This window comes from Onychostoma macrolepis, chromosome 03, assembly GCF_012432095.1.
Source record: "Onychostoma macrolepis isolate SWU-2019 chromosome 03, ASM1243209v1, whole genome shotgun sequence".
NCBI lineage: Eukaryota > Metazoa > Chordata > Actinopteri > Cypriniformes > Cyprinidae > Onychostoma > Onychostoma macrolepis.
In genome coordinates, this window is record NC_081157.1 from 11,752,349 (window position 1) to 11,824,437 (window position 72,089).

Sequence of the window (72,089 nt, forward strand, 5' to 3'; positions counted from 1 at the left end):
ACATGAAGACAGAATAAAATAGTTTTTTTTGTTTGTTTGTTTAAAAGCAGAGGCTTGGTTCTTTATTTTGATGTATAATATGTTCTTATATTCATAGCAGAAAATATTCTGAGGGCCGTCAAATTTAGGTGAAAATCATGAAAAATAAAGTTTGGTACCAAACAAACTGGCAACTTTTTTTTAAAAACGCTGGCGGGGAAAGAGTTAAAGTCGATGTTTCGATCTTTATTGATCATCAAAATTACATATTTAAATGTTTTTTCTTGTGAAAAAAAATAGTTTGAATGTAACTACTCCCTTGCCTCATTTACTATTCGTTGATTTATAAATATGCAAATTAGCCAGCCAGGGCCTCCTGATCCACGGATAATGACTGATAAAACTGTTTTTACTAGCGGACAACTGCAGTGGATACTGTAACATTTGTTAAAGTTACTTGACGATGATGTGTCCTAAAATGCCGTTAAAGGAACACTCCACTATAACTCCCCAATTGTTAAACAGTTGAGTTTTACCGTTTTCGAATCCATTCAGCCAATCTCTGGGTCGGGCGGTAGCACTATTAGCTGCAGCTTAGCATAGATCATTGAATCTGATTAGACCGTTAGCACCTCGCTCTAAAATGACCAGAGAGTTTTGATATTTTTCCTATTTAAAACTTGACTCTTCTGTAGTTACATCGTGTACTAAGACTGACGGAAAATGAAAACTTGAAAATTAGATTAGATTAGATTCAACTTTATTGTCATTACACAAGTACAGGTACAGGGCAACGAAATGCAGTTTAGGTCTAACCAGAAGTGCAATAGCAGCAAGTGCAGGATATACAATGATTGAATAAGTGCAGGACAAGGATATGTACTGAATATATGTATAAATATATATAGAAAGATGGTTATTACTATAAACAGAATTTACAGGTGAATATGTATAGTGAATAAATATACAGATGGCTATTACTATAAACAGAATTTACAGGTGATATGTACTATCAATATAATATATATACAGATGGCTATTACTATAAACAAGGTGTAAAAGTGCAGTGGAAGTGATTGCATATTACAATTAGACGTACGGTGCAAAATGCTAATGTAAACATTGATAATGTAAACAACAGTCGGCAGTGCAAATGAGCATATTCCAATTTAGGTATGGTAGTGCAAGATACAAAAGTAAACAGTTGTTACTGTAATAAAAATTTACATTCAGTAGTGCAAATAAGGCCGATGTGTGGTAGGAGAGAAGAGTTAACAATATATGAGGAAGTGGATCAACGGGGGTTAGAGTTCAGTAAAGAGACAGCTCTGGGGAAGAAACTGTTCTTTAATCTGCTGGTCCTGGTCCGGAGGCACCTGAAACGCCTGCCGGAGGGCAGGAGAGAAAACAGTCTGTGGGCTGGGTGAGAGGAGTCCTTAAGGATGCTGCGAGCTCGATGCAGACAGCGTTTCCTCTGGATGTGTTCGATGGCAGGTAGTGGAGTCCCTGTGATGCGCTGGGCAGTTTTCACCACCCGCTGCAGTGCCTTGCGCTCCGCAACAGAGCAGCTCCCATACCATACTGTGACACAGTTGGTCAGGATGCTTTCTATTGCGCAGCGATAGAAGTTCACCAGGATAGCCGAGGAGAGCTGGTTCTTCCTCAGTGTCCTCAGAAAGAAGAGGCGCTGGTGAGCCTTCTTGACCAGGCTGGAGGTGTTGGTTTTCCACAACATGTCCGCCGAGATGTGGATCCCCAGGAACTTGAAACTGGAGACACGCTCAACAGCCATTCCATTGATGTGGATGGTGTCGTGTGCCTCTTGACTCCTTCCTGAAGTCCACGATGAGCTCCTTCGTTTTGGTGGTGTTGAGGAGCAGGTTATTTTCAGTGCACCATGTGGCCAGGTGCTGGATCTCCTCCCTATAGGCAGTCTCATCGTTGTTACTGATGAGGCCAATCACCGTGGTGTCGTCTGCAAACTTGACGATGGAATTAGATCCATACACAGGCTTGCAGTCGGAGGTGAAGAGGGAGTAGAGAAACGGGCTTAGCACACAGCCCTGTGGTACACCAGTGTTAAGTGTGATGGATGTGGAGCAGGTGAATCCTGATCGAACATTCTGGGGTCTGTTGGTCAGGAAGTCCAAAATCCAGTTGCACATTGAGGTATTGATGCCCAGGTCTCCAAGTTTGGCTATTAACTTGGTTGGGATGACAGTGTTGAATGCTGAGCTGAAGTCAACAAACAGCATACGTGCATAAGTGTTCTTATTGTCCAGGTGAGTGAGCACAGAGTGCAGTGCCATGGAAACTGCGTCCTCTGTGCTCCTATTGCTACGGTAGGCAAACTGGTGTGAGTCCAATGTGGATGGTAGAGAGTCTTTTAGGTGTTCCAGGACCAGCCGCTCAAAGCACTTCATGACGATGGGTGTGAGTGCTACAGGGCGGTAGTCATTAGGGCACCTCGGACTAGAGTGTTTTGGCACTGGCACAATGGAAGTGCATTTAAAGCATGTTGGTACGGCTGCTTGGGCAAGAGACAGGTTGAAAATGTCTGTAAAACCCCAGCGAGCTGCTCCGCACATGCCCTGAGAACACGACCAGGGATGTTGTCTGGTCCAGCAGCCTTGTGCGCGCTGATCCGGTTCAGTTCCTTGCAGACATCTGTGGAGGAGAGTATGATTGGTGGGTGGTCATCTGAGGGATTGAGCTTGGTGGCAGTTTCTCTGTTGTCTCTTTCAAAGCGAGCATAAAAGTAATTTAGCTCGTTCAGGAAGTTGACATCAGTGGCTGCGGGGTGGAGTGGGTGGGTTTGTAGTCACTGATGGCCTGAATGCCCTGCCACATGCGCCGAGGGTCAGAGTTGGAAAAGTGTCCCTCTATCTTTAGCTTGTAGCAGTGCTTGGCCTTTTGATGCCCCTCTTCAGGTTTGCTCTGGATGTGCTGTAGGCTTGTGCATCTCCTGATCTGAAGGCAGTGTTGCGTGACTTCAACAGGAGTCGCACTTCCTTGTTCATCCAAGGCTTCTGATTTGGATATGTGGTGATCTGTTTCTGGGTTGTAACACTGTCAATGGTGATATTGATATGATCCAATACAGAGGAGGTGTAAGAGTCAATGTCTGTGTGAGCGCCACTGGTGGCTTGAGAAGCAAACATACTCCAGTCTGTGTGTAGAAACCTTTCCTGGAGTGTGGAATCTGCCCCGCAGGCCACACTGATGGTCTTCACTGATGGCTTCACACGGTTGATGAGGGGTGCATATTTGGGGTGAGGAACAAAGAAAGGTGATCTGACTGTCCCAGGTGGGGAGGGTGTCGCAACGTAAGCTCCAGCCATGTTTGTGTAAACATGGTCTAAGGTTTTGTTTCCTCTGGTGTGACAGGAAACATGCTGGTGAAACTTGGGTAGCACTGACTTTAAGTTTGAGTGATTAAAGTCACCTGCAACAATAAAAGCCGCTTCCGGGTGATCAGTCTGTTGTTTACTGATGGCTGCGTGAAGTTCTTTCATAGCAAGCTTGGCATCAGCATCCGGGGGAATATAGGCTGCAGTTATAAAATCTCATTTTCTAGGCCGATATGGCTAGGAACTATACTCTCATTCCGCCGTAATAATCAAGGAACTTTGCTGCCGTACCATGGGTCAGCAGGCGCAATGATATTACACAGCGCCTGAAAGTAGTCCCCAGCTATATCATAACTAGTTATCTAGCTGGGGACTATTTTCAGGCGCTGCATAATATCATTGCACCTGAAATTGCTATTATTTTAAAAAATAGTGGAGTGTTCCTTGAAGACTGAATGCAGCCATTTGGGATTCTTAATTCGTGCCCGCAAGCATACACAAGTGAAGAGCGGGCGCCAATGCGGGAGAGGTGGTTCTGACTCTGGGCTACTTTTACACTGTTGCCGCGGGTTATTTTTCAAGTTTGCAGTTCCAAATTCACGTTAAACCATGGCTTCATGGGGTTTTTTTTTGCTCTAGCCCATTTTATTTTTGGTTTTGTGCTGGTAATTGGTATATTTTGCATGCAATCTCTATGCTAGGAATCTATCTCTTGATGTGATTGGTTATTGAATTTTGTGACGTAGCAAACCGAGGGCGGTTTCAAACTGCATTTCTGGGACTTCCATTGGGAATCTACAGATTTAAGGAGAAAATACTCCGCAATGGTGTTGATTAATGGACTGGCACATGGTTTGTCTAAAAGTAAGTTAAAAACAGCACATAGACAAATAAACAACATAAACTTGATTTTCATTACAGGGGGACTTTAATTAATAAAACAACAAAATGCAACAAGAAAAATCACTCACTGCTCTTGACTGAAAACCTTTAAAGGGCACCTATTATGCCCCTTTTTACAAGATATAAAATAAGTCTCTAATGTCCCCGGAGTGTATATGTGATGTTTTAGCTCAAAATACCCCACAGAATTTATTTTTTTTATAGCTTGTTAAAATGGCCACTTTTAGGGTATGAGCCCAAACGTGCTGATTTTGAGTATGTTGCTTTAATGCAAATGAGCTGTTGCTCCTGGAGAAGAGGGCGGAGCTTCAAGAGCTCAAGCTCCAGCATTAGCAGTGCTAGCCTTTGCAAATAAACATTCCCCTATTAGTACAATCCTGTTATCTTTACAGAAAACATACTCTGTTTCAAAGTCAAGTCATCTGATTATACTGTGCATAATAAATTCGTGTTTATGAATTACACAGACGGGGAGCACAGTGGGATAACAATCAGGGCTTGAATTTCGGCGCGGGATTGCGGGGATTGCGCATAATTTAAACCATTCCCGCAAATTTAACTTTTATAATGCGAGAAATTCCCGCACAATATTTGCTTAATCTCAGATCAAATTATGAAATACATTCACAGCAGCGAAAAAAGAAATCACCGGTTCAAACAGTCCGTCTATAATTTAGAATTTAATTCCACAAACAGCGCTGCACCGGTGTTCTCTGACTGTGGCTGAGTCCTGCAGCATCGGCGTGCTCTCCGCGGCCTGCGTCGCTCTGATCTTATTCACACAAGGCTGTGTGACGCGCTCTTATATTCTGAGCCGCACGCAAATGCGACTGAAAACTACTGCGTGCGACTATGAAAAAATATTTATTTTAGATTTGCAGAGTTGAGTAATGTAACGGACATATCTCATGAATCCTTTCATAAACGAACAAAGTAGACACAATGTAAATAAGAGATTCATTATGCAGTGTAGAGAGCTTCGTTGATTATAATGGAACTTTGTGAGATCGCGATGAACTAAGGAGAGTGACAGATTTAATGATTAAGGGAGTTTGTAAATGTGATATTGATTTAATACAACAGTTCAGTAAACAAGAAGTTAATATTAAGTAACTTACATTGTCTGACTATAACACTGTTGCCTGATTTTGCTCTATTTCGTCGATGAAAATAGTTTGAATCATAGCCACAGCTGAGCCGCTGCGCATCTCCATTCAAACACAGCGGCGTCTCCTTTATGAATGAACCTGTGTTTTTAAAAGAATCTAGTGAGTCAATGATTCAATTACCCATTCATAAAGACAGTCACTTCCATAATTCCTGAATGAATCAGCCGTTCGAACGAATCAATTTAATGAATGATTCAGTGATCAAACCAGTGACTTGTCGCCACCTGCTGGCAATTTGTTTAATTTTTGACGTATCTTTCAGTTATTCAAATGTAATATTTCTATAACCTATTCAAATTGTATATTTAAAATATTAATCTCAACATGAATTTATAAATTTAATTGTACTCATACCAACTCTGAGGCTCATTAAACGTCTGAAAATACACCTACAAGCCACTTTTGTGTTCTTCTGCTCCATCTCTGTACAAATTAATTTTGTTAATACTGATTAAATTGATTATCATATTATTCTTATCCTAATTAGAAATTGTAAAAAGCTTATAAATATGTATTTTTAAAAATTTAACAAAAAAGATGACATACTTTTAATAAAGTTAGAAAAATACCATAAAAATTAAAATTAAAATTAGAAAAAAATAATTAGCCCATATCTTAGAAAGCTGAGACATTCCTTCATTCAGAAGGCATAAAACTGAAAGCAACTCAAAATAATGAAACATTAAGTGACATATATTAGTTGAGTTCTTAATGTCAGTTTGAAGGAGATCATGATGTGTTTTGTATAAAATAAAATAAAAATTTAAAAAATAATTTAAAAAAAACAAAGTAATTGAACTGGAATATATGAAATACACAGATTCTGAAAGGCATTCATAAATAGTTTTAATACAGTTCCTAATGTCAATTTGGAGGAGAGCATGAAAAATTAAGCTGTTTTAAAAACCATACATTAAAATTTGTTGACATAAATAAATGAAGACGATTAATTTAGCCCCGATGTGTCAATTTATCAATCCCCCCCCCATCTTTAAATCCCCCCCATTTGACCCATGTAAGGGGGGAATTCCCCCCCAGTTTAAAAAACGAAATTCAGGCCCTGACAATAACAACATAGCTGGTCTCATGCTATCACAACCTTTATAAGTCCCACTTCTGATTATGCGCTTGACAACTTCAAGTGATCGACTCACCTTGCTTTCATATACAACTTTTAACTAGCACTTGAAGGCAGCATCAGTGAAAATACACAGAGACAATGATAGCTTTAGCAATACAGAGTGCCAAGAAGCTCTTTCAGAAGGGCAATTTGGAAAACAAACGCGTGATACTTACTTTGTCTGGAGCTGACGTTCGCGCACGAAGAATTGGTATTAATTCCTAAACATTTAGGGGACGTTACCGATTTTTTCCGTGAATGTTTGATTAGTGAGATCTCTGATTTTAGTACTTGAAAACCAAAAAGTAGTGCTTAAAGTCCTGGAATTTCATTTTGCAGTATCTGAACCCTGTTTAAGTTTCCAGTTCTTGGAGCATTTTATTGTTTTTGTTGTTATTAATTGAACTGAACTGTAGTTTTCTGTAGTAAATTGTCTGTCTATATTTAGGGCCCGAGCACCGAGGTGCGAGGACCCTCTTGGAATTGCTCCGTTTATTCCTATTTTATATTCATTTCCTAGTATTTAATTTGCCAATATTTCTTTTGAACAAAATTTCAGTAGTCTGAGCCTAGTTACTAGTTAGTTTCAAGGAAAATCATTCAAATTATGTTCTTTTTTTTAAATTATTTTCCAAATAACTGCATGTGTGGAAGTTAACTGATCTTCCAGCTTTTTAGCATAGGTCCTTTTAGCCACTCTAATCTCCTTATTCAGTGTGTTCCTGGCCTGATTGTACAAGACTTTGTCCCCATTTCTGTAGGTGTCCTATTTGGCCTGACGAAGGTGTCTGAGTTTTGCTGTAAACCATGGCTTATGATTGTTGAATGTAACATAAGTCCTGGTGGGAATGCATATATCCTCACAGTAACTGATATATGAAGTTGCAATCTCTGTGAGCTTGTCCAGATTGGTGCCAGCAGCTTCAAAAACACTCCAATCAGTAAGGTCGAGACAGGCTTGTAAAATCTGCTGTCTCGTCTTTACTACAAGTTTAGCAGATTTAAGTTTTTGCTTGTAGTTTGGTATAAGATGAACCAGGCAGTGATCAGAGAGCCCCAAAGCTGCCCGTGGAACAGAGTGGTATGCATTCTTTATTGTGGTGTAACAATGGTCCAGTATATTACTTTCTTTGGTGGGACATGTAACATACTGTCTGTATTTTGGCAGTTCACGTGAGAGATTTGCTTGATTAAAGTCCCCAAGGATGATTAAAACAGAGTCTGGGTGTTGTTGTTCTGTGTTTGTGATTTGATCAGCGAGTTTCTGTAACGCTGAGCTCACGTGGGCTTGCGGTGAAATGTAAACACGAGAATGAATGAGCAAAACTCACGCGGTGAGTAGAAAAGCCTACAGTTAATGAAGAGCCCTTCTAGATCGGAACAGCACATCTTCTTTAACGGTTACATCTGTACACCACCTTTCATTGATGTAAAAGTACGTCCAGCAGCCGCGCGATTTCGTGCAGTTCATTCTGCGTCGCGGTCCGATCTGATCAGCTGAAAGTTCGGCAGATGTAACATGCTCTCTGGAATGGTGTCATTCAGTCAGGTTTCCGTGAAACATAGAGCAGCAGAGTTATTTGTATGGGAGAGCAGGAGGAGTTAATCCGTTTTGTTGGGTAGAGAGCGGAGATTCGCCAGATGGTAACGCCATTCTAAATCCACACTGAGGAAGCTTCCCCCATCTGCGCATCATGTGTTTGATCAGCGCCGCCGCTCCGTCGACTACTATGTCCAGCAAAACATCCGAATAGTCGAAAACTGGTAGGAGATTTTGTGGCGTGTTCTGCCGAATGTTCAGCATTTCTTCTCTGGTAAAACTGATTGTGTTTTGAGAAACAAAAAAAAGGAAAAACTAACAAAAACACTAAAACAACTGGAAAGCGAAGCGTCATGGCTGCCGTGTGCGGCGCCATCTTGTCAGTAATATATTTGAAGGTATAGATATAAGCAAAACAGACAATTATCTTTTCTTGTAAAATGTGACACCAAGATCGCAAATTCGAAAGCACACGAAGCCCGGGTTATAACGCATCAAAAGAGGACAAAATTTAAATCACAACTAACGATGAAAAAGAACATTGAATGTTGAACACTTTCGTTACCATATAACTATAAACTATGATAAAAGTTAATTAGCATGCATTGATTAATCCCATGTTGTAGGGGGAAAACAATTGTGACCAACTGAGAAAGTTAGTTACAAAAGAGCGACCAGAGGGAAGAATGAATCTAGAGCCCTGCTACTTATGAACCACTTTTCCTGGTTCGGAGCTGGTGCTTTTGGTGTCGAAAGACAAAGGACCGATTTGAAACTAGGCAATTTCTAAGGAGTGGGTATCAGTATATTTGTTACAGTATTTATTCATCTTTGTTGATGTTAATTCACAGTGCATTTTACTAATGTTTACAAATACAACTTTTGATAGTAATAATGTATTAGTAAATGTTAAAATTAACATGATCAAAGATTAATAAATGCTGTAGAAGTATAGTTCATTATTAGTTCTTTAAAGTAGATAACTGTTAACAAATTAAACCTTATCGTAAATTGTTTTGTTACAAAGTTAAAGACAGAGATTAATTACTATTATTATTATAAATGTAATTTAATTACACACTTACCGATGGCTAAATGAATACAATGCCCAAAACACTGTAACCTCATCCAGTCGTTTAGTCGCAGGGCTCTGATGTTGTTTGTGGCATTATCAGTAGTGATGCAGACTTGACGCTCCTCTCACAATCCCCATGACTGAAGCGCTTCCTTTAATAGATTAGTGGATATACTTTCTAGCTTACATGTTGGCACGTGTTTTGATGTCTCTTTCTTTGTGCTATTAAACTGGGCTAACTTACATTTGCCTTTTTTCATCATAGACCTCATGCCGCTGAAAGAGGAGTGCACAGTACCGAATGAAACGGAAGCGAAAGAACAATATGAGACTCATCATGATTTTATAACAGGAGAAGAATCTTTCAGTTGGCCACAGATTAAAGAGACTTTCTCACAGAAAACAGCTCATAAAACAGGAGCTACAAGTTATTTCACCCCTTTTCACTGTGAAAAGAGTTTCAATGAACATGGAAATCTTAAAGTCCACATGAGAATTCACACTGGAGACAAGCCTTCCATCTGCCCTGAGTGTGGAAAAAGTTTCACGTCTGAAGGAAGCCTTAAAGTGCACAGGCGAATTCACACTGGAGAGAAGCCTTACACCTGCCCTAAGTGTGGAAAGAGTTTTAATCAACTTGGAAACCTTAACATGCACATGAGAATTCACACTGGAGAGAAACTATACTCATGTCTTCAGTGTGGAAAGAGTTTTACTCAAAAAGTAAACCTTAAAGTCCACATGAAAATTCACACTCAAGGGAAGCCTTTTATCTGCCCTGAGTGTGGAAAGGGTTTCGATCAAAAATTAAACCTTAAAGTGCACATGAGAATTCACACTGGAAGAAAGCTTTTCACCTGCCAACAGTGTGGAAAAAGATTCACACGTAAAGGAAAACTTAAAGTGCACATGCGAATTCACACTGGAGAGAAGCCTTACACCTGCCCTAAGTGTGGAAAGAGTTTTAATCAATATGAAGCCCTTAACATGCACATGAGAGCTCACACTGGAGAGAAACCATACTCATGTCTTCAGTGTGGAAAGAGTTTTACTCGAAAAGTAAACCTTAAAGTCCACATGAGCGTTCACCCTGGAGAGAGTCCTTGTATCTGCCAACTGTGTGGAAAAAGCTTCATTCATAAAGGATTCCTTAACGAACACATGAGAATTCACACTGAAGAAAAGTGTCATGTGTGCCATCAGTGTGGAAAAAGTTTCAGCCAAAAAGGAAACCTTAACAAACACATGACAATTCACACTAGAGAAAAGCTTTATACATGCCCTCAGTGTGGAGAGAGTTTCGATCTACATGGAAGCCTTAAAGCCCACATGAGAGTTCACACTGGAGAGAGTGCCTTCACCTGCCAACAGTGTGGAAAAAGATTTACTCAAAAATCAAGCCGTAACAGTCACATGAGAAGATTACACGGCATATTTTCAAAACAAACTTGATCAACACAAAGATTACACTTTCTATGAAGCCCGTATTTATAATACATTATACATAATGCAATATAAATAACTTTATAATATGTTATCATCTCATGAATATTCATAAGAACCATTTTAATGTATTATAATAGTTACTTATTTGTGGTTATAGTTTTTAAGAGTATGATGATTTATAACAATGAACACAATCCATCCGCTTAAGTTACAATGGATTATATTTCTCATAGTTACAATGGATTATAAGTCTCATATCTTGCCACGTTACTTATGTCACTTTACTTAAAGCAGACAAAGACCACTTATAAGTAATAATAATAATAATAATAAAAAAAACATTCTCAAACAGCCATAAGATCGGATATCAGATCAGATGAATGTGTAATATGATACATTTGCTTTGAACATTTTTATTTATTTTTTATTATTTTGATGGCACACTTTAGACAGCTGTTGATAAGTAACTCTGCAACTACATGTCAACTAGCAGTCATTAGAGTATTAATAGTGTGTCTGCTGAATATACTGTATGCTAACACTTTATTTTGATGGTTCCTCAACAGACATACTGAGGATACTTTGCAAGTATGTGAACATTCTACCTACCCTACCTAAGTCAACTAATACAATTAATTTTATATATATAAACATTGCACTCAAGAGATGTAGTAAGGCACTGTGCAGATCTTAAATAAACAATGTCAAGCTATGATATAGCTCATTATAAATGAAGTAGATTTAATATGGTGTTCATTGTGTGTTATAAATAATCATACTCTTAAAAGTTATAACCACAAATACTTAAGTACTATAATGTATTATAATTGTTATGATTATTCTTGAGATTTTGTAACACATAAGGTTTTTTATAATGTATTATAAATACGGGCTTCATAGAAAGTGTTACAGAGAGAGCTGTTTTATGTCATCAGTGTGGAAGGAGTTTCGCAGACATGAATCATGTAATAATGTTGTGATGTGTAGGAAGCTTAGAAGTGAAGACCAGGAGACTCTGGTTTATATTCAGTAGGCTTCTATATTGAGAAGGTGCCGTGTGGCACCATTAGAGTTGGGGTAAGTCTGAACTTGAGTCCAATTATTAACAACGGGTTAAACATGGACTCAGACATTTTGGACTCAGGAATTTTACAGAGTATGGTCGACTCCACGTCATGTGTAACATTAAAGGGATACTTGACCCAAAAATGAAAATGTCATTAATTACTCACCCTCATGTCATTATAAACCCCTAAGACCTTCATTCATCTTCAGAACACAAATGAAGATATTTTTGATGAAATCCGAGAGCTTTCTGATCGTCCATAGACTGCAACGCAACAGAAATGTTCCCAGGCCCAGAAACGAAGTAAGGACGTCAGTAAAACAGTCCATGTGACATCAGTGGTTCAACCGTAATTTTACAAAGCTACAAGAATACTTTTAGTGCGCCAAGAAAACAAAAATAATGACTTTATTCAACACTTCTTCTCAAAATTAGATCATCCGCCATTATAAGAGAGTACCATGACGCATGCATGTGCTTTCCTCCGAACCTGATTTCCTTACTTCGTTTCTTGGCCTGGGAACATTTCAGTTGCACTGCTGTCTATGGAGGGTCAGAAAGCTCTGAACAACACACAATACACCTCAGTACTGCAAATCTGTAAATAACTCATCAAACCATCATCTGTAAATAGCACACGTGCACATTCACAGTTCTGTCTATGGACATTTTCCTTTTTATATATATTTTTATTACTATTGTTATTTATAATTTATTGTCTGTTCTCTCTAATATTAGTGTTTTTTTTATTACCTTAATTTTATGTATGTCTGGACTATGTACTTTCTGTACTGGAAGCTCCTAACCAAGACAAATTCCTTGGCAATAATGCTCTTTCTGATTCTGAAATTATATCTATTTTCCCAAAAAAGCAGTTTATTCCATTTATTGTGTCTCAACCCCAGTGTATTGAAAGAAACTACACATTATCAACATTATTAGAAATTATCACTATTTTTTAGAGTAACAGCACCAAATTACTGAATGGAATATCAGACTAATTGAAAAGGTTTTACACACGAAGACATAAATCGTGTTTTTGTGAAGAATCATCTGACTGGTATACATCACATGAATGAAAACTGTACTGTGTATAGTCTTCTATAGAAAGTGTTTTAGGTATACATTACAAATGACCAGAGTTTGGTATAACGCCTTACACAGTAACTTACTGTATTCTGCCTTACTGTATTCTAATTACTTTTCCTGGTAACGCAGTAATGCGCTACATTTTAAATTTATGTAATTTGATTAGAGTTACTAATGTCAATAAAATTATTTAAGTTACAAATGCACGGTCAAAAAATATGAAATAAAAAACATTATGTGCGTCAGTATGCCCTTTAATAAATCTGATAAAAAATCAATTTAATAAATGCAGACGAGTCCTACAACATTTAGATGCAATGAAAGGTTGCCTATCATATTTCAAAATGTTGCACTCTACATATTTTAGTCTGGCATTATAGATTGGGAAAAGTTCAACAACTGAATGTGTACAAGTTTGTCACAGTAACACTAATATAAGTAAAAATAAATGACTTCTCAGAATGAGATTCATTGCTGGATAAGAGGTGTGTATATATACACAGCTGACTCACCTCTGTTCCTTGACAGTTCTCCAGTATCCCTCCGCCACCCCTTCTCCGCACTTACATCTATTCCTGTCCTAACCTGGGGGAGGGGGTACACAGGGTTCGGGCCAAAGTTCCGAGCTCGGAGCCCTCCCCTCGGACAGCACGCCAAATACGCATAAACTTTATTCTGTTTATTATATGTAAGTGTGAACTCGTGAATTACTTCATTTAAAGAATAGATTCTTCAAGCTTTCTTTAGATGTATCTCGTCATTTTCGTTCATTTTAGTGACTCATTTCAGGAAGATATTCGTGGAGAGTGAGAATGCAGAAAGCGCACCCTATTTGTTTTCTTTATTTTACAACACCAAAAAAAAAAGTTTTGCTGATACTGGGAGTGTATACAAATACTTGTGTAATTTTTCAGTCAATATTAAATTAATGAAAGAACTAGTTTCTTTTTGTAGTGTATTTTTAGGTGTATTTTTTCAAGTGTACTTTTCAAGTTAAGTAATTAGTAATCTGATTACTTTCTAAATGCAGTAATCAGTAATGTAATCAAATTACAATTAGAAAATGTAACGTCTGTTTAGGATCAGTGATGGCTGATTACACTTTGTTTAAAAAAAAAAAAAAACCTTTAGCCTTTTTTACATTTGCATATAAATTACTGACCTGGCCTCAGCGTTTACATTTATATGGGTACTAAATTGCAGATGGTCTTTATCACTATCAAAAGGATGCTAAACAGATCGACTCTAGGTGTCTTTATCAAGCTTCAAACACATTCCACAGAAGGGGGGATGACCCCCCGTGCCAGGCACTAGACCAGTTGTCTGTCTCCTCAATTTCCAATACACGTCACACACACACCTAAAGACATTTTCTCTATTTAGGCCAAAGTTAGCAGTTATAAATGTATCTGCTATATGCATGTTGTATGTATATTCCCCTATTATATTAACTTAGTTAAAACCCTTTACTTGTATTAGACGTTAAATGCCTATATTCAAGTGTATGAGTGTATCTCTGCTTTAATATCGTCTGGAGGTTACCTTCTTGGTATCAAAATAATCTTCTCTTTATTTCTCACACAATAATGTACACTATGTGATCGTGAAATGCATCGAACAATTCTTACTATGTTTTGAATTAAAAGCTGCATTAGCGGTCCAGATCAGCAATTTTATGCGAATGGGCCGTAAACGGAGACAAAGGATGTCTCTCCCGCTCAAAATGCATGCCTCTGATTGGCCACTCCACCCACCAAATGGGTGCAACAATGAACTATTAAAAGTTCCCATCGCAGACTAATCATCGCTCAAAACTCTTCTTCTTGAGACAAACACACTCCAAAACTCTACTCTTGAGTTTAACCTTCTGGCAGTGTTTACCTTCAAGTAACTTTGTGGATTTGCTGTGGACTTCTTCAACTCACTCCTAAAGAAATCATTGAGAACCTCGTCTACCGCATCAAGACTCTTATTCAGCAACAAACCAATGCAAGTAACCATTTACAACTGATTAGATGCGTGTTTAAGTTTGAACCCCTTTTAACCCTCTGGGGTCGACAAACGCGTATACGCGTTTTGAGGCAGATTTTCCTGATAAGGCCGAAATGAGCTTGAATTACTCTGCCATTTTTGATCGTACAGATAAAAGCAATACACCATTCGAATCTGTAAGGGGTCTACTTTTATTTGTATACACTCATAATAACAACTAAACTTTGTGCTTCTGAAGAATAAAGAAAACAAACAGGGTGTGCTCTCTGTCTTCTCCGTCTCCGCGAACTGTTTTTAGAAACGCGTCACTAAAATGAACTGTAACTCAGCAAATACTCAACACAGAGACATGGGAGTTATATCTATAGAAAGCTTGGAGTGTCTACTTTGAAATGAATTGGAGTGTCTACTTTTGAAATACGCGTCTAAGAATGTTTAGACCATGTTTATTATTAATACTCTGTTCACAAATATATTTTAATAGCGTGCTAAACAATAATAATTAGTTTCTCAGATATAAAATATCATTTTTTTTTATAGTACAAAGTACATCCTTTTATTGTACAAAGCATGCTTGAGTCTGTGGCTACAGAATCATATCATAGGCTACTATAAAATCATACATACTAGACTATATGACTACAAAATCATAGTTGGGTTTTTCCCAAACTATAATTCCTGACTACAATGTTTGAAATCGTGTAAAACATTTTGAATATGATAGGCAATTCATTGTATTTAAATTTCTTACAGCGCTATGATGTTTTCATGCTCTATATAAAACAATAAAAGTAATATGAGTGTACACTGTAACATGATGAATGCTACGAGTCTAAGTATGTTTAGTACATGTTTATTATTAATAGCCTACTCTGTTCAGAAATAGATTTTAATAACGTGCTAAACAATAATAATTAGTTTCTCAGATATAAGATTTCTTTCTCTTTTTTATGATAGTGATATATATGATATTTATGATATATATACAGATGTTCCTGATATTAACATGCTCACAAATGTTTTTTTGTTTGTATTTTATTGAATCCGATACCAGCACCAGGTGTATCCTGATGTCTCTTCAAACTGTTTTCCTCTGAGAGCGCTGTACCAACATCAGATGTTCAACTACACTGATATTCTATGTCAAAACAAGCTCCTTCTCTACTGATTATGTTTTTTTCTTTTTGAATCCATGGAAAGAAGTAGAAACACTTAAATAACACACGTAAATATCAGGTATGATTTCCTTGTTTCACTTGTTGAACAGAATCTGTTGCAGGAATGACTCAAAGTCTGTTCACATCTCTGTGGTTAGATCAGTGTGCACAATAATGTGTCTTTGACCTTCATTATGTATGTTTTGATTATACTGTGTTGTAAATAAAATACAAATAATTAAAAAAAAACCTTTTTTTCAATTTCCTCACATTCTCTCTGACCTGCCTTAAAGTCACAGTCACACTGATGGGCCATTAGGGGCCCATAGGGGAGGGCCCTTTGTCTCTCAGGTGAAAATCACTTAATATTCATGGCCATTGCCACTCCCTCGCATATAGACCCTCGATCACAAAACATGTCTTGAAAATTTTAAATCAATATATTGTTTTCTGTGAATGAGTAAGCAGAATGATTTTCACATAATTTTGAAGTAAATATTCTAGGCTACAAGACTGATTACTCAAAAGTCTTGTTCAGGACTATTTAGTATGGGTTTTAAGGCCTTATTTCAGCTACATTTTTTTCCCCAAAACTTACTAACCACGCATAATATTTTTTTTCTAAAAAATGCAAACATGTACATCCATCTTGGTCACATATTATTGTAGCACATTTTGTGCTGAATACAAAAAAATGTTGGTCAATAGTATGTTTTAAGTAGCTGAAATAAGCACAAATATCAGGGCATGTCAAAACATCTCAAGGGCCCCAAAATGACCTCAGACCCCAGAGGGTTAAGGTGAATTGTGTCTCTGATGATTCTCATTTTAGGTTGTGGTTAATTGATGTGAAATAATGCCAGTCTTTGCTCTTCTCTCTCTTTTCCTTACTTTCCTTCATTCTATATACATATGTTTTGCTTAGTTTGTTTGTATGTTAGTTATAGTTTAGTTTATTAAATCCCTTATATTCACAATTGATTGTCTTTGTGTTCCGCTCACAATTCAAAGTCACTGAATGTTGCTCCTTGCTACATGCTAAACTACTGCTAGCACTGTATGAAGTGTCTTGACCCGCAGTTCGAAGAATAAAACAAAGACTTAGAGTTTTGATGCCAGAAGAAATTATAGGTTTTATTTCACAAATATAAAACCGAAGCCCTCTGCAGAAAAGCTTCCTGATCGTCCTTTAGCTCCAATATTTATACCAGTTTTTTTGGGAGGGACTTATATTAAGCCCCCCTCTTATATATACAATTCTACATTTCACTTGCGTATGTAATTCTATCTCTCCTTTTTAGGAGAGAAGACCCTCTAGATTGTTATGGTTAGGGAAAAAAAAAACCCTCCTCATTTGTTTCAGACGTGTCTCTGCCACGTAGACACACAAGCACACAAGGCCTCCAAAATATATTGGGAGATTAAATAGATACATTTTTGGCAAAATTCATCTTGATTATGTCTAAGTAATTCTGATTAATATCAATAAAAATCCTCTACATGTATAAGTAGGAAGGCTATCGTTTCTTGGCCAGGAAAGTAATCTTCCTAGAATTGATAAATAATTATATTGTCTGCTCGGTGGACGGACAGATCAAATAATTGTAATACCGATTCTGCTACAGTTAATTCTAAGATCTAATCTAAATATTTATTATTAATTATAACCAGTTGCAATTAATTATAAATAATTCCCTTTTTAAGCTAATTCGCTACAAAAAGTAATTAATGATTTGTAGTGGATTAAATTTTTTGAGTAACTTACCCAACACTTTACAAAAATTGACTATGTAACATCTGCTTATAATCCTTGATGGTCGTTGGGACTTTGTGTCTTAACAGACCCATTTAGCCTTTTTACATTTGCATATAATTCACAGCCTGGCCCCACATTCTACCTTTATATGGGTGCTTAATTGCCAATGGTTGTTCCCCCACTGTCCTTCTGTTCTCTCCATCGGACTTCAAACACATTCCAAAGAGAACTAAATGACTCTCTGTCCCAGGCACAAATGGCCTGGCTGACCAGTGGACTACCTCTAGGTAGCTCGCCAGTTCCAAAAAGCGTACATCTGGCTATCCCTTAGGTGGCCCCATACGTAGGTTCGTGGACGCTGCGCTCCAGACCCCCAAAAATTTGGCGGGGGGGGGACCGACGCCTGCCGCCCCGCCGTCCGAGACCCCAACATGGACTGACTTGGTCCTGGGGGTCCGAACGGGAGCCCCCCCAAATCTGAAGCCCCACAAACGCAGTTCAGTCATTCTCCACAGTGGAGTGACCCCACTTCCCACTTCAGGCCTATCGCACAAGGGGGTCTCCCCATTCGAATAAGTTGGAAGTGGACGCTTTTCAGGCAGTAACCCCGTTCCGCTTACCTGCTATTCGTCCATTCCCCATACACTCTGGCATGCGGACCCCCGTCCCGCTTACCTGCCATTTGTCCATTTCCCATCCAGATGAGCAGGCTGACCACTGCTGACCACTACATGGCCACGCCCCCGTCCCACGAACCTACTATTTGTCCGCTTACCTACTAAACAGTATGACCCCTTGACCACTGCCCCGCCCTCGGAACCGCCCCCCCCCCCCATCCCACAAAAGTACTATTTGTCCACTTACCCACTAAAGTGACAGAATGACCACTTGACCACTGCTGACTACTACATGGCAACACCCCCGTCCCATGAACCTACTGTTTGTCCGCTTACCCACTAAAGTGACAATGACCCCTTGACCACTGCTGACCACTACATGGCCACGCCCCATCCCATGATGTGGACACATATCTATTAATATATTAATTCAATGGGATTGCTACAACAATGTAAATGAATTATTGTCTACCAATCTAGATCCAATGTCCAACCTATTCGTTGGGCCTCAAATAGGAGGGTTGTGGATAGATTAATTTTGGCATGAAACTTGATGCTGCTGACTCTGGAGGTGCTTATGGATGCTGATATACCGGCTTTATCGAGATAGTAGAGGAGAGAGCCTAAAACCACGGTGTCCAAAAAACACCCATTCGAGTCCCTTTATATAGGTTGGAAATGGGATGCATCCCACCCCCAATCTATATAATGGGCTTCAGATAGGTGTTTTGTGGACACGAGGGTTTAAGATTTTTCATGATGAAATATTTTGATAAAACCTATTTATTAGCACTCAGTAGGCCCCCCTGGGTGTGTAGCACCAAGTTTGGTGCCAAAATTCCACTGTCCAGGAAACTCCTATTTTGAACAATGGCATAGGTTGCACGTGGGATGTCAAGATCTCAGCTCTGGAAAGGTCCAGAGAACCAGGACTTGCGCTCCTGTCTTAGTCTAAGTCTCTTCTATCAGCAGAGTGAATTTCAAGTTATTTTTCAAGAAACTTGAAATGTCAGCCCAAAAAAACTGGCATAGATGTGCACAGGAGTGCAGGTATCAAGACTCTAGAGCTTTCCAGTGCTGAAATCTGGAGATCCCACTTGCAACCTATGCCATTATACAAAATAGGAGTTTGGTGGACAGTGGAATTTTGGCACCAAACTTGGTCCTACACACTCAGGGGCGCCTGCTGATTGCTGATATGCAGGTTTCATCAAGATAGTTTAAGAGGAAACAGCCTAAACCACCTAGATTTGGCCTAAATTTGAATCCCATTATATAGGTTGGAAATGGGATGTGTCTCACTCTCAACCTATTGTATAATAGTAGCTTTTTGGAAACTTCTTGTATATTGTATTATTCATGTGTAGGATGTATTTTCTTGAATAAACCATGTCTACTGTACTCAACACAGTCTGTTGGACCCTTTTACCTGGTTTGCATATCATAATGTTTATAATGCATAAAAAGTAAATGTCCACAAAGCTCCTATCCAGTACCCATATAATAGGTTGCAAGTGGGACCTTCCGGCAGGAGTAATGCAGAATGTCCCACTTGTAACCTATTGTATGGGCCCCAAATAGTAGCTTTCTGGACACCTTATGTAAATAGGATTAATGAAATGTATGATGTTTTTCTCGATTAAACCAACTTCACTGTACTTAACACTGTTGGACTCGTTTATCTCATTTGCATGTCATAATAATGGATAATTTGCATTAAAAACCCTTGTCCATAAAACACCTCTCTGAGGCCCATTATATAGGTTGGAAATGGGATGCGTCCCACTTCCAACCTGTTGTATAGTAACTGTATAGTAGGCTGGTGGACAATGTCTGCATAGATGATTAATCATGTTTTTTATTCTTGAACAAACCACATATAAAGTTTCAGCAGAGTCTACTGTACTAATTTATCTCATTTGCATGTGGGAAAATTCAAAAACTCTCCGAGCCTAGCTCTTAGGGAGACTTTTGCAAGCCTTTTTGTTTAATGTTTTTCTGGCTCTGCCAATGAGCCGCTGGGCCAGCCGCATTTTATGCGGAGACTTTAGCGGTGACAGCTGCACAACAGCCTTCATTGTGCCAATTCTGGCGGTGTCAATTTTTTTTGGCGTGTGCGGAAGATCTTTGCTGGTCCCTGGGCCAGGCTGTGGGTCAGCTAGGTTGGATGCAGACCCTGCCTCTTCCTCTGTGGCCTCCTAGAAAGAGTAAGAAGAAAAAGGAGTCAGCAATTTGACTAAACTTTCAGAACTGTTGAAGAAAACCAGAAAGAGATCGACTTACCTGGCTGGACTCCTCCAACTCGCTGCTAGATGATGAAGAACTGACAGCCTTGCCGCGTCAAGGACGTCTCTTCCGGGGTTTTGTGGCAGTGGCGGTGGGCCGTTTGCGCTTGGAGACTCCCTTGGCCGTCACCTTGAGCGCTTTCTCAAAAAGTCATGACACAAGAACTGCGATATTTTATACCGGTCCTCTGGCTTGTGGGAGTTCTTGGCCTGGATGGAGAGAGGAAAATAGACATAACGAGTTAGGAGTGTACACATTTTCTTCTTTTATTTGGATTCACAAGACAAGCAACAAAAACGGAATCCAAACACTTTGGGAAGTCAGTTTGCAAGATGACAGGTTCACTCGGCTTACATACATTCACAAGTCCTTATATTTATACAATCAACACTCAAGGATAGACAAAACATCTTCGTTTCCATATTTGCATACTCCCTATAATGGCTGAAACTGAACAGAATTTAGAAAGTTTTTTTGCTTTCTTCTTTTGCAATCCACCCAACTGCAGTCCTTTAATCACATTCTTGTGCACATGACCTAAACTTCCAAATATTAGAATAATCAATTTACACTGATAGTCAAGTTGATGGATGGCTTCAACCAATGGCTGATATTTCAACAATTTAGAAAGATAACAAGTCTCAAAATACAAGTCAAAACAACAGCCAACTTCAATAACAAATACAGTGTTCAAAGCCTCGTTTACTATCACAATGTCAGGAGTATTTGGAATGTTTTTAAAATAGTCTCTGTCAGATGGGTTGTGATAGAACCAGTTCAGTTCAACGGTAGTGTGCTGATAAATCTTACTATCTTTATGTATTATTTTCAAATCCTTTACAATCAAATCAACCAGTCGATTGTGTCTGGACACATACAGTCCTTTATAACAACAACATCCATTTAAGATGTGAGCGACGGTTTCATTTTCCTGTTGATTTTGGTGTAACAGACAGTAGGAGTTGTATTTTGACGGGTACCATATTGACAATTGGACACACACACATACACAAACCCACACACAATATTCATCAGAAATTACGTGTGTGGCGATACCTCTATCATGATGTGATGTCAGGATGTCAGTGAAGGTTGGACACCCAGGCAACCCCATTGATTTCCAGGCATCCTGGAAATATGCGTTTAGGTTCTTGCACGGGCTGGGCTTTGATGTAAAAAAAAAAAACAAAAAAAAAAACACCCTAGCCCCCTTCCCGCCTAGCAACCTGGACTTCATTGCCAGGAACTCTCGGCACCAGGCATACTCCTCCTCTGTCAAAATAATCTGAGCGGCCCCGAACTGCAAAGGTGAGAGCAGCTTTCTGCTCACCCGGGCAACCTGGGAGGCAGTAGAGCTGGAGAATCTTCGCCGGAGGAGGCGGTACCTGCGAGTGACATCTCGAAGTGTGGAAGCACTTGCTTGTTCAGGTCAGCGACCTGGCCCTCCAGTTTTTTGCGGACCTGCTTGCAACCAGGGTTGTCACACTGGACCTCCTCCTCCTCTGTGAGGAGTGGGAGGATCATCCCGCAGATCCAGCGTGGAAATCATGGCGACCATGGGATTAGATGCCTGGAGGTCAGCCAGCTGTTTGAGGGCCTTTTTACGTTTGCAGGCCAACATGGCCTCTTGGCGAGCCGCTTTATTGAGTTCTGTGTGGCCCTGGAGGTGGCAGTCCATACGGGTTGTTGAGGACCTGGGACGGGACAAGTGCCCTCCCTGACATTGACCCGTCCTGACCCTAGTGACAAAAGCAGCTTTCTTTCCTGCTCGTTTTTGCAATAGTGAGTCACGCACAAATGCTGACTCAACTTGCTGTAGCTGCGTAAGCAAATGGGGCAATCTGACAGAACCATGGCTCAAAGATGACCAACAGAGTGAGCACTGGGGACACAGAGTGTAACGTGGCAGCTAGCAAAGGACTCAATGAAATGGGAGGTCCTGTGGCCAAGGGGCATTTATAACTTTTTCTGGTCCACTTTCTAGTCTACTTGAGTATCCTTCCATTCAAACAAACTAGAAAGTGGACTTCCCGCCCCTGATCCACTTTCTAGTCTATCTGAGCCTATTTCAATTCAAATAGACTAGAAAGTGGAGTTCACTTTCTAGTCTATTTGAATTGAAATAGACTGGAAAATGGATAGGCTCTGCCCTGTCCATTAAGATACTACCCATGGCCCATTAAATAGGTTGGAAATGGGACCTTCTGGTAGGAGTTAATACAGTATGTCCCATTTGCAACCTATTATATGGCAACTGTATAGGTGCTTTATGGATACGTCCTGCTGTAACAGTTACCTTCTGTTACAAGGTTTATTTTGGGTGCTATGCTCATCCTGGCCTCTAGGTGGCACCTGTGGCCTCACCTTTTTTTGTATAAAACAGGAAGTAGTAGAGTAAGAAGCAGATTCAGTTTGAATCCCTCATGACTTCATGGTTGTTTGAAACATTTAGTTTGCTGCTCAACCGTAAGTTTACTGTTCTAATTTGCACCTTGCTGTCTAAATACAATTTGTGGGTACTTTTAAGTTTAACCTTTAGTGGAGGTTACTGTTTAATATTTTGTGTATTATGTTTGTTTAGTTACTATATGGATTTTGATAAGTTGTTATCTTATGTAGAGGATTTTTGTTTGTCCCAATTCATGCTCACCCAGAGCATGTTCATGGCAATGAAGAATGGATTAATAACTTTGGTGTTCCTTTGAGTGTATGATTGCACCTGTCTAAGGATTTTACCCAAAGCTTCCCGGCCTATCTCTGCAAGGATTTTATAGTGCATCTATCGTCTCATCAACAGATAAGACTGTTAAACTACTTATGAACTGCATTACTTGCCAAGATCTTTACAAATCATCCGCATATGTGGACATTCCGTATTGGAAACCCTACTCATCTATTCTGGACATTGTGGTTTACTTTTGTTTTGTGACTGTTTGCTGGGGTAATTTGTGTATTTGGGGAGCATGTAGTATGGGGTTTGTGAATATTTGGTGTAGATAGTTTAATAAAGTTTGGAAAAGGGATATCCATTGTCTTTGTTTTTTTTATTAATCAACTTTATTACACTGAAACCTGCAAAACTCTTGCAAAATTGATTCCTCCCTTTTTACCTGTAACAGGCCCGGTTTAAAATAGTCGGGACAGTTATACTGTATATGGTATTATTCCACGTGTAGGATGTTTGTTCTTGATTAAACCACCTCTACTGTACTCAACACAGTAAACTGAACCCATTTATGTGATTTTCATGTCCTAATAATGTTTATTATGCATAAAAAAATGAATGTCCATAAAGCTCCTATCCAGTCCCCATTAAATAGTTTGCAGGTGGTTAATTAAAAATGTGTTAATTAATGTAATCCGTTACATTTCGACAGTAGTTATGCTCTTCTTCGCGCCAATATCTCTGTCTGGTCTGGATTGCAACTAGCAGCGCTATTTTTATCTTTAGCTATCGATGACAAAGTTTTTAAAAAACACGTCTAGACAATGCTTTGATGGCTGACACTGAAAAAAACATGATCGTGAGTCACGTGGGAATGAAGACTATTCGGATGCTAATGACAGTATGCATGCGTCAGTCTGCAATGATCTCCCTCCAACGGCGTCAGAATCACTAAATCTAAATCGTGGACATCCAGATCTGTCTGTGATAGAGGAACCAGCCACTCAACCAATGCTGGGAAAATTTCCAATGACCGTAATTGATGGAAAGTCATGCTCCTTCAATTCTAATTGGTACGAACAGTTTAAATGGATTGAATATAACAAAACAAGAGATGCCGTTTTCTGTAAAGCATGCAGACATTTTCCTGAGGTACATACAGAGTTTACTTTCAAGAGACGGTTATAAAAATTGGAAACGCCTCCGACAGGCCAGTTACAAACATGAGTCTAGTAAACCGCACGCACTTGCTCTTTCTAAAATTGATGCATACAGGGAAAGCCATGCAACACATAGCTGTGGGACTGTGTTAAATCAACTGCATGGCAATGCTGTTTCATTTGTAGTGCGAAACAGGCAACTCGTTTAAGTTGTTTTGTACATCGTTATGCTTTGTGCCAAGCTGGACATCCCACTCAGAAGTCACAGGGAAACAGAAGATGCACTTAATAAAGGGAATTTACTGATCTTCTGGAAGAAAACATAGTGACTGTTGTGAAAGTGCAGCTGGCGACAAGGGAAAGACCGTGTGACAGCATGGAGAGACAGCTGACAGGAGGAAATAGACCCCAACGGGGCTGTTATGGGCTAGCTACCCATAGCAGCAGGCTCCGTTTGATATCAAACTTTCCCATGTTTAGATCCTACCTATCCGATCGCTACCACTTTGTTTTTTTAAACGGGGAGTCATCTCAACTATCACCAGTAAAGTATGGAGTGCCACAAGGATCTGTCCTAGGTCCTCTGCTATTTTCAATATACATGTTGCCCCTTGGTGATATTATTAGAAAATACGGGATTAGTTATCATTGTTATGCTGATGATACTCAACTATATGTGTTAAAAATGTAAAAGATTGGATGACCAATAATTTCCTCCTATTAAATTAGGATAAGACCGAGATATTACTTATTGGTCCAAAAAACAGTACTCAGAATCTCTTGGATTACAATTTGCAACTAGACGGATGTACTGTTACGTCCTCTAAAGTCAAAAATCTGGGTGTTATATTAGACATTAACTTGTCCTTTGAAAATCATATTTCCCATGTTACAAAAACAGCATTCTTCCATCTTAGAAACATTGCCAAGCTTCGAAACATGCTACCTGTTTCAGATGCAGAAAAGCTAGTTCATGCATTCATGACCTCTAGACTGGACTATTGTAATGCACTGTTAGGTGGTTGTCCTGTATCTTCAATAAACAAGCTACAGATAGTCCAAAATGCAATCATATTACCCCAATTTTACAGTCTCTGCACTGGCTACCTATTAAGTTCCAGATCAATTACAAAATATTATTACTTGCCTATAAGGCACTAAATGGTTTATCTCCTGCGTACCTAACTAGTCTTCTACCACGCTACAATCCAACCCGCTCCCTAAGGTCGCAAAATTCTGGACTTTTAGTAGTACCTAGGATAGCAAAGTCCACTAAAGGAGGTAGATCTTTTTCACATTTGGCACCCAAACTCTGGAATAGCCTTCCTGATAACGTTCGGGGTTCAGACACACTCTGTCTGTTTAAATCTAGATTAAAGACACATCTCTTTAGCCAAGCATTCACATAATGCATCTTATAATCTTGTACTGCATTTATATCTGATCAAATGTACATTATAATTCTTTAGATTGGGTTGAACAAATCATTTTTGCTTGAATAGAACAGCAGCTACGCTAATTAGTCACTGTTATTTCTATAAAACAAGATGTTTTCACATTGTGTGAGTGGTTCAACTGCTGTGTGGGGTTTGTTGTAAAAGATCTTGGATCCAAGATGGTGGCGCGCTCAGACGCAGCGGCTTCTCCAGGTCCCAAAGACGGTGCTTTTATGTCTTTTAATGTCGTCTGTTCGTCTCCAAACAATGTCAATTTACCGCTAATTCATCGGGAGATCACTCCGGGATACATCTATGATCGCCAAAGCCTTTTGGATATCGACAACACATACAAACACAAACTCTCTCCAGCGGCTACTGAGAAGCTACGAGGCCTTTGTTTACTGCTGGAGTCGGACCTCGAGACCGCGGCCTCGCCTACTGACGCTACCCGAACAAGGCGGCGTCGCAAGCGGTGTGAGAGAGGACGGAAGCGCGGTAAGCGCGGAGGTATATGAGCCAGGCTAAGGGCTAACCCCTCAAGACCGGCTCTTCCAACACTCATGCTCTCAAACGTTCGCTCTCTGGAAAACAAACTGGACTTAATTCAACTCAGTCGGTCTACACAGCATGAGGCAAGGGATTGTTGTGTGTTTGTTTTCACTGAAACATGGCTAAAGAACAACATCCCGGACTCCGCCATTCAGCTGCACGGGCTAACCTGCTACCGAGCGGACAGAGATTCATCATTGTCTGGTAAGACTCGCGGCGGTGGCTTGTGTGTGTATATCAACAAAGAATGGTGTAACAATGCTGCGTTAGTATCAAAACACTGTTCGTCGCTGGTGGATTTTATGTTTGTGAAGTGTCTACCGTTCTATCTGCCGCGGGAGTTCACGGCCATTGTTATTGTCGCGGTTTACATCCCCCCGTGTGCAAACGCTAAGGACGCGCTTCGCGAGCTGTACAGCGCCATCAGCGAACAACAAACAAATAACCCAGACGGCTTTTTCATCATAGCCGGTGACTTCAACCACACAAACTTAAAGACAGTTTTGCCAAAGTTCTACCAACATGTGAACTTTGCAACAAGGGGAAATAACATACTGGACTTTGTTTATACAATAGAGAAAAATGCATACAAAGCTGAACCCCGCCCCCACCTCGGGTACTCGGACCACATCTCTGTTATGCTAATCCCAGCATACAGACCACTTCTGAAACTCACCAAACCGGTTCAAAAGCAAATCACGGTATGGCCAGAAAATGCTACCTCAGCACTGCAGGACTGCTTCCAGGACACAGACTGGAACATGTTTAAAGAGGCGGCCACCTACAACAACCACACAGACCTACAGGAGTACACTGAAACTGTGACTGCTTACATCAAAAAGTGCATAGATGATGTGACAGTCACCAAGACCATCCCCACACGTGCCAACCAGAAGCCATGGATGACAGCAGAGGTTTGTGAGCTGCTAAAGACCAGAGATGAAGCATTCAGTTCAGGAGATAAAGCAGCCCTCAAAACAGCAAGAGCCAATCTGTCTCATGGCATCAAGAAGGCAAAACATCAGTATGCTAAAAAAATCAACAACAACTTCAGCGACAGTAAAGACACTCGGACCCTGTGGCAAGCCATTCAGACCATCACTGACTACAAGGCCCCGCCACAGGCCAGTGACGATGACACATCCCTACCAGAGGCACTCAACCACTTCTACTCACGATTTGAGATACAGAACGACACACCTGCACAGAAACTACCCACATCTCCAAACGACCAGGTACTCTGTCTCTCCCCAGCCGATGTAAGGAAGACCCTATCCAGGATTAACCCACGAAGGCTGCGGGCCCTGACAACATACCTGGACGTGTACTGAAGACTGTGCTGCACAGCTGACGAATGTCTTAACAGACATCTTCAACATCTCGCTGAGCCAGGCAGTCGTCCCCACGTGTCTCAAATCCACCTCCATAATCCCAGTACCAAAGAAGTCACATGTGTCCTGTCTGAATGATTATCGTCCCATAGCACTGACCCCAATCATGATGAAGTGCTTTGAGAGGTTAGTCATGCATCACATCAAGTCCAGTCTCCCAAGCACGCTGGACCCATTCCAGTTTGCATATCGTTCAAACCGTTCCACGGACGATGCAATATCCACCACTCTCCACCTAGCTCTTACTCACCTGGAACAGAAAGACTCCTATGTAAGAATGCTGTTCATCGACTTCAGCTCAGCATTCAATACAATAATCCCACAACAGCTCATCCACAAACTAAACCTGCTGGGCATTAACACCTCCCTCTGTAATTGGATCCTGGACTTTTTAACTGCAAGACCTCAGTCAGTTCGTATCGGCCGCAACACCTCGAGCACTACCACACTGAGCACAGGGGCCCCACAAGGCTGTGTGCTCAGCCCGCTGCTCTTCACGCTGCTCTTCACGCTGCTGACCCACGACTGCACTGCCAAGTCCAGCTCCAACCACATCATCAAGTTTGCTGATGACACAACTGTGGTAGGCCTCATCAGCAACAACGATGAAACGCACTACAGAGAGGAAGTGGCACAGCTGGCTGAATGGTGTGGTGCTAACAACCTGTCCCTCAATGTGGGTAAGACAAAAGAGGTTGTGATGGACTTCAGGAGAAACTCTGTTGACCACCCCCCACTGACCATCGACGGCTCAACCGTGGAGAGAGTCGGTAGCACTAAATTCCTGGGGGTGCACATCACAAAGGATCTCACCTGGACCACCAACGTCTCGTTCTGTCAGATTGCTCAACAGCTTCTTTCCCCAGGCTGTGAGAGCTCTTAACTCAAATCTCCCTGTCCCCCCTCTGAAACCATGAACACCTCAGCCCCCCAACTATAAATAACTATTTACAAATTTCTCCTAAGTGCAATTCTGGGTGTGCTACACACAGGTGAGTGGGCTATACAAACCACCTGTAGTAACGCACTCGTCCCACTATATGCACACTAGACACTTTCTATAAACACTCCCTGCAACAAAGACTCAATAAGATAATATGTTTACTTGAATATTGCACAACAAAATAATGTTTACTGGAGCATTGCACTACTAACTCTTTTGCACTATGCGCTGCTTCCCACAAAATCTCTCTTCTGAACAATTTAATGTAACAAATATATATTTCCTGCACAATTTCATGTACAGTATTTATGTAAAGTTCTTGTACAGTCTCAGTTTGTGTATGTGTAGTCAACTAGGTATAGTAGTTATAGTATTTATAGTATATGTATAGTCAGATGGTTAAACTGTTGTATAGCCCTATTGTGTTTTTTGTTTTTTCCTATATTTGCATTGCTGTATGTGTATCTCATGTCTAACTAGTATGTAGCACCGTGGTCCTGCGAGACACGACATTTCGTTCCACTATATGTCCACACATGTAGCAGAATGACAATAAAGCTCAACTTGAACTTGAACTTGATTATGTCTCTATCTGTTTCTCTGATTCTGCCACGGGATTAACATCCCGTGGTAACTAGGAATTACTGAAGTGTCAGTCTGGATCCAACCCTTAAAAAGATCCGAGATGACCAAACACATGAGAAGAGATGATGGCAACACCTCAGAGGACCACGGAGGGTGCCAACCCTCAGACAACACATAATTACCAAGTTAAGTCTGTCATAACTTAAATATATTGGGTTTCTTCTGTGTGTATATGTATGTGCATGTGTGCGTATGTGTATGCATATATATAGTGGAATCTTAATTTCCTGTAAAGCTGCTTTGCAACGATTGTATCGTAAAAAGCGGTATACAAAAAAAATAAATAAACTTGAATTGAATTGAATATCAGCCCTCCTAAACTGAGCGAGGTGAAAAAGGATTTGGACACTATCATCGCAATTTCTTCCTGCCATTACCAAAGACTGGGACTTTGCCTTTAATCTATTCTTTGAATAATTTGTAATTATTTATACTTGTTTAAGGAAATGGAATTTTCTATTGCTTTTCCTTTATTTATTTATTTTTTGTTTTTTGTTTATTATTGTATTTGATGTAATTTATATGTTACTGCCCTTGTATGTTCTTTGTTATAAAATTGCAATTAAAAAAATAAATAAAATCTTGTTTATTCTCAAGTTTCCAGAGATTTTGCGAGATTTCCCGTGTTGACAGTCAGGACTCTTGGTTGATGTGTGGTGTGCTGTCTTTGTCACATTGCAGCACATCACACAATATAGGAGCAAAACGGTTAAATCTAGGAGTTTTTTGTCCTAATGTTTGTGGTCTCTCACATTTTGAAGATTTTAAAAATCTTTTAGTGTGTACCCAGCATAATGCGTTACACCCAACACTGGAGGTCCGGGTCACCTATTCTTTTACTGAGTGGTTACTTCTAAATTCTGCTTTGATATTCATAGTTGGTTATCAGTAAAAATGGAAACAATTGCTCAATTTGTTTTGCAAGATATCTTCTTCTTTAAGTGTGATCTAAATTGTCTTTGGATGTTTTTATTGTTGGGTGAATATCATATTCATACATGCAAATGGTAAAATTTTTTTAAAGTAAGCCGTCCTTTGTTTCAGAGCTTTAAGTACTTAAAAAAAAAACTAAATAGAGTGGCAAAGAATTTCAGACTTTCTATCTCAAAATATTAATTATTTTTGTCTTTTTGTACTATGGCATACAGAAATTTTAATATCATTTGTATAAATTAGTATTTACCATTTGGAATAAAAAGCTATACATAAGAAAGCTAAATAGCTAATACCTAATTAAACATAATTGAGGATAAGTGAAAACAATAATAGAGAATGAATAGGATGTAGGGGAATTTACAGTAAAGACCCTCGGACCAGGTGTGTTGAATGAAGACCAGAAGTCAAGAGATTTGATCAAAAATGAATAAAATTTACTGAAAATAGTTTGCAGTTTCATCAGCAGAAGTCAGCTTCAAGACTCACAATCGAGTTCGTAGGCCGCTCTGCATACAATAAAAAAACACCAGCAATTATACCCTAACAGAGGCTGCTAATTGCATCAATGCATAAGTCATCAAAATTCTGATAGGTTCTAAAACCTAGATAAACTTAGACCAGCACACACACACACACATACACATACACACAGAGCACTTATCAGAACTTCAAGGCTGCCTTGCCTTCGTTACACACACACTATGAAGTCTAATCTCGATTATAAGATTAATAGATTAATATCTCATAAGCGCACTATTAACTTGATTAATAGTCAAACAAGTAATAATATAATAATATAATTAATATCAATATGAAGGAATAATAAAGCATGAATAAGTGTATGGAAAGTGCTGGAAACCCTTGTAGCAGACGCAGACATCACGTTCAGGCAGACAAACCGTAATGTGGCAGATGCAGACGTCACGTTCAGTGATACGAGTGCATGTAACAACGTCATATTAAACACCCTGGCCGAACGCCATACGCGAGAGCTATTCGAAAGCATAAGGATCCATCTGCTCACTTATGGCTCTCGCGGTACTTTGATGTCATACACTGATCATTCTGCACAGCGCCGCTTCAAGAACACACCTGTTGATACAGAAGCTGTGTTTCCGTTACTACCTTTTTAAGAAAAAAACCCAGCAATTACTTCGCTTTGACAGATCTTTTCAAAGCCCAAAAGCTGTTGTATATGGAAGTTTATTTCATTCATTTCCAAAAGTACATTTAGCCCCCTAAAAATACTACATTCAGGTTATTCATCACGTTTATATAAAGAACCTAAAGTTACATATAAGGAAATGTGCCAACTTAATCTTTTTTTTTTCTCGACATGGCACAATACCTCACTTACATTGCATTATGTTGAGTGTGTTGCATTAAGTTTGTGTGTGTGTGTGTGTGTTTATTATAATATGTGTTTATATTTATTATAATTAATAGGGGTTATTATTTAATATTTCCATTAATTAGATGTCTTACCCCTCTTGATATTTTACATTTTGTGCTATAACAACTAAATTAGCAAAGATTTATTTTCATAAACACTGGCTGAAGCATCATCCTGCACATCCTAATCTTATATTGAAATGTGTTACAATTTTAAAGTAAATCCACATTGTTCTTAAAGTTAAGTTAACAATGTTCACTTAATTCGTGACTTAAGCTCCTCTCATCCACAAAGACAGAAAACTAATAACCCTACTAGAGCAACACACATAGAGAAGGACACAGAATATGATCCATTTAGGGTAACAGCTGTAGAAGGGCTCTTTATAGAAGTGAAACATGTGCCCACATTTCCCACCCTGTCCACAGCTACCAGCTCGACTTCCTGAGAACAGCAGGAAGCATTGTAGGATGCCACAGTCACATTTGTGCCATCTGCACTCATCACATAACTTAAGCTGAGAGAGCCATTGCCACGACTGAGGGACACATTGGCTATGCCTGTACCATTTCCATCCGTCAAGTTGGCAGAGAGTTCCCATGATGCTTTGCTGCATTCCACAGGACAGTCAGCTTTGATGCTCACTACCTGACAGACAGGGCTAGAGAAATCAGTGACCTTCCAAAAAAAAAAGAGAAACAGAAATTAGTCAACAAATACTGTTAGCATATAAAAACGCAGAGTGATGCAGAAAGCTATATTCTTATCAATGGATGGTAAATAATAGTATATACACTCTTGTTTTTCTGCAGCTACCTTAGTCATTACAGTGAACCGCAGTACCACGTAATTCGAGTCACTGGACTCTGAATCTTCTGCTTCAATGGTGAGTGTGACATCTGTCCCTGACTCTGTGTCGGAGCGTGCAGTCAGTGTTACGCTTCCTTGAGCACTTCCCTCTGTCCCCGTGTCCAGAGAGCTGGGGAAAGACACACTGAAGCTGCGGTCAGTCCAGGCTCGGATAGTGTAGCTGCCGCCTGTAGCATTAGTGACCAATGTAAAGTTGAGATTAAAGGGGATTCCAGGCTCTATAGTGTTATTTGGTTGTGCCTGAGAAGAAACAAGTTTAATATGATTAGAAATATTATCAGTGTATTTTGCATATCTCATGGATTTTTTTGGATATTCCATACTAGTCATACTAATCTGATGTAAAAGTCATGTGATATTTACAGGTAATAATAATGAATTTTCATTTTTGGGTGAACTGTCTCTTCAAGCTCACCATTATATTAACTCCAGAGCCTCGTTGCTGGGTGGGTGACTGTCTCTGGAATCGACTCGGCGAAGATCGAGTCGAGTCGTTTAACAGCCCTTTCAGCTGCACCACAAACGCCCACTCTGGGATTCTGTCGATGTTGACCAGGAAGTCTGTTGCACCCAATGATTTAATGGTTCCATGAACAACATCAGATCCTGAAGCTTCAACTAGAAGCACGTCAGTCACTGAGACTGAATCTCCTCCGGTCACAGACACAAACAAAGTAGCGTTCCGACCTGAGCAATCAGAAAAACAACATTGTATTTTTTACATTGATGAATTGCTGTTTCCAAAAACAATATTGTTATATTACAACAATATAGCAGCACAACTGTTTTCAACACTGATAATAATACGAAATGTATTTTCACATCAAATCATCAATTAGAATGTTTCTCAAAGATCATGTGACACTAAAAACTGGAGTAATGGCTGAAATTCCATCACAGGAATTAATGACATTATAAAACCTATTAGAAAACATTTATTTTAAATTGTAATAATATTTATCAATATTATTGTTTACTGTATTTTTTATCAAATAAATGCAGCCTCGGTAAACAACATAAGAGAATTCTTTTAAAAACATTTAGCGTAACGGTCTAGTAATTATCAAGAAATATGGAATGAAGAAGATGAAATCAATATACCAATGAAAGGACGATTGGCTTTCGGTGTGAAGTCACCTCCTTCTAACTGCTCCACAAAGTTAATGAGAAAGTTCACAGAACTCTGACCTGTAATCACAATTAAAACATGGTGAATGAAGCAGGGTTGCCAGGTTTTCACAGCAAAACCCGCCCAATTGCTACTCAAAACTAGCCCAAAAATTGCCCAATTGCTTTTCAGGGGGGATCCCCTGGTAAAAATCATATTCCGGGGGGTAAAATACACATTTCTTGGCGGGTTCCCCTGGTAAAAGTTGCATTCCAGGGGCTAAATATCACATTATTGGGGTCGCCTCAACCCGCGGACATGAAAAACATCCCGCGGAAAGAGTGTTAGGACTTGGCAACACTGGAATGTAGTTCAACTATTGTGAAATGCAACAGTCTTGCAATGTTCCAAAGAAAAACTACGGTCCCACTTTATATTAGGTGGCCTTAACTACTATGTACTTACATCAAAAAATAAGTACAATGTACTTATTGTGTTCATATTGTATTTCAAAACACGTTTGCTGCTATTGAGGGGGGATACAGGTAAGGTTAGGGACAGGTTTGGTGGTATGGGTAAGTTTAAGGGTGGGTTAAGGTGTAAGGGATGGCTCAACAGTGTAATTATAAATGTAATTACAGAAATTAATTACAGATGTAATTACATAAAGGTATTATTAACAATATAAGTACAATGTAAGAACATGTATGTTCATTGTACCAAATGATTAATTTAAATGTAAGTACATAGTAGTTAAGGCCACCTAATATAAAGTGGGACCGAAACTACTTACTGATGTTATTTTCAAAACCATTGTTTGTTTAGCAGTTTTATTTCTAAAACTGAGTTGATACACACATTGCGTAATTAAACATTTGATTAAAAATAAATGTAATAATAAATTTGATAACATTTTTAAAATCTCAATGGTTTACAAGCGAAACAAAACCTATGCAGGCACATTAAACACGCTTACCAATGACTTTAAGACTGTAGGAGTGTGTGGAGTCAATGCTGATCTTCCATTCCCCTGTCTGGCTGTCAGAGTTGAGTTTTACTCTATTCAGATTCCCTACAGTCAGGATGCTGCCCAGAGGACCATCTGCCACTGAACCTGACTGAGACACACCTGAAGGGCAAGGGAAACAGCTTATTTTTAACAATATAATATAATCCAATTTTGCATTTGGATTTTTGTATTGGAGAAGATAAAACCCTTATATTAGCAAACCATGTTTGAGGTATGGCTCACCTGTAGGGCTGTAGAGGGTAAAGACTGGAGAGTCTCCAGTGATATACACAGTCACATTGGATAGAGATGGATCTAAAACAAAAGAGACGTTTTCTGCAATGATTGGACTTCTCACCACCTGAAGAACAGTGACCTTCAAGAAAAAAAAAAAGAGATGTTTCAATATGTTGCACCACAAAATTACAATCACCAACCTGAAAAAATATTGCAAAGAGCAGAAATGCAAAACAAAAATAGTTTTTTTGAGATACATACTTCCCATTTTTCTTAATTTTTTTTCATATAAAAATGTTATAGTATAGGGACAGTTCACACATACATAAAAGCTCTGTCATCATTTGTCCCTTATATCACATTATGATTTTACTAACTAAGTTCTTAGAACATACCAGGGCAGAGGTAGATGCATCTGTAATGACTGCAGTGGCCTGAGACAGTGTAGCTTTTGTGACAGTTATTGCCTGTCCACCAGAAGCATGGGCCAGATCTCTGTACAACTGTATGTCTGATCTTAATTTAAACTGTTGAGATTGTGAGGCAGTCCTTCTTCTTCGCAGAAGAACGTTAGTCAACATGAATGTGACCTGGGTGGTGTAGAAAAAGCCATTACAAACAAATTAACAACACTTTAATTTTAGAAGCAATGATGTGGATGTGATCTGCAGGCACTCACTGTTGACCTGGTGCTTTCTATCATGGCCAGAACGGTGCTTTTTAATTCTAAGTCCTGTTGCTGCAGCATCAGTGAAAACAAAAATGTCTGAAGATGGAGGAGCTCCTGCTAGTGCCAACTGGAGAACCAGATTTTTCAATTATTATATTAAGAATCAATGCAGCTGAGATATTCACAAAAATATATCAGCAATGTAATATTATTTATCGGTATGAGTAATTTTTACATTTTCACATGTAAATACAGTTGGCATACATGTATAAAGACAAACAAACAAACACACAAACCAGTAGTCCTGACAGACACATCTCTGGTTCATCTCCTCCACCATCTGCTGAAAGAGAATTAATTCTCTCTTTGAAAATATCTGCATTCGTAGTTCTTGTCAGAGGTCCAAAATCTGCATGACACAAACACATCATAGAACACTACAGCAACAAGAATTTTTAAAACATTTCAACATTGTTTCAAAAATAATAACTACAGTTTTTGTGTGTATGCTAACTGTTCAGCCATCATTTAAAGCTCACTCACAGATAATTTTGTGCTTAAAGGGATAGTTCACCCAAAAATGAAAATTCTGTCATCATTTACTCGCCCTCAAGTAGTTCCAAACCTGTACGAATGTCTTTGTTCTGCCGATCACAGAGGAAGACATTTTGAAGAAAGTTTGCAACCAGGTTGTTTTGGGGCACCATTGACTTCCATAGTAGGAAAAAAAAATACTATGGACGTCAATGGTGCCCCAGAACTGCTCTGTTTCCCACATTCTTCAGAATATCTTCCTCTGTGATCGGCAGAACAAAGACATTCGTACAGGTTTGGAACTACCTGAGGGTGAGTAAATGATGACAGAATTTTCATTTTTGGGTGAACTATCCCTTTAAGTCGTTTCAAGTTAGATTTGGACATGAACAATTGTAATGATGGCTGAATGGATAAATATTTAAGTTCCCTTTCGAATGGTCTCTCCCGTTCTGTCAAAAGACACTATGGGGAAACTCCTGTTTACTCTGAATACTGAAACCTGATTTGTTCACGTTTGTGTAACTGAACGGACATAGATGCTATATAAGTCGGCTCTGAGTGCCATTTCGTCAGAATTTTCATCTCCTTGCTGGACTCTATGGAGAAGGAGCAACAAGAAGCATGAAGCCTACTAGCTGTAGAAGACTGACACGCTCACTACTCGGCACACATTCGTTCCTCCACTTCTTTTCTCATTATTGACAGCGCTGAAGAAAAGGGCTATGGCAAGCTCCCCCCTCTAGAAGAGGCGGTCACTGCAGATCTCTGCCCTCCATCACCCCTGGGATTGAAGGCTCATGCTCTGCATCCATACATCCATGAATGGATTTGTTGAGTGCGTCACAGTGGCATAGAAGTCATCGCAGGCCATGCGTCGCTTCCTGCCGAAGCGCTCCAGCTCAACGGCTGGTTCAAGTCGCCAGAAGGCTCCATCCTCCAAGCAGACTGTGAAACTGGTGCCGTCTCTGGCCCAGCCTCAGCCAAAGTCTGAGCCTGGGCTCCAACAGTGCCGTCAAATTGCAAAATGCTACCCGTTTCTTGAGATTCAAGTTCAAGGAGGAGGCTTATAAATATACAGTTCTGACGTGTCTCTTTCCCCTCTGAGGCAGATGGAAATCCACATTATGAATTACCTCGACGATGTGGATGTGTTGGCCATATCGGAGCAGGAACTTCTCGCTCACAGATCACTGTTGCTCAACCACCTGGGGCCGGTTGCACCAGCTGGACGTAAAAAAAAGTTAGGTATAAGCCATACACTGGGCTTTGCAACGTCCAGCTTTATGATAAATATTTACACCTGTTGCACCAATTAAAACTACGACCAGGCACAATGCCTGGCGTAGATGATGCACGTCCACGCCAACACGTTTTCCTGCAGTGACAGCTGAGAAAACATTCACCTGCAATGACTACAACTGTTCTGTTTGTTTCAACACTTTTCTGATGTTCATTCATGTTTATTTTTGCTATAACTAGTAGCAAAGAGGAACAGATGATCGGTTCATGTGCCACTTGAACTGAGGTGCAACGGAGAACGGCACATTAAAGTGCATCAAAACCAAATTTATAGTTTGTATTTTGTGATAACATTGACAGAATTTGAAAGCTCACACGTTATTTCTGATTAAAAGTACACAAAACTTCCTGTGATTATTGGATGGCAGGTGTGCTACAAATAATGAATGGACTTAAAACGTGAAATATTTACAAGCATTTATACTGTCCTCCAAGCAAGATGACGAATGGTACAGTTTCTTCTAATAATCCCAGATCATATTAAATACTTTGCTGCATAATTACGTACAGAAATATATTTTGTGTTAGGTCAGGTAGCAAGTCATCTTCCTGGGGACAGTTATCGATTCGACCCAGATGCGGGCCTGGATTACACCGGAACGCTCACTGGCAATTCAGCAGCTAGTAGCGTCATTCAGTTTAGAGACTAGGGACTTCTTATCCCCTCAGAGCTTTCCAGAGAATTCTAGGCCCAAGCTGTGGGACCTTCATGTTTGGTCCCTCGACGGGAGTCTTTGCAACTCCCAATGAGGGTGACTATCACCATTTTTGTATGAATGAAACATACATTACATGAGTGTACTCACTTTGCTCACAATACCCTATTTTGGGTAAAAATAGGAAAAATAATATTTCTCTTTAAAGAAATTTGAAGTAAATATATGCAAATCTATAAGTTTTACTCCAGTTTTTTACCACCTCAAGTTGTTTTAATTAATGTACAAATATACCTCATTGTCATGTTCTAGCAATGTTATCTAATTTCATACCCTTAAAGTCATGGCAGTTTTTCCCCATGGTATCAAAAATTATATTGAATATTGATATATTTTTTTATCTTAAAGTTATAAATTCCAGTAAATTCCCCCGGGGGAAGTGCCACCACAAATAGAGTTAAAGTCTGTGGGAAACACTGATATACAGTATATATATAAATACGCATGACTAAATATGCCATATGACTACCTGGATCATTAAATGGGACTAGAATGTATTCTGAAGGTTCCCCTGGTGTTCCTCTCCTGCTGTCTATAATACCGAAAGAGACTCTCTTTGCATCTTCAATCTCATCAGACATGCTGCCCGTGGTGTCAATCACAATAGCCAGAACTGAGGTCTGACTGAGGCCTACCAATCTGAGAGAGGGAAAGAAACAAACAAAATTTGCTAAACCTGGAAAACTCAGAACTTTCTTTAAGACCTGAGTTTCTGAGTTGGGGGTGTGTCAGTGAGAAAATATGTTAGATGGAATCGATGCAGAGTCTGTATTGATAATAAATTTGAAATGAATGAAATAAATTTACAAAACCTTAACCATGTGTTTTATGACATAGTCCAAAATGTGTTGTGTGTAAAAGGAAGGTCTCATACTGAAGAAAGGCTTGGTTGCCTGTGGCCAGACGGATGTCTTGCAGCACTTCCACAGTAGCGTTGATGGCCATGTCAGCAGCACGGAGGTGAAGGAAGCCGTGATTTGACCTAATGTCATCCTTATTGATGCCTCCAGTGGGTTCTCTTAAACTGGTCCTGTCAAGAAAGCCACCATGGCTACACTTGCCTGAAAGAAAATTATGTCAGTGTATAAATCTGTGGTGCCTATTCAGCCATCCTGTGGTCTGTGATGATGTACAGAGAAGTTATAACTAAAAGGCAGAGCAACACTACACATGGGTGATGATGCTCTCCTACCTGCAGGTTTTCTGGAGGAGTAAACACTGAAATATCCTGAGGTTAGTTTCTTGCGCAGCAGTATTTCTGGGAGAATGTTATCTCTGCAGTCTGACCCAGTGCAGCTCCTGCATGTCGGTGTGCTGGGGCCTGGGTAAGCAGATAAGAAGTAAAAGAATGTGCAAGTTTATACCATATTCATATTGTGGTACATGGTGGTTCAGAAATTGTGTAATGGGGGTAACTGCATTGTGTTATACCTGCTAGATTGTTGAGAGGAAGCTCAGGTTTGATCAGCGTGCTGAAAGGAGCAGTGCTTCCCAGTTCCACCCAGTTACTGTGGCTATAGAAGTCCTAAACACAAAAAAACAAATGTATTTTCTAGGTTGTAAATGTAATTTTTTTCATTATATATGTATATATATATATATATATATAATGAACAAATATTTAAAGGGATAGTTCAACCCAAAATGAAAATTGAGTCATCATTTACTCATTGTTAAGTTGTTCCAAACCTGTCTGAGTTTCTTTCTTCTTTTGAACACAAAAGATGATGTTTTAAAGAATGTTGGAAACCAAACAGTTGCTGGTAGCCATTGACTCTATATACACTGCCATTCAAAAGTTTGGGATCAGTAAGATTTGTAATGTTTTTTAAATAAGTTTCTTATGCTCATCAAGGCTGCATTTATTTGATCAAAAATCCAGAAAAAAATGTGAATATTATTGTGAAATGTTATTTCAAAATAACTGTTTTCTATGTGAATATATTTTAAAATGTAATTTATTCCTATGATGCAAAGCTGAATTTTCAGCATCATTACTCCAGTATTCAGTGTCACGTGATCCTTCATAATTCATTCTAAAATGTTGAGTAATTATCAATGTTGGAAACAGCTGTGCTGCTTAATATTTTGTTGGAACATATGATACTTTTTTCAGGATTATTTAATAAATAAAAAGTAAAAAAAAAAGAACAGCATTTATTAAAAATAGAAATCTTTTGTAACAATATAAACTACCATTTAAAAGTTTGTGGACAGTAAATTTTTATTTTTTTTTTTTTTAAGAATTGAATACTTTTTTTCAGCGAGCAAAGTTGTGTTAAATTGATAAAAAAGTGATAGCAAAGACTTATATTGTTAGAAATGATTTCTATTTTGAATAAATTTTGTTCTTTTAAACTTTTTATTCATCAAAGAATCCTGAAAAAAGAAGTTTCGTAAAAAATGTAAAAAAAAAAAAAAAAACACACACATACAGTGCCCCCCACTAATATTGGCACCCTTGGTAAATATGAGCAAAGGCGGCTGTGAAAATAAATCTGCATTGTTTATCCTTTTTATCTTTCATTCAAAAACTTCACAAAATTCCAACCTATCATTGAAGTAAAACAATTGAAAAAGGGGGGAAAATCTCACTGTGAAATAAATGCTTTCTCTAGTTCATGTTGGCCACAATTATTGGCACCCAATTATTGCAACGTCCTTTTCCCAGGGTAACAGCTCTGAGTTTTCTCCTATAATGCCTGAAGAGTTTGGAGAACACCTGATAAAAGATCAGAAACCATTTTCTTCAGACAGAATCTCTCCAGATCCTTCAGATTCACAGCTCCATGTTAGTACTACTTCTCTTCAGTTCACCCACTCATTTTCTGTAGGGTTCAGGTCAGAGGACTGGGATGGCCATGCCAAAAGATTCATTTAGTGCTCAGTGACACATTTTTGTGTTTATTTTGATGTTTGTTTTGTATTGTTGTCTTGATGGAAGATCCAACCACGGCCCATTATAAGATTTCTAACAAGAGTCAGTCAGGTTTTTTATCTGTTGGTATTTGATAGAATCCATGATGCCATGCATCTGAACAAGATGTCCAGGACCTCCGGCAGAAAAACAGGCCCACAGCATTAAAGATCCAGCAGTATATTTAACCGTGGACATGGGGTACTTTTTTTTTTTATCCCTGTTTGGACTAAACCCATCTTCAGTGTTTGCTGCCAAAAAGCTTTTTTTCAGTTTCATCTGACCATAGAAGCCAGTCCTATTTGAAGTTCCGGTCGTGTCTGATAAATGAATATGCTGGAGTTTGTTTTTGGATGAGCGAGGAGAATTTTTCTTGAAGCCCTCCCAAACAACATGTGGTGATGTAGGGGATGTTTGATATATATATTTTTTTTTTTACGTTTCTGATCCCAAGACTCAAGTATTTTCTTCAATTCTCCAGCTGTGGTCCTTGAAGAGTCTTTAGCTACTCAAACTCTCCTCCTCACCGTGCATTAGGAAGATATAGACACACGTCCTCTTTCAGGCAGATTTTTAACATCTTTAGTTGATTGGAAATTCTGAATTATTACCCTGATGGTGGAAATAGGGATTTTCAATGCTTTAGCTCTTTTCTTAAAGCCACTTTCTATTTTGTGAAGCTCAACAATCTTGTTCTGCACATCATCAGAACTATATTCTTAGGTTTTACTCCTTGTGATGGATGATTAAGGGAATTTGGCTTTGTGTTCCTCATATTTATGATCCTGTGGATCAGGAAGTCATAGCTGAACAATTTCATGCTCCTATAGTCACCCTGGTGTGATAAAAAATGGGAATATGAATGGGAATATACTTTTATATTTTACTCATAATAATTTCTAGGGGTGCCAATAATTGTGGCCAACATTCATTGGAGAAAAACATTTATTTCATCATGAGATTTTCTCCCCATTTTCAATTGTTTTACTTCAATGATAGGTTAGAATTTTGTGAATTTTTTGAGTGAAAGATCAAAAGGATAAACAATCCAGATTTATTTTCACAGCCGCCTTTGCTCATATTTATCAAGGGTTCCAATATTAGTGGAGGGCACTGTATTATATTGGCAGGTTAGTTTCTAAAATATATATTTTTATACAACAGTTTGTTCTGGTTCTCAAATCTGATTGGTTGAGAACCGTGAGATATTGTACTGGTATTGCTACAGGAACGCCCTTTCACAATTTTGTATCACTTCGCTTGTTCTAGCCGGGTCTATCTATGTGTAAATTCAATGCTGTATCACGGTGCCTTTGCTTACGGTTGACTGAATTGCCAAGCAACTTTTATGATGGCTGTTGTTGTTGTTTATTAAATATGATTATTCAATTATTAGTATTTTATATAAATAATAATAGTGTTTAGTACTGAGACATGGTGCGTGTGTTCGTGATGATGATTTCAGTTAGATTGTTCTGCCATTAGATGGCGACAACAGACTGTTTTTATGAGTTAGCGCTGCAGTAAAGACTTTTACTTTGAAAAACGCTTTTCTTAACGGAAGATATTTTTACTTACAACAACAGCTTGACGCAGCTAACAAATGCACTGAGGAGCTCTGTCATCAGAAATCAATGAAAGGATATTGACGTTACGACAAAGATAACGCTTTCATCAGTGGACATTCAAACTTAATTGTTAAGTAACGTTAGGAGAATGAGATGCCTGTATCAGATGCAGGTAATCACAGTCGCTCAGTCCATCTCTCTCATAATACTTATATATTTTACATAATACAGCAAGCTTTTACTACAGTAATACAAAGCTTTCAATGACTACGTTTACATGGACATCAGTAATCTAATTATTTACCTTATTCTGAATAAGACAATATTATGATTAAGGTGTTTACATGAGTTGCTTTTAGAATAATCCTTTCATGTTCCCGTTTTACATGTTATAGTACATAGATTGATTAATGGCATGCATCATTACGTCACCACGCGACGCTATCTGACGTCTCCTCCAGAATTTCACATATAAACATATAATTCGTCTTCGTGATGTTTCATTTTTAATTTTATGAACGCTTCAAGTCCAGTTAATTATTTGTACGAGCACACAGACGACGGTGTTGAAGCTCTTTTATTTGCTGTCAAACGGTTAATCACTGCCGTGTGTATCCGGTCGCAAAATGCGGCGAAAAGTCTTACATGACGGTAATAGTTTGATTAAAGTGTTTACATGTCTGTACTGCACCTCCATAATGCGACTAAAATAGGAATACTCCACATGTCTTAATTCGATTTCTGTTTACTTCGATTATGACTTTAGCCGGATTAAGGTCATCAAAAATCTCTGTTTACATGGTAGACTCTTAATCAGAGTATTGTCTTAATCGTATTAAAATCGGAGTATTGTTGTCCATGTAAACATAGTCACTGAAGCAACTCAAAGTTCCTTCGTTACTAGCTCTAAAGTGATGTTTTGGGATTAGTAACGGAGACTCAGCTGTTAAACTGTCAACTTTAGATTTAAATCCGTGGCGGAAGAAAGTAGTTCTGCACAAAAGAGGGCTTTTAAAGACACTCCATTGTTGTTTCTAAATTATTTACACACCTGTGCCGTTGTTGTATAAAATAAAATTTATTTATTATGCAGCACAACTGTTTCCAACATTGATAATAAAAAAATAAATAAATCAGCATATTAGAATGATTTCTGAAGGATCTTTTGACACTGATGGAAATGATTTTAAAATATATTAAAATAGAAAATCATTATTTTACATTGTAAGAATATTTCACAATATTACCGGGAGTTTTTTTTCTAGTATTTTTGATCAAGTAAATAGACTTGATGAGCATAAGAGAATTCTTTAAAAAAAAACATTTGGATTGGATAAAAGTGTAAAAACGATAATTTTGCCCCATACTATGTACTTTTGGCTATTGCTACAAACCTGTGCTACTTAAGACTGGTTTTGTGGTCCAGGGTCACATATAATTGCTGATATGGGCCCAGCTTGAAAGTAAAAATAATAATAATAATAAAATATAGAAAGATTATTACAGATTTGTAACGTACCTGTAGAGTGTGACATAGAGCCCCCAGTGTGTTACGGGCAGGGATATAACTCCCCTTCAGCACGCTGGCCTTTACTGCAGCTACACCTTGGGTAATGAGATCCCGGCCCTCACTGAAAGCCTCATTATGTATGTGATGTGCCTCACTCAGTGCAAAAAGTTGGACTGCATTGCTTAGAAAAATTTGTGTTATAGCTAAATAAAAAACGTGGGAAGAGGCAGCAGATGCTGAGCAGGCTTCTTGGACAGCAGATGGAGTCAGACTGTTGTTTATCTGAAAAGAAGAATATCATTTACAAGTATTATTTTTATTCAAAACAAGAAATTTGAGTTCCCTTTGTTTTTCAGTTTTCAGTTCATGTTTCAATTCAAATTATGTGTGTAGCATAACTTAAGACTTAGCAACTTAAAAAAAAAAAAATTAACAGTTTCAAAATTTACATTTAAGGCATGACTGTAATTAATGTTGTAACAAAAAATGTGAATTCTCTTCACGGAATGTTAATCACAGACCTTTTGTTACTCGTAATAACTCATTCATGTTAATTCTATTTACTGGTTTTTACAATTCAGTTGGTTCTTTTTCTTACAGGCAGTGTGAAGTCGCGCCCCTGGGCAGTGGCTATGTCACGACACACTTCTGCTGTCTTGCGGAGGATGGCCAACTGAGTGATTTCTCGATGGGTGAGGGAGCCGCCCAGAAAGAGAGATTTGAATGCTGCTACCTGGGGTGATTGAAACAGGGTCCCACAGAGGAGAAATACAGCCACTGCAACCAGTGAAACCATGACTGTCCACAAGAAGAGGTGCTGTGGAAAAATTCAGTTTGACAATTCGGTCACACTTTATATTAGGTGGCCTTAACTACTATGTACTTACATCAAAAAGTAAGTACAATGTACTTATTGTGTACATACGCATAAGTGTATTTGGCTTATTACAAAACACTTTTGCTGCAATTGAGGTGCGATACGAGTAAGGTTAGGGACAGGTTTGGTGGTCTGGGTAGGTTTAAGGGTGGGTTAAGGTGTAAGGGATGGCTCAACAGTGTAATTAAATGTAATTACACATGTAATTACATATAAGTATTTTTAAAACTATAAGTGCAATGTAAAAACATGTATGTACACAATAAGTGCATTGTACCAAATAATTTATTTAAATGTAAGTACATAGTAGTTAAGGCCACCTAATATAAAGTGGGACCGAAAATTCAATCCCTGACCAGTCAAGAAAATCTGTAGACATTTGATGAAACATTACACTAAACATTATTATGGCAAAACACCCCAAGTTATTAGGGTAAAAAGAAATAGCAGTTTTAAAAAATGTCATGTTTCAATATGCAATGAGGCATGCAATTTGCATACGTTTCCAGACACAACATTTTTTTTTCTTCATTCTGTTGGCATATTAAAGAAGTTTTTTTCTCTTTTTATTCCATGAGTCTGTAATGCTTTACAATAAGGTTCATTAGTTAACATTAATTAACAAAATTAGTAAACATGAACTAAGAATGAGCAATACTTCTACAGCATTTATTAATCTTAGTTAATGTTAATTTCAGCATTTACTAATGCATTATTAAAATCACAGGTTGTGTTTGTTAACATTAGTTAATGCATTGTGAACTAACAGGAATAAACAATGAACAACTGTATTTTCCTTAACTAACATTAAGGGAGTTAATTGGTTAGCTGACATTCGGGAACACGGTCACGCCCCAAACGATCACCTGACTTCCCAAAACCTCCATATATCGGGCTGCCTCTTACTGTACTGTTTGTCTCTTTCTCTCGAACCCACCCTTCCCTCCCTTTCTCATCCATTGAGCCAACTTTATCCCACATTCTCTTTCTTTCAGGTTGTATCGGAGGTCCTAATTGTCTGGCCTAAATATATGATCGAGACGGTACCCCCACCCTGAGTCTCTCTGAGCCATCAATTCTAGATGCCCTGATCAAGCTGACCATCATCCCATTCCCTCTACCCCTTCATCCTCTTTCTACTCTTCCCCAACACTCTGTTCAACTAACTATTTCATAGCTCGTTTGTGGCATGGTCCTAGTTAGTGAAACAAAGATTAATAAATACTATAATAAATGTATTGTTCATTGATCGTTCATGTTAGTACATTAACTAATGTTAACAAATGACACCTTATTGTAAAGTGTTACCCATAAATAAAAAAATAATAATGTCAACAGCTATTAAAAAATAAGGAAATTTACCACATTTTCAGGAATAAAATGTATAAAACCAAACAACAAACTTCTAAAAAAAACTTCACAATATAGATAGGAATAAATTTGTAAAATGAACTGAAGTGGACAATTCCGGCTTAGTGGAGAGAAAAACTTCCTTTAAAAAATGTACTTTAATTTAAATCTACTGATGCAAATTGATAAAGTGTATTTGGCTGTTTTCTTTCCAATAGTGTCATTCAAAACTTTAATGAAAAAGCCAAGTAATCCAAAATCTCAAAATTGACCAGTGCATGAAAAAACAACATTTGCTTGTGGTTACTTGCCTTAAATTTTGAATTATTTTTAAACATTATTTTTCAGCAGTTAAATTTGTTAGTCTTTAATTGGACATTAATTTACAAAATATTACATATTACACAATTACATAAATATTGTAAATAAAATAAAAAAATTATTAGAGAATAGTTGTATTACCTTTTCGCAGATTTTGCATGTATGCACTATAATTTATACACAGCCTCTGTCAATATATTTATACACTTTAACACACATGACTAATGTCAGCGTCACAGGATTTCATAATCCTTTCTGTAAATGTGTGGTTAGTAGGGAAGAAAATGTATTTCCTTATTAACTGCTATTACTGACTGTGCCCTTTTCACATTACATACATCTTTTTTTTTTTAGCAAATTGGACTCGCCTCTTTTTCCTTGACAACTCTTAATGGCTCATAACAGTCTTTGACACAGGTTACAAAATAATATTGGTCTTGCAAACTTGTAAAACCGTACAAACCTGATTCATAACTATGCTAGAGAATGCTTTAAACTTTCCTCAAACTTGCAATATATATTTATTCAATATATATTTAGTTTAGCTTAGTTAAGTTTAGTTTAGTTTATTTGTATAACACAATAAAACAACAGCCACTGACTATTGTGCTGTACAAAAATTGTAAAACCAAAATAAAAACCACCAATCAAGACAATAAATAGTACATACAGAGAAAAACAAGCTCAGGACAACTCACATATTATAAGCCTTCTCTAAAAGGTGGGTTTTAAGTTTTGCTTTAAACAGAGATTCTGCAGAGATTATCCTAATAGATAAAGGTAGGCTATTCCACAATTTGGGGCTGACGATGGCAAAATCCCTGTCTCCCTTTCTTTTTAACTATGATCTGGGAACCTCGAGCTGGGATTCAAACTTGGGACACCTGTAGCACAACAGCGCTTGATGTCGACACGGTGCCCACAAGGCTATTGGCACAAACCTTTAATTCTATTCTACATCATACCAATGAGTAGACAACCAGTTCAGAGAGAGTAAGATGAGGGTAATGTGCTCATATTTACATGTGCCAGGAAGAAGTCTAGCAGCTGCATTTTGGACTACTTGCAAGTGGTTCATATAGAATTGACCAATACCTATATAGATTGAATTGCAGTAGTCTAGACAAGACGACATAAATGCATATATTACTCTCTCGAACTCAGCAGGGGACACAAAGTTTTTAACTTTAGTCAAAAAAAAACAAAACTGGCCCGCCAGCAATAATTATTAATCCGCAACCAGATTATTAATCCACGGCTGGTTCTGAAATAAATCTGTCATTACAGCAACAGTTACTCACAATCAGAATACGTGAGCAGAACGGTGTGATTTTGACTGGAGCAAGGAGCGGATTTTTTAAAAGTTGGAGTGTCATGGTTTTCACTCGCTCTCCACCACCGCTCCATCCCGAGTACAATTCATGGCAACAGCCCATAATATAACTACATATTTAGCAAGAATTCACATGTTAAACATATTTAGCTATCTTGATAGAGAAGGATCACTCAAATCAGAAAGAATGTGAAGGCTATGATTCTCAAGGAATTTGTTTGTTCTTTCTAGATACTGAATATTTTCAGCTGAAGCATGATTTAAACGAGTAGCTACTACAACACTTATTCACACGCAATCGCTCTCTCAATAATGCATTCAAACAAATGTAATCTTACAGTGCTACTTCATCTGTATATGATTTTGAATGAGCAGAAATCTGTAAGAAATGCGTCGATCCGTAGGTAAAATAACTGACAAAAACGTACTGTTATTTTCATCACAAACAAAATTTGCACTGCAAAAAGTAGCAGTTATACCTTTTAATGCTGACAACTATGTTATTAGTGTCACAGTGCACACAGCAGGGAGGAACATGGAGACGAGGATAAACTCAAATTAACAGTCTTTAATGTTGAAATCAGGGCAAGCCAAGGCAAGTCATTTTGTTAATGACTGTCCTACTACAGGATTTAACACAGAGTAACAGCTCACTATCAGTTACAAAAGACACTGTAACAGTCTGTCAGGCAATTTTAGTTGCATTTTTATCGATTAATTTCTTAAATTATCCTTTGACTATATTCTGGCCCACCAACTAGTGGCAATTTTTTTTTTGACCTGATGCCAAACTTACTTGCCAACCCATACTATAGAGGTTTAGTTTCAAAGGCATTAAAAAATGAAGTTCAAATCTTAAGAGTGGAGGGATCACAGTTTAGGTCTAATGTCACATATTCTTGTTTGTAAATTAAGCGTTCAGAAGCAGTGGCTGGGTCATCAATATGCAGATCAAGAGAGGGATCATTTTTGTATGTGCTAGCTAATATTGGTGGTAGATCACAAATCACAATTGTACATGTCATTATATTCATTCAGTCCCCCAAACTGTCTAAAACCATATAACTTATAATCACTCATGTGACATGAGTTCAGTGCAGCCCCTGAGCCAAGGAGAAACTGAATGAGAATGGACGTTATTGTAAAAATCAAAATCAATACATGAGCTTACACAATGCTGATACCCCTTATGTGAACTTTGTCTTTAATAAACATTCAAAAGATCAAGAGTATATACTGCACTACTCTTGAAATAACAGCTTACCCACAAAAACTTGTGCCAAACACACCTGTTCACATACAACAAAAAGTGAGAGGGAAATTTCAATAGTAAACCTTAACCTTGATTCTTTAATATTTAAAAAGTCTCTTTTAAATTATGTTTTATTAACAAAGTCCGAGAGGAGCATGTTCGGATAATCAACCAGTTCAGCACAGGTGGAACTTGTTTAGATAATCAACTTAATTAGCACGATATATAATAGTTATGTACTTGTTCAGTGTGATTATTAGTTTATTTAGTTCAGGTGTATGTGTGTAGTTATCTTGTATATATTAGTTCCTGCCTGTTCAGTTCTTTTTTGTCTGAACACCCGGTGTTCCTGTGTGTCTGCCTTGCCTCGCCCTGCCCTGCCCTGCCCTGCCTCGCCCTGCCCTACCCCGCCCCGCCTCGCCCCGGCCCGCCCTACCCTGTCCTGTATTTGTTTTATTGACAATATGGTTGATTAACCATTACACCACACCTTGTTGTAACTGTTTTATTGAGAAAGTAGTTTATTAAGTAAAACAACACACTTGCTGTTTTAAGTGTTTATTAAGAAAACGTTTATAACATATTAGCAATTAAGAGCATAGTTAGAGATGAGCTTTAAAGAAGAGTCTTAAAGAAAAAGAAGCTGGGCATTCAGAGAATCCCAAAGAAGAAAAATGGGAAAATGTGAGGCCTTTTATAAACAACTTCTGAGGGGATTATGAAGTCACAAGACATTGGGATCCACCTGCTGTATATAAAAGACTGAAGTGTGATGATGAAATCAGATGCTGCTTCGAGACCACCTGAAGAGCCTCTCCAGCACCAGAACCATCGCTGATATTGCCTTGAGCAAACAACTTTTTCATATTTATACTTTATTAATACTTATATACAGTGATTGTAGAATATTTGTATTGCTTACTAATTGTAATAATAAACTGACTTGTATTTATATAACACAAGTCTGCCTCCCTGGCATTGATTTATAGCTAAGCCAGAACAGACCACGGAGAAGTCTTCTGTGACCTGTTTTATAAATATGAACTTAGACGCTTATGAGAGAGGACAGATTTGACTTACTTTACCTAACCTGAGAATAAATAAAATAAGGTAGAAGGTGTAGGAAATGTAGCACCATAAAACAATAAATAGATATATACAAAAGTATTGGAACGGTAAAGACAAAATTGTTCTGTTGGCTGTGGAGGCAAGACATTTGCAAATATGATCAAAAGATGAATATGAGACACAACTACAGAATGTCACATTTTATTATTAGCTGTTTCAAAACATACATGTTTTACCAAATAAAAAGCACTTTTAGAGTTCATCCCACTCATTGATGTGAGCATAAGTATTGGGACAGTTGAACATAAGGCAGATATAAAAGATTAAAAGCTATTATTTGGTTGCAGATCCCTTGCGCACAGCAGTGAGTCTGTGACCCATAGACATCACCAGACTCTTGCTCTCATCCTTTGAAATACTTTTCCCAGCCTTTAATGCAGCCAATTCCAATTGTTGCTTGTTTTGGGGAGTTTCTGCCTTTACTCTCCTCTTCAGCTGGTGAAATTCATGTTCAGTCGGATTTAAATCTGGAGATTGACTTGGGCAATCTAAGACTTTACATTTCTTTGCCCTTATAAACTCCTTGACTGAACTGGCAGGGTGTTTTGGGTCATTGTCCTGATGCAATATGAAGCACTTCCCAATGAATCTGGTGGCATGTTCTTGAATATTGGTAGGCAAGATGGTTTTGTACCCTTCCAAATTCATTCTGCTACTGTCATCATACATTAGGCCATCAGTAAAGTTGAGAGGGACTGTTCCAGAGGCAGCCATGCATGCCCATGCCAGTATAAATTCTGGGTATCTCTTGTTCTTTGAAACCACAATAATGGAGAAGACTGCTGACTCAATGATCCAGAAGACGAACATTGATTCCTCCACAAAGAGGGTAAGTCACAGAGGGTCATTACTGAAATGTGTGGCTGTTTACAGAGTGCTGTATCAAAGCACATTAAATGCAAAGTTGACTGGAAGGACAGGGTTCCCACTCTTTCATGAACTCCAGATTCAAGGACTTTTTTAAGCACCATTTATTTTATATCAAGCACCTATCAAATTCACACGCAAGCGTGTAGTGTCATATGTAGTGTCATGAAAGGTGTTACAGTACTAAACATTTTACTTTTACATTACATTAACATTTACATTAAAAATTTCAGAGTAATAATGTTTTGAATGTGTTAGGTTTCATAAATTTAGACCGTTTTGAGCAGTCGTGTTCAAAGGAACTTTATGAAAGTTAATACTGGTAATATTCAGATACAATTTCTAAATTATTGATAAAATATGCATCAACTGGTTTTTGCTGTAGTTCTTGTACAAGATTTAAATTATAAAGAATTTCACAATTTTTTAATGAATAAAAAGTGGTTAAATGTTGTAATAACACGGTAAAACCTATTAACATTAAAGGGGGTCATATGATGCTATTTTAAAGATCATTATTTGGTGTAACAGAATATGTTGACATGCTTTAATGTTCAAAAAACATGTTATTTTTCAAATACTGTACACTATTACATGTATGTGTGTGTCTGTCTCTCTCTCTCTCTCACACACACACACATACTTGTTTTTCTCCCATAAGGGGGTCCACCGTTTTTTTGCCCAATTGTGGGGTCCACCATTTCCAATGGTTCTACACACTTATAAAAAAATCAAGCAAGATAACAAGCAGTTCCTAATAAGAAATATCACTTCAATAATACAAAATTCAAACAAAATTGCTTGCACATGCGTTTTTGTGTCACTTGTGGGGCCTAATTAAACATTTAGAACTTGTGGGGTCCACTTTCACAGATACACACACATTTCTAATCTTTATATCTTAGCAGGGACCAAACATCTAGAAACTACTTCCATTATTTGCCCTTGATTACCATAGAAACTTTTTTAGATTCTAATGTATATCCTCTAAATTAATCTGCACACGTCTGTATTCTCGTAGGCATCAACATGGCATAAAAAAGCCAATCCAGAGACTTTTCTAAACCAATAAGCCCTCAAAATTTGGTCTCAGCCTGAATGACTTCAGTCTGCAAGACACCAACTGTACTTTGCCCGCATTGTATTGGTCATTGAATGAACTGCAGTCCATTTCTAATGAAGTTGTGTTCCTAGCCAGTCATGTTCACTGCGGCCTAAGGATAATTTACTCCTTTAAATTGAGGACTTCACATGAAAACTCCCTATTCATCTGATGAACAAAGACTTTAAAGTCGACATGAAATCAAAATTAACCCTATTTACTTTGCTAGAGCATATTACTAGTCTTGTGGTGAACAATTAATCCGTGCAAGTTAATACACAGAAAAAAATTATTTGCATTGGTAATCTTTAATCAAAGTCTGAAAAGTTACTTCCGGTCTGAAATGGCGTTCCTTTTCTGATGATGTAGGCTTGACGGCTTGGGTTGAAAATAGGGATGGACGATATCTTATCGTTTGCGATATACCGTTGAAAATTCTCCTCACGATAAAAATTTGTCTCCTCGCGATAATACCGATAAGTCTAGTTGATGACGTAGTTTTGCACGCCACCGATTCACTGTTCACGAGCGGAGTGAAAACAAGCATGGCGGAAGTGAGGCTGAGGAGGAGCTTGTTGTTAAGCAAGGAGCTACCTCCACAATTTGGAACTGGTTTGGTTATAGAAATTCATATGCGGAGTAGAGGCTGACATTTTTTCGGGAATCCCATGGGTCACGGGAATCCCGCGGGATGGGAAACAAAATCGCTACGAATCACGTGATTGGGACGGTACAGGAAAAAATGTCATCGGGAGTGGGCGGGACCGGGAATAGTAATGATACCCAACTTTATACACAAATATACCTTTTATATAAATAAACTATAAACTGTATATTTTAATTCGGAACTAGTTGCCCTGTCTCGCTCTCCTCCTGTTTGCTTTGGTGTGGCTGGTTAAGTGAATGACGCAGTCCGTGACGGACAGATCGTTAACAGCTGGTCTATGTGGTAATACACACTATCATTCATCGACCTCAAATATGGCTTTTCATCTGAAAGATGTAACTTAAAGTAGCAACTTTACATGGCCGCTCAATATGATGTTAACCTAGAGAAATGTGCGCTATTGAAGAGTTTGTGTGGAGAGTGGAGCTGAATAGCGCGCTTGCTGCAGGACAGGCGCCGGTGCGCTCACTTGCTCTTAAAATATCCGTAATTTTTGATCATACAGATAAAAGTAGCCTAATACATCTTTAGAATCTGTAAAGACTCTACGTTTATTTGTATACACTCAGAATAACAACGAAACATTGCGCTTTAAAGCAAACAGGGTGCGCTTTAGGTCTCTGAGCGAGAAACTTCCATCTTTGAAAAATATATCTATAGAGAGTGAAATGTCTACTTTCAAATGAAAAAACAAAATTCAAATAGAAAACGTGTGTGTTAGCATGGATGATTTACATAAAATTTAATGTGTGCAACGTAGCCTACACTTTGCATAAACTGGCTTTCAGTTCAATATAATAACAAAAAACTACATTTTGGGTTTTTATTCAACTAAGGTGGGCACGCTGTGACTGTAACTGACAGATTTCGGCCCAAAATAAATTAATAACAAAAAAAAAAAATGGGAGTAATTCTTCCGGGAGTGGAACAGGACCGGATTTTCCCCCAGTTAGTGTGTATTATCATCATTGGTATCGTTATCGCAATAAATACCTGAAATTATCGTGATACATTTTTTAGGCCATATCGCCCATCCCTAGTTGAAAAACGCTTAACCACTCCCCTCAAACCGTTAGTCTGCTATGAGCGAGAGATGGAGAGGAGGAGCGCTAAAGTAAAACCCTGCCCTCTGTTCAATATTCCGTTTCACTTGGAAATACGTCACAACACGGGAGAAAAGTCATTTGCAACTTCCGGTTCAAGCGGACTTTAAAACCCTGTGGAATTATAGCACTAATACCACAAGTAATATTTTACACAAAACACAGGATTAAAAAACAACTTTACAACATGATTTGTCCTCAATGAACATTTATTTGGTAATACACAAATGGCTGGTTCCATACAGAGGTTATACAACATTTTACATTTCAAAGGGGTAAAAGATTTAACAGCAATAAACATGTTATAAGCAACTCAAAGCAAGAGTCAGTCTTTTTTTGGGGTATAAAACATTTAAAATTAAAAAAGACTTTTGACAGGATCTACCTCTTTTATTTTTTATAGTGCTAGACAACAAAGAACTAACATAAATGAGCATTCTGCCTTCATTCACTCACCATCAAGGCATTCTAAACCCATTAACTTGTTCATCTTCAGAACGCACCTGAAGATATTTGAATGAAACCTGAGAGATTTCCATTCTAAAACTGTTCATCCTAAACTTTCAAACTTCAAAACATTCATAGAGAAAAAAGTTACCCATGTGACTCCAGAGGTTTAATCCCAATTTTATGGAGCAATTTCAATATTTAAGTTTTTTGGCACATACAAAGCATTAATAATAATAATAATAATTTATTGTCATTGCAATTATATAACGAGATTACATTATTAGGCACAGCGACAAATAACAAACAAGATAAATTGTATACAAGGCGAAGAATCATTAGTAACCAGAAACAATGAGTATAATTGTGTGTGTGCTGCAGCGATGCAAAGTCCAGTTCACAGTTATTGCATTGGTGGATAATATGTATAATAGACGGATTAAGTGAGATCAACAATAGCACAAAAACAGGACAAAGCGACATATAACAAACAAGGAAAAGGGCATACGAGGCGAAGAATCCCTATTAACCAGAAAATGTGTATAATTGTGTGTTCTGCATCAATGCAAAGTCCAGTTCACAGTTATCGCAATTGTTGGATAATGTTAAGTGAGTGGATTTACTCGGAGTGCATTCACATCACTTCATAAACTTGGGATTAAACCACATGGATTACTTTTACGTTATAAATGTTCTGAAGCTTGAAAGTTTAGGATGAACAGACAGCAATGCGTTTCCTTAGTTTTGTTGAGGTTAGCGCTTTAGAGTGTTTGATGTCATCACATTCATTCACAAACTGCCTGATGCAATCAGGTAATGGACAGAGCGGCAATGCAAACAATGGAGCAACCAAAATCTCAGGTTTCATTCAAAATATCTTCATTTGTTTTCCAAAGATGAAAAAATGTCTTATGGGTTTGGAATGACAGCGGAGAGTAAATGACAACCAACCATTTAAGAGGATAATTCAATGAAGAAAACAATTTCAACTTTGTTGAAAAGGGTTAGAACGCATGTCCCGATGTGAATGCTAGTGGGAAGGCATCCAGATACCTGTATGTCACTTTACTTTTCTTCTTACGGCAGAAATGTGATTTTTGATAAAGTATTTGAGCGCCTTCCAGTCTCGATTTCCTAAAGCTTGAGCTTCTGCATCAACGCAGCGCTGACAGTCCATTTTCCCTGGAACTTGAATTTCCTTAGGTGTCTTTCTACTGCAGCACATTCATCTGTTGTCCAGCTTCTTTTGACAGCAGTTTCTTTACCTACGTATACATAAAAGAACATGTTATTAAGTTTAGGTTAATGTCTTAAGTTTAGGATTTTTAAACCTTAATCTGAACTGAAAGACTATTGGATTGATCGCACAGGTCATTCACTGCCATATTGACTTGGTTCAGAGACTAAAAGTACTCTTTTAGTTTGTTTCTGAATAAAACTTTTGACTAATAATAATAATGCAGTGCAAACCAGTAAAAGTGTGGTAGCACTTTATTTTGAATGTGGGTAACCAGACAGTTGATGGCACCACTGACTTCTATAGTATTTTTCCCTACTATGAACGTCAACTGTCTGGTTACCCACATTCTTTAAAATGTGATGCAAAGCTAAATTTCCATCAGCCATTACTCCAGTCTTCAGTGTCAAAAGATTCTTCAGAAATCATTCTAATATGCTGATTTATTTATTTTTTTATTATCAATGTTGGAAACAGTTGTGCTGCATAATAAATACATTTTATTTTATACTCTAAATCCAAGTTCGCATGATTGTGAAATCAAAATTAAAAAGCGCCCACTGCCACTGTTATTGGTAATACCAGTGTTGTTGCAAGTTTATTCACTGGTGTGAACATTTCCTTACAGTGACATCCCTAGTAAAGTACTTCACATTCTTAGAGAACCTTTAAATGGTACTACTCTCAACAACTAATACCAGGCTCACTAAAATAAGCAAGAGACAAGAGCAAGTGAAAGAGGATTTGGTTAGCACTAACCATTAAGTAACAATGTATGAAAAAATTAGGCTTACAGGACGGTGACAGTATCTCCTTGGCCTTTGTGAAGCCATTCCAGACATGGAAGTGGAAGGCTCATCCGTGCTGTCATCACTTGACTCATTAAGAGGAACACAAAAATCTGGTACTCTATTCACCTGCAAAAATGTAATTATTTCATGTACAATTATGTATTTTGTTCATATTCTATTGAAATCATATACAGGGGAAATATTTTGGTAGAAATTGTATCCAGAATGTCAGAGGCATACCAAAATGTATTTTGGAACAACTTCGTTGTCTGACTGCAGACTAGAATCCTCATCAGTTTCATCTATTATACTCTCACTCGAGTCAATCAGAGGATCAGAAAAATTTGCCACTCCAACCACCTGCAAAAAAGGAGTTTCAATTTCAAGGCATGTTATACATTTTGGCTTACATTCTATTAAAATGAGTCGCAGGAGAAGGACGTTTGAACCATTTATAGAAACAGCAGCATTTTAAAGTACAGTATCTGAGGCATACCTGAATGTTTGAATTCCTCATCTTCTTTTGAACAAAATCACAGTGTGGAGTGGGAGGGTTGTCTTTAATATAATCCTCATCCGTCTCCTCACTTGCGGAATAGTTCACTAGGGCAAACCCGTTGGTAGTAAATACCTAAATAATAAAAAAAATACACATTAAGAGTTAATATTAGCGCAAACATGTGGACATGCTCCTAATAATAGCAAGTATTTATCTAGTTTGACAGAGCGAGCATTTGAGGGAGGGTCCCATAAGGCCAAGACTAGAAACGTGTGTGTGAGCGCTTGACATGCAGCATGAGGGCAAGACTTGAGTAGTTTGAGGAGTCAACATTATTCATTTACCTGTGTGGGGGCAGAATCTTTGGAGTCCTCATGGGAAGAGTGCTCTGTTAGGGATGTCTTGGTCTCTAGAACAGAAGTCTGCTGCTTTGGCCCCTGGAAATCAGACAAAAAGTTTTAAGAAACAGATCATGCATATATGAGATCACATAGCTATGCATATATAATCAGGTTAATATACGGATTATAATGAAATACAAATTGTAGAAAACAGATGTAGCTGTGCTATTCAGCACATTTTTAAAAAGAAAATCAGTATGCCTAATAGAACCAACTCACCTTTTTACGCCATGGCCATTGTGAATCACCATAGTTGTATTCGATTTCACTTCCTATTTCAATTTTCTTCACAGCAAATAAACACAAATGTGGCCTGTCGTTCACTACGAATTTTTTTCATGGTGCAGTTTGGAGATTTGTGGTTGTCATTAATTAATCTTCCAAGAGAGAAGTCTTCTTTGGATGCATCAATACTAAAAGGAATAAGAAAACTACCCGTTAAATGTTGAACTACAATACCAAATTTCACCACCCATAAAATGATTGACTGCAGGGGGACTTCAAGACTTATTGGAATCAACTGCTGCTTAGGGGTGTGACGATAACCGCATCACCGCAATATCGCATTAATGAGATGCCTACCGCGGTGTGAGGTCATCACCACACTTTTTTTGTTTTTTTCTGCTGAAAGTTACAGGAGTGCATATGATGTGTGATATGAACTACACGTTAATCTTTGCTTATAATTTAGGCTACTGTATTCCGCGAGTCCTATGTTCAAGGGCTGCGCAAGGGAGGGACAGTCCATTAACCACCTTAACTCTGCAACATATTTTGGATTTTTTAGAGAAAAAGGCATATCTACTTTTAAAAGAGCGTCCTGCCCACATACATTGGAGTATATGGATAAAAATGGTCTCATTTGACAGACAACACTCTATATTATAACACATTGGTGGAATATTGCATATATTGTATTGTATTTGTTCACAATTTTATGATAAACACATATCAAAAATCATAATTTTATATATTTTTTTTATAATTTTTTTTGAAAATCTGTAATTTTGGACCTGTTTGGTCAATTTTCCTTCAGAAAGTTTCTTTTGATTCCACTAGGCGGCAGTAAATAGGTGCAAAAGGAATTTTATTGATATCTCCTTCTAATCAAAAGTTATTGAGATTTATCTGAAAGGTGTCACTGGTGTCCCCAAGTGTTCATTTATGGTCTCCATTTTTGATTTCTAAAAGACTTGGGCCTACCTGAATTTAAAAGAGCGTCCTGCCCACATACATTGGAGTACATGGATAAAAATGGTCTCATTTTACAGACAACACTCTATATTCAAACTACCTGTTTGATGTATTTCCCTGTGGAAGGTTTCTTTTGAATCCTCTATGTGGCAGTAAATATAGAAAAAAAGTTTCATCTTTCTATCTCCTTCTTAACAAAAGTTATTGAGATTTTACTGTAGGGAGGTAATGTCTTCTCTGAAGTCTCTGCGTTTCCTCCATAAACTCAAATTATTCAAAGTGCAAAAACAGGCTAATTACCTATAAATACAATTTTTACCATGTTACACTTGACAAGAGAATAAACACCATCACCTAACTTAACCCATGTCATGAAACAGATTACCAAAACGAGTGAGGAATGAGTGAGGAATGAGAAAGTAGCAGTTATTGTATTTTTATTACACACAAAGATAAAAAGAGAAAAAAAGTGCAAAAAAGAGAAAAAGTTGAAGTGTTGCAGCTGTTAACGAAACCGCACACTATGTTGAGTGTCCATCAGTGTGCCATTTACTGAAGCAGTTTCTAGATGGCACCAAGCACAAGGGTACATTGCACTTTGTACAGTACATCGGAGTCTTTATTTTGAGGCCTGCAAGTTTGCACAAAGCACAAACTCTCCTCCCACTTGTGGCATCTGACCCAAAGTACTCCGGAAGACATTGCTCAGCTGCTGCTCTGGCAGATGTGGACGGCTCTGGGGCATCTGAGGTGCTGGACTGTGTGGCCAGCTCAGACAGAAGTCTCTCTCTAAATTCCTTCTGGCTGAGAGGAGTTTTGCTCTGAGACTGGCAAAGGTACTTGTGGAGAATGAAACTGTTTACCACTGCAATGTCAACAAAATGAAAAAAAAATGTCTTGTACCATTTAGTGGTTTTATGCAAGACATTATAGTACCCAATGAGGGCATCCGACAGGTCCACACCTCCCATGTGTTTATTGTAGTCCCTCACTGCCGCTGGAATCGGGATGCTCCGTCTTTCCCATACACCCTCGGGATTCTTGACACGCCTAAGGACCTCATCACCGTTATATGCCTTGTGCATTGTTGAACACATGATAACCTCTCGTGTGTCCATCCACTTTACAAAGAGAAGCTTCCCATCTCTGAGCCATCGTATGGTTCCCCTTTGGGCTCTGCGACTGATGTCATTTGCTTTGGTTTTGGGGAAGCCCCGCCGGTTGGGACTTATGGTGCCACACGCCAGAGTCTTCTTAGTGAGCAAGTCTGTAAAAAGGCACGGGCTTGTGTAAAAGTTGTCCATAAAAAGCTGGTAACCTTTGCCAAGAAGTGAGAGATCCAGGAGCTGCATGACAGAATCATAACTGAGCCCTTTTCCAGTGCCCAGGGAAGATTTGCCTTCATAGACAAAGAAGTTCCATGTGTAACCACAGGCAGAATCAGCAAGTACATAGAGTTTGAAGCCCCACTTGGTCGGCTTGTCTTTCATGTACTGCTTGATGCCAATTCGCGCCCTTGAAGCCACCATCCTCTCGTCCACTGCTAGCTGTCTGTCTGGATGGAAGTATGTTTGGCAAGCAGAGACTTTCATTGTACAGGGGCTTGATTTTGAAAAGTCTGTCGTAGGCTTCAGTCCCCTTCTTCCTTGCATTGTCTCGATCGTCCTCAGGATGGCAAAGATGCAGGTTCCAAGAAATGGCCTGAAATCTGGACCTGGACATGACCGAATTTGGGAAGGGTAAGCGGTAAATTTCTTTACCAGACCAGTAATCGACAATGGTTTTTACAAGTGCGATGTATGAACACAGTTCCTGTGCATTCAAAGGCAACCAAAGGAAACGTTTTCCAGCCTCCGACCGCATTCGCGCAAAGGCGTTTGTGTTCTTCACAATGGTGTCCAGCACAGAGCTTGTGAAGAAGAGCTGTAAGAGCTGCAGAGGGGAATAGATCCTGTCCATTACTAGCTGGGCTCCTGGATTTCGTTTTGGAACAAAATTTGGTAGCGCTGGTACCTCATCCTCCACACTGCAGTCATTCCACCGCTCTCCATCCTCTGACATCACACTTGCTGGCCTTTTTGTTCCCCGTACAGAATGAGAACTCCCTCTGGTTTGCTTGCTGGGAGTTCTAGCTCTGCGTGGCCTCACAGAACCGCAAGCAGAGGGTGTGGGGGTCTTGGAGGTGGGGGGTGGGAGAACGGCCTCTTTACTGGTGGAAGGCAAACTTGCTGGCTGCCATTCTTCCTCACTGTCCAGACTGCAAAACAAAAAATTATAAATTCACATTGAGATTCAGAAATGCATGCTAATATTACATGCACAAAAATAATTCATATATGCACGTAACAGATACAAGAATATAATTTGCATATCCACATAAGATACACAAATGCATGTGTGCAAAAATAAATTAGCACAACTCATGCATGTACTGATTCAAATATGTAACAGAAACATGAATGCATTTTATGTTTAGATAAAAATCACGCACACACGAATTGTAATAAATTATTTTGGCACGCACAAGTACTTATGTCTGTTGCACGCATATTTTGTATTGTTGCATGCATTTGTTCATGAAATACACAAATACAGCGTTTATAAATGTGTACTTACTCAAATGCTGGGTCCTCTCCTTCATTGTAGGCCGCATGGGTAATGGAGTCAAAGCTTGCGTCGCTGCAGGTTTCAGTATCACTAAATCGATCCAGTTCGGCCAAAACCGCCTCCACGCCAACAAAGACCTTCTTTGAAGCCATTATCCAAAGATAAATCGCTCAAACCAGTTGTAAAAAGCACGAAACAACTCGAAAAATCACTGTCCAAAATATTCAACCAGTCGCGTATAACCATCCAACTCATCTGAGCAGAGTTTACACACGTGGAGACAAATCAAGAAAAGCCACCGCCTCCTCACCTTTGCGAAGATGTATCTCTGGTTGTGATTGGCTTACAAGTATGATCCACGTGTCTTTAGAAAGCTGAGAATCTCATTTTTTTTTACGTATGACGCGATGCGTGATGACGTCATCATAGATGGCGGGAATCAAAGATAATCAAAACTAAGGAAAATAAGAGGATCTGTCTGCATCGCATGTTTTGAACTGGTCATCGGTGACATATTACAGTGTCACTTGGCCATGCATGCTCACACACATGTGAACATAGTCTCATTTTGAAGAAAACAATCTAATGAACGAGCTGATATAGCATTTGAGGCTAGTAGTTCCCCAGGGAGTTATTGATCCAAACAGGAAAACGACTCATGTGTTTGTTCGTTCAAAGGAATCATTTTTTTTAAAATGAATCATTAGGTAATAATGTTACTGTAAATTGTTGGATCGGTGAAATAAACTGCACAGTGATATTCTTGAGAGTCAGAGCTTTCATTTGATATATGACTTGTCTATTTTTGGTGAGTTTGTGGGATATAAATATTAAATTTAATATTATTCATATGATTTTCTCAAGGGGGGGTCATTGCAGGGGGGTCGAATTCAGACCTTATTATTTTCTTCTATGTAACATAAATGCAATAGTGATGGGGTGGTCATGAAAGCTGAGGTTCTAAGCTTTCAAATGATACCATATTTGTCTAGTTCTGTGCTGCATAACTCATAGATTTTTTAAAATGATTATGATGATGCAATATTGGACCCACGGGTGGGTCTGCGCTTAAACATATGGGGGATTTATTTATTTTTTGTGGGAGTCACAGTGGCAGTGTTTTCAACCTCATAATGTTTATTTTAGGTTTCAGACATTTAAATACACATAAGCACTAGTAAAACAATACATTTGGAGTTTGAAAAATACACACTGATGTCTGTGGAAGCAGCAACAACAATCTATTAAAATATAATTTGCCGACAAGCATAGTGGAAGTAAACTACACTCTGAATAAACGAAAAAACCTTCCAGTGATGAAATGTTTTCTGTGTTGACACAAATCTTGTGGGATCTCCAACAGTCTGCCGGGATGATCGCACAACGCGTATGACACGTTTTAATGAATGGTTAAAACGACTGATCTGTCCAACACTGAACTCACGAGACGTCTGAATCAGTGTATAACAGATCGGTACACTTTACAATAAGAGTCCATTTATTAAACTCTAGTTAACTACATTAATATTAACTATTAATAAACTGCACTTCTACAGCATTTATTAATCTTTGCTAATGTTCATTTAAACATTTAATAGCCTACATTATTGAAATCAAAAGTTGTATTTGTTAACATTTAGTTAATGCACTGTGAACTAACATGAACAAACAATGAACAGCTGTATTTTTATTAAAATTAATAAAGATGAATAGATTCAGTAACATGTATTGCTCATGGTTCATGTTAGTAATAAACTAATGTTAAATAAAACCATATTGTGAAGTGTTTCAAAAAAATAATTTACAGAACGCCTTAAAATAAGAACGTAAGGTGTGCTTACCCCCTTTAGTACAGTATATGGTCAGCAAGATTTAGCCTTAATAAACTACAGTATTTACAACTGAATTGTAGCCTGTTCAATTGTAGATGGTAGAAAATAAGACTATTAGTTAAAATAAACTTTTTAATGCTACTTTTTCCCCCTGCTTTTTTATATTGATATTATATACCAAAATAATCTATTAAAGAAGGATTTTATCTTACAAAGCTATGAAATCCAGAGGTAAAATCACAGCTTTTTTTTTTTTTAAAGAGTGTTGGCCACCGAAGACCATTTTTGACCCAGGAAAAACCCTGCAGGCTTAGCAATGTTTGTGTGCGGACATTCACACTTCAAGCAAGAATCGCTAGTGAGGCAAGAAATGTATGAATTTATGCATGTTTTTTTTTTTTTTTTTTTGTATGACAGCCAGTGTAATTGTTTTTCTAAAACTGAAAATATTAAATGTTTATAAGGTAAACTTTTGTCACAAACTGTTTCTGAATTCTCTTTTCTCATGCTATCCATGTGTTATAGCCTATAACAGTAATATTGTGTCGTTTAAGGAAAAAAACCCTTTCAATTGTATGTGCTCCTAAATTTTGGACAAGTGCTCCTAATAAAAAAAGTTACCGTAGAGCCCTGCCTTAACCCTTCACATACAGATGTGGTATAACCATACCAAAATTATATTAAAGCATACTGCCTTTTATAATCAGGGTATCTGCAGGTATAAGCACTTCCAATGTAATACTTTTTAATACCATTTTTAAGACATCTTCAAAACATTTAAGACTTGCACATCATTTTGACTTCTATGCAAACACACAAGATCACCCTGCTCAGCGATATAGGAAGGAACAATGGACATTTCTGGCTTTAAATTAACTATAGCTGAGGTTAAGGTCTATAGAAGTATATAGGAGACCAGATTTTTAGCATTTCAAGTCAGAAATACTACAGAAATTGAATGGTCATCAAAAATAAAATAAATTAGGGATGCACCGATATGAAAATTTTGCCCGATACCAATAACCGATAATTCTTTACATTTGAAAGCCCATAACCAATATATTGGCAGATAAATCTAAATTAAAATGTTGATATACTTTGATAGCCTGTATACATAAAAGACTCACCATTAAAAGCCATTGAAACACTTCAACATAAATCAAACAATACAGTAGCCTAGCTTGAACAAGTGTAAGACTCCTTAACTTTTAAAATTAATTTTACACTCCTATGGTCAACTTTATTAAAAAATGGTAACACTTTATAAGGTTTCATTTTGTTAGCATTAGTTAGCATGAACCAATAATTAATGAACAATACTTCTACAGCATTTATTAATCTTAGTTAATGTTAAGCTCAACATTTTAAGACATATTTGAGATCCAAATTTGTATCTGCTAACATTAGTTAATGCACTGTGAACTAGTGATCAACAGATATATCGGCCGGCCTGTGTTGCTGGAGACGCTGCACTGCCCCTCCCCCACTAGCAGAGTGCTGGAATCTGCTCTTCAAGACAACGATAAGTTTTAAACTTTCAAAGCATCTTTTAACTGTTTGACTTAGCTGAAATATTGCCATACACTTTGAAAGTGGAAACACGTTGCTCTATATGTGCTTGCAACTATAGCTAAGCAAGTTTGTGGGTCCAAATGGAAAACGCGAATGCCTCTATAAAACTGCTTGCCATTGTATTTATAGCTAGTTGTAGGCTATTCGTATGCATACGGTAGCTGTTACAAACACTGGTCATAGGATTAAGTAATGGGTTTAAATTAAGTAATCTGGGTGTCATTTTTGATGATGGTTTAAAATTTGACAGACAGATAAATACAGTGGTTAAGTCCTGCTTTTTGCAGCTTCGACTTCTAGCAAAAGTAAAACCTATCCTGTCTAGTAAAAATTTTGAAAAATTAGTTCATGCCTTTATTACTTCTAGATTAGACTACTGCAACTCGCTGTATTTCGGGATTGGTCAGTCAGCCCTATCCCGTCTGCAGTTAGTTCAAAATGCAGCCGCTAGGCTTTTAACGAGTACCAAAAAATGGGATCATGTTACACCAATTTTACGCTCTCTGCACTGGTTGCCTGTGCGCTATAGAGTTAATTTTAAAAATCTTCTTTTAGTGTTTAATTCACTAAAAGGTTTGGCCCCTGCCTATCTATCAGAATTATTGATTGTACATCGGCCCCTTTTGTCTCTCCGGTCGTCCAACCAGAGATTACTATGCGTCCCAAAGTCGAAGTTGAAATGCAGGGGTGACCGCGCTTTCTCAGTTGCTGCACCTAGATTGTGGAATGCTCTGCCCCTCTGTATTAGATCTGCGCCTTCTCTATCTGTTTTTAAATCTATGTTGAAAACCCACCTTTTTGAATTGGCATTTTATCAATAAGTACTTTGAATTTCAATTGTTTTTAGAAATTGTTTTGTATTGTCTTATTTGAATTGCTTTTGTTGTGCAGCACATTGGTCAACCTATGGTTGTTTTTAATAGTGCTATATAAATAAAATTGACATTAACATTGACATCGACATAATGCCGAAGTTGTTCCGTGGTATTTGTGTGAGTTTTATTCAGCGACCACCTGTTTGGACGCGTGTGGTGTGTGTGTCTCTCCAGTGTTTCCCACACATAGACTAATTCGTGGCGGTGCCGCCACATATTGCGTTTTTTGGCGGTTGCCAAAGCGAATTTTTATCTTATTTGATCGCTGAGTAATGTAGATGACAGACAGCTGCGCGTGACAGATCGCATGTTAAAGGCTGAAAGAAAGAACGAGCAGTCAGAGAGAGAGCGCGTGCGCTAAAGCTGAAGAGAACGAGCACCGGGAAACTGAAGAACTAGAAGAACTTTTCTAGCAGGTGGTTTAAATTAACGAAACGCATCCTATGTGAGATTAATCAGATATTTATATTACACAAATTTAATATTACGACTTATATCTGCACAAAATGACGCTTCGAGTGTGTGCGCACAGAGAGCTGACCGTCAGCATGCCAGTGTGGAGTTCAGATGTCTTACATGGTTCATTGCAATTTTGCATTTTAAGATCTTTGAAACGTGGATTTAAGACATTTGAATGCTAATTAAGGCCTTATTTTTACATTTACAAATTTAAGACTAATGCCTGGAACACATCAAGCCGACGACAACGAATTAGCGCGGATAAAAGCCGACTGTGTTGTTGCCTCGCGTCGGGGTAAAAAGCTGCACTGAACACATGAGAGAACTACTGCCGACTGTCAGCTAGAATGCGCGTTCTGCGCCTGCGTGTGAATGAGACAACTGTGCATTTCTGCAGATATTCATCTATATTCGTCATTCAAAAAGGGAACCCAATGCTGCAGGTTGCAGATACACAAACCATAAACAAAGCAGTGCGTGCTTACCGTTTTGAACATCAGTCCTGCTAAACACTTTCTTTATTCCACTCGGCTCATGTTAATATTGAAATATTCGCCAAGGAACACTCAGGTAAGATTTAACATTAGAACAGCCTTCTATGGTACAGATGGAACAGTTTTGACTTCTTTGCTCACTATTTTACTATTTTCGTGCACTGACTTGTTCACTAAGCTGAACAGCCAATCAGAGTTCCCTCTTTCACTGACGGTACGACGGCGATTCAACATGTCGAATCGGGCAAATAAAAAGCCGACGAGGACCAATTTCAGCCGACGGTGCGGAACACACAGAGAAAGCTTAGTTGGCCACCGCACAAAAACTGCCCGACGGCCGACCGTCGGTTTGGTGTGTTCCAGGCTTTAAGGATCCAGACATCCTAATAAATCAACAGAAGTTGGGTCTATGTCAAGTTATTAACACACAATGTGGACACTTTTACAAAACCAATGCTAATTTATAATTTTCCAACAACAAAGATATGCATTATCACGTAAATGTATGCAAACGATCAGTGCTAAGAAATTCATGTGTAATATGCTGTCCCATACCTTTGTTACCATCGATAAATCGTTCCACAAACCCCGGCTTGTCCCTCAAAGACAGAATGTATGTCCTGGCATCATCAACAGGCCGTATCCTCGTCTTCGTTTTCAACATTATGGCTCTGTGAAAATAATTACACAAACACACTAAAAATAAATGAAATTTGCATGGGGAAAAAAACTAAATTTAATATTCAGTGATTTAAGGCATAGGTTAGACCACAGATATAAAACAGAAACAATAATTAGATATATTCAGCCAAATAAGATAGATCGATAAACAGATAGTCTGTCAGCTGCACGTGATCTGCAATCATCTCTGATCAATTAAAACAAAAAAGTCTGTGAAATCGTTGTCAAACCAATATTGTTACATTAATGGATTTTCGCTAAACTAGGCTATAAAGAAAACCGAGTCAAATTATGTGACGTTAATGCAATAAAATGCTTCTTAGCCACCATTATCAGCTATCGATTAGCCTAATAGCTAACATTATCAGCTATCGATCTTACATTATCAGCTCAAAGATTATGAGCTATCGATCTGAATAAAATGGTACATCATTAACTATCATTTAGTTGCGCTATGAAATTGAGTAAATATTGAAACGAATATCATGTAAGTTACAGAGTAAAATAACTTCACCCACCTGTTTCTCACACGAAGAGTGTCTTCCATTTGTTCGAAGCGCGTGGAACTTCCGGTTAAACGCCGTCCGTGACCGAATCCGTGTGCTTTTAGCAGCTAACGTTAGCCATCTGATTAAAACCTTACTTCATTAAACACCATTACATAAACACCAAACACGACTAGAAATATACATGAAACTATATCAAATGTATAGTTCAATAATATACTGTACAGCAACCTGTTGCTTACAGTTAGGCCTACATGAAGTGTTTCTTCCATTGGAACAGAGTCAAACCACGAGGAATTAAGGATTAAAACCCAGTAACAATGTGCGTGGGCGCATCCAACTAAACTACACGGCTCCTCCCTCTCCGTGGGCCTTTCTCATTGGCTAAAGCCACACACACTTCCGTTAGTGTATCTGCTGCAATACCACGTTCCCAGCTACAGGGGCGATAGAGAGCACACACACACACACACACACACACTCATAACCTGTTTTTATCACCTTATGGGGAAAGTGAAAAAAAAAGCATGAGGCATATGAGCAGAGGCTTATGAGGCCGTTTACATTGAAATCGGTGTGGGGCCCACTATTTTGGGCCCCACAACGCTGTTGGACCCCATACCGTTGGTGGGCTACTGGGTAGGGTTGCACCAGCCATTCGTAAGTTCTTACTTAAATTAGAATGTTAAGTCCACACTAGAGGCTAGTAACTACTTGCTAGTTTGTAACTAAATTTGTACTTACTTCGGTTGCACCAGTTGTACGTTAAGCAGGACGTAGCTAGTAGTTCGTAAGCTCTCCGTAAAGTAATGCGTAGTCGCATAAAATGACGTTTACCCTAAATCATCCAATAGAAACCTTCAAATACACGAGCAGAACTTGTTTAAATGTTATTCATTTTAATTTATCCTTCATTCTAACTTCTTTTGCTTCACCTATACTAACGGTAAAAACAGGTTTCCATTAAAAACCATACATTAATAACATTAGTCTATACGTAAGCTATTTTTATATGTAAATAACATTCAGAAACTGTAATTGAAATAAATAAGGATCAGTAAATACTGAAAGAAAAAAAAAACATAAGAAATGCCATTTATTTATTATTTCATCTGACATGCGCAAACACGGACCGAAGTGCACAGAGGCGCGCTGTAGATGGGGTGTTGAAGACGGGCTAAAAAAGAAACAAAGTACTTTTATTCACATATTGTTCTCTCTCTTAATATGTACGTGAGTGTGAATGTCAGCAGCATCATATATGCCTAAAGGATTGGAGGTTGTCAGGTAAAAGAAGAGCATATTGATGCAGTTCACTCAGTCTGCTATTTTATTCCAACCGTTACTCCTGACCAGACGCATCCGTAAATATTTAGTTTAAACGTAGAGTTACACTTCAACTAAGTGTAATGGTGCAACGAAAAAATATTTAGTAGTGCGTAAGTTGTAACTTAGTGTCCATTTACGTCAAAACTAGGCTAGGTTGTAACTTACGTTCAGCTGGTGCAACCGGCCCCTGGTTACCGGGCCCCACAAGCACGCACGCACGCACGCACACACACACACAAGCCGCGATTAAGATAGCTGATGTGACCCTGTGTCACGAATCTGGTCTGTAACTTCCATTCACTCACCACCAGAGGTCACTCACTCACCACAGTATTCATTGCACTGATCACATTACGGTTGCACTTCACCATCTACTACATTTCCCATCATCCATCGCACCGAGCTGTCACAGATTACACATTGCACTGATTACAGCTGAAACCCATTAGACACGCTTTATAGCCTTGGACTTTCTCTGCCTCACTGCCGAGTATTGTATGCATTTATCGCTGCCCTACAGAGCCCTGTTAGTTTGCCTTGCCTTGCCTTGCCTTGCCTTTGCGTTTTCTCCTGCCTGGACTATCGCTGACGTTTTGGATTACCTCTCCTGTCTCGCCCCTTTGGATACTGTTCGCCGATCGTCGACCCACGCTTGTCTTTGTTTACTCTTTGTCTCGCCCATGTTATACCTGTTTGCCACTGTTCGACCCTGCCTGGTATGACCACGTCTCTTCTCAATAAAAGTCTGCATATGGATCCGCACGTCTCATGTCTCATCAGCCCCGTAACACCCTGCCTCTCTTCACACACACACACACACACACACACACACGATGCGCAAAACTTGCATTTGAACAATCAATAGCAAATAAACTAATAACAAAACATACAGTCGCTGATAAATAACTCAAGTCAAAATTATTTTGTAAATCCAATTTTTTTATCTTTGATTTAGAGGAATGCAGCTGCTCAAAATTTCAATATCTTTTTAAAATGTCAAGAACATTTTAAATCTTGTACATGTGCAAATCTGCAAAAAAAATATATAAATAAAAGAAATAAAAAAAATAGGACTTTATTTGCTTTTAAACTGTACACACTTTTCAAGCTGTTTTTCAAGTTCTACATTTTCTCCTTAGCTCCATGTTGCAGTAAGTTTTGGGAGTTCATTTTTAATTCATCTCCTATCCTGAAAAGTCTGTTTTGCAGAGATTGACCAAAAATGAGCTCCTTAAACTTACTGCCAGATTCTTCTTAATTAGTTTGCAGTTAACATGTGTCTTTTCTTCTCCACCTGTTTTTGTCTAACCCCGCTGACCCAGTGAGCATTTCGCTGACCAATGGTCATGTCTTAATTTTACAATTTCTGTCTTACATTAGTTTTGAATATTTCTCATTGGGGATTTAATCATTTTTGACTTCATGGACAATTATATATCACTTATACATGATTCAATACAAAATTAATAGTAGTTATTAAGATCGATGTGGTTTGGTATTGGTAAAATGTGCTTGGAAAAAAATATGATCAGAATATCAACGTGCCTAATAATTTATTCACACACTGTAAAGATGTGCTCACTTTACACAGAGTGCGCATGATCGCGAAATCGAAAGTGAAAGTGAACTGCGAGCGCTCACTCAAATGTGATTTCAATACCCCGCATATTAATAGCGCAAAAATGATATTAGAATATTAGAATGTTTGTGGGAGTGGGACACACGCGTTGCAGGAAGCAGGCGGTAATGGTCAGAAACTCAGCGGGAGCCACTTAAGAAAACTCTAGCCTGCACATCAACACACGCTAAGTTTTTTTCACGCTACCCCATCTCCACCCCAATCATTTGTGCCGTTTCGTTCTGTCTTTGACAGCACATATAGGACAATTTTTGAAATAGCGCCATAAACTAAATTTATTTCAAATTTAATTCAAGCACTTTCAAAGACCTATGTTTGTTTTCAAGTACTTTCCAGGCCTTGAATCCATATGTCTGAAATTCAAGAAGCGTGGGAACGCTGGAGGGAATAATTTGGGTAGGAAAAGGTGCACAAGCAACAGGGATGACTGCAAGCTTGAGAATACAGTCAAGCAAAGCCGATTCAAACACTTGGGAGAGCTTCACAAGGAGTGAACTGAAGCTGGAGTCAGTGCATCAAGAGTCACCACGCTCAGACGTCTTCAGGAAAAGGGCTACCAAGCCACTTCTGAACCAGAGACAACGTCAGAAGCATCTTACCTGGGCTGTGGAGAAAAAGAACTGGACTGTTGCTCAGTGGTCCAAAGTCCTCTTTTCAGATGAAAGTAAATTTTACATTTCATTTGGAAATCAAGGTCCCAGAGTCTGGAGGAAGAGTGGAGAGGCACAGAATCCATGTTTCTTGAAGTCCAGTGTGAAGTTTCCACAGTCAGTGATGATTTGGGCTGCCATGTCATCTGCTGGTGTTGGTCCACTGTGTTTTCTGATGTCCACAGTCAACGCAGCCATCTACCAGGAAATTTTGTCAAGAGGAAGATGAGAGACACCAGATCCAACAATGCAGATGAGCTGAAGGCCACTGTCAAAGAAACCTGGGCTTCCATACCACCTCAGCAGTGCCACAAACTGATCACCTCCATGCCACGCCGAATTGAGGCAGTAATTAAAGCAAAAGGAGCCCCTACCAAGTATTGAGTACATATACACTAAATGAACATGCTTTCCAGAAGGCCAACAATTCACTAAAAATGTTTTTTTTTTTTTTATTGGTCTTATGAAGTATTCTAATTTGTTGAGATCGTGAATTGGTGGGTTTTTGTTAAATGTGAGCCAAAATCATCACAATTAAAAGAACCAAAGACTTAAACTACTTCAGTCAGTGTGCATTGAATTTATTTAATACACGAGTTTCACAATTTGAGTTGAATTACTGAAATGAACTTTTCCACAACATTCTAATTTATTGAGATGCACCTGTATGCTTGGGATCATTTGCAGTTACCTTTTTTTCTCTATTTTTGCTTTCCCATCACTTAGATAAAGGTTCATCTTTGGCTCATCGGTCCATAAACAGTTTCAA

The 72,089-nt window shown here is 38.4% G+C and overlaps 1 protein-coding gene and 1 pseudogene across 2 annotated transcripts in view; one reads left to right on the top strand and one right to left on the bottom strand.

The window, feature by feature from the left end:
- Positions 1–12,982, top strand: part of LOC131536693 (gastrula zinc finger protein XlCGF57.1-like) — a 20,584-nt gene extending 7,602 nt beyond the window's left edge. For both annotated transcript variants that reach the window (XM_058769734.1, XM_058769735.1), the window contains exon 3: positions 9,402–12,982. In XM_058769734.1, the coding sequence (XP_058625717.1) occupies positions 9,402–10,588 (1,187 nt within the window). In that variant the 3' untranslated portion in view covers positions 10,589–12,982. The remainder of the gene's footprint in view (positions 1–9,401) is intronic.
- Positions 12,983–31,413: 18,431 nt separating this feature from the next.
- On the bottom strand, positions 31,414–45,665 carry LOC131536713 (von Willebrand factor A domain-containing protein 7-like; annotated as a pseudogene).
- Between the last annotated feature and the right edge of the window lie 26,424 nt (positions 45,666–72,089).